Source organism: Lissotriton helveticus, chromosome 3_1 (genome assembly GCF_964261635.1).
Source record: "Lissotriton helveticus chromosome 3_1, aLisHel1.1, whole genome shotgun sequence".
Classification (NCBI taxonomy): Eukaryota; Metazoa; Chordata; class Amphibia; order Caudata; family Salamandridae; genus Lissotriton; species Lissotriton helveticus.
The window spans coordinates 1,899,702,124-1,899,774,212 of NC_136061.1; positions in this window are offsets into that span (position 1 = coordinate 1,899,702,124).

Here is a 72,089-nt window from a genome sequence, read left to right on the forward strand (position 1 = left end):
ACTGTGGTATCTGGTTTCCTGGAAGGGGTATGGCCTGGAAGAAAACTCGTGGGAACCTGCTGCAGGGATCCACTCGCCGGCACGGGTGACGGCCTTTCATCGGAGGCATCCTGAGAAACCTGGGCCTTGATGTTGCCTTCCCTGTGGGGGGATGTACTGTCATGAAAACGCTTGGGGCTGGAACTATATTTCCCAGCAAGACGCGAGTCGGAACTACAACTCCCATGATCCTTCGCGAATCTCGCGAGACTACGATCCAGGAAGTATAAAGAGGAAGCCTTTCCCGAGCTCGGCGTCGGGAATTCCTCCTGTCCACTGCTCTGGTGTCGGTTGCTGTTCTTCTGTGGGTGCGGTAAGGGTGCTTGCACCAGGATTTAGGCTGCTTTTGGTTCTCTCTTGGTTTTGGGGTCGTGTTGGCAAGATTGCCTACATGTGTTCTTTTTGATCTACTTTGGGTCACTGCTCTTCCAGTCAGGATCTTGACCCGGTCGGTATTGTCGGCCGACGGAGAGGTGGATGATTGGTTAATCCACTGTTACATCAGGTACTTTGGAATGCTCTAACTTTGAGATAATCAGGAATTAGGAGTAAGGTGCTCTTAACTAACTAAAGATTTACTGGAGGAATCAAGCCTCTGATACATTGCCGTGAGTGTGTCAACTACAGGGCTTCTAACATACCGTTACTTTATTATTTCATGATGGAGATTGTGTTCAGGATGTATAGTTTATTAACCCTTACTGTCTCTGGCTCCCTTTATTGACAGGGGTTCTTCACGAGTGGTAGTGGGCTACACTCAATCCCTGTGAAGCGTATAAGGAGTGAGTTAGGGGTATGTTCATGAATCATTGTCCTCTCCTAGATGTCTTGTTTTATATGCTTCTAATAGTGGTTGTTATATGTATATGTTGGTTTTGTATTACTGCAGCAACGCCCTTAATACCATCATCTACACTATCAACCATCACCTACTTCTCCACTGGAGTGTATTTTGCTTTTCAGGTATTTAGAATACATAAGGTGTTAAGTGAGGAGTTACAGTATGAGCATTGCAATTAGAGTGTCAAGGTATTCATGATATACGCTCTCTTTGTGTTTTCCAGATCTCCCTCCCTGCTGTCCCCTTCCTTTCCTTCCCAAAACGATCCCGAGGACATCCAGCATAACATAACTATAACATGTGTGAAAGCTATGGTCTTTTCAGTGAATATCTAAGGTTTTTTAAATGCTAATTCCTAACTACAACGTGTGTGAAACCTATGGTTTTTTCAGTGAATTGCTAAGGTTTTTTAAATGCTAATTCCTAACTATAAAGTATGTGAAACCTATGGGTTTTTCAGTCAATATATATATATATATATATATATATATATATATATATATATATATATATATATATATATATATTACCTACTGGCGGTCGCCAGTAGGTATATATAGTTAGGATTTTTTCTCTATGGGTTTTTTGAAAATTCTATGTCTAATAACTTTGGCGTTTGTGGACGGAATTGGCTGAAATTTTCAGGAAAATGGCACATTTTGTTTCTGAGCAGCCCTTGAAAATTTGGGGGGGGTTCGTCCGGTGGGGGCCGAGAAAAAAGGGGGGTCCCAAAACGTGTTTTTAACATTGAGTTTTCCATAGGGCGGTTGGCCTCACTTTTAGCCCGAACGGCTGAATGGATTTGCACGAAACTTGGCAAAATTGTAGGGACTGGTAGCCCGATGTGCCTTTTGTAGGTCTCAATATATGTGCTCCAGTGGATTTTGAGAAATTAACGTTTAAAAAAAGATATATATCTGTAACAGCGGACCAGTTAGCGCACTGGTTCGCGGACTTTTCGCGCAACGGAGCTTTGTGAAGCGAAGCTGATTGGTTCTCTGGCGTCTGTCAACATTCCAAAAAGTCCGTAGCGGCCGCCATCTTGTCTCTCGGTAGGATCGAGAGACAAGAGGAGGCCAAAGCGAAGGGGCAAATGACCATAAGGGGGAATAGTAGATCCTCGCTGACCCCCTAGGTTTGATGTGGAGGTTTTAAAAGGGCCCCGCGGGGCAAAAAAAAAAAATTATAATAATAATCTTACGGCTGAATGGATTTGCACGAAACTTGGCAAAATTGTAGGGACTGGTAGCCCGATGTGCCTTTGCTAGGTCTCAATATATGTGCTTCAGTGGATTTTGAGAAATTAACGTTCAAAAAAAGATATATATCTGTAACAGCGGACCGCTTCGCGTACTTTTCGCGTTACGGAGCTTTGCGAAGCGAAGCTGATTGGCTCTCCGGTGTCTGTAAACATTCCAAACAGTCCGTAGCGGCCGCCATCTTGTCTCTCGGTAGGATCGAGAGACAAGAGGAGGCCAAAGCGAAGGGGCAAATGACCATAAGGGGGTATAGTAGATCCTCGCTGATCCCCTAGGTTTGATGTGGAGGTTTTAAAAGGGCCCCGCGGGGCAAAAAAAATAAATAATAATAATAATCGAACGGCTGAATGGATTTGCACGAAACTTGGTAAAATATTAGGGACTGGTAGCCCGATGTGCCTTTGCTAGGTCTCAATATATGTGCTTCAGTGCATTTTGAGAAATTAACGTTCAAAAACAAGATATATATCTGTAACAGCGCTCCGCTTCGCGGAGATAAAATTATATCTGTATTACCTAGCTGTTGCTAACACCAGTTAGCGACGGCTAGTAGGAGATAGCGACCATCTTGGGCCCCACTTTGCATGTGAGTGATATTTATCACTAATGACATGCAAAGTGGGCATGCCAAGATGTTAGCGACTGGAAACAGTCGCTAACATCGCTATCTCCTATTATCAACTTTTGGAAATATTCGAGATAAGCGCGAATATCTCCAAAAAGTAACAGCTGCCCTGAGCAGTTCTTAGCCATGTTATCCTATGGGAGGTGGATAACATGGCTAAGAGGATTAGCTCGGTAATGCATGAATATCGCTGAGTTTTCAGCGATATTAATGCATTGCGGTCGGTTTTTATCGTATTTGCGATAAACTTTGATAATAGCAACGTTTATCTGCGATAATTTCTGACGGTAAAAAAATCTTTGCAATGCATCGTTAGGGATAAATATCGCTTAACTTTGGTAATATGCCCCAACGTCTGTTAACGTTCGATTCGAAGGAAATCAGGAAGTGTTGAAAAACATTGTCTGCGCCATCTTGTCTTTTTTCAAATGCCACACTTTTGTCGTGCACGGCAGCCATTTTAGATGCCTTGACCAGACCCACTCTGTGCACGCTGTCGATCCTTAGCATGGCTCCCCACCCTCGCAAGCATCTCCCCCAGGCAGTGGTCACCCCCGCTCTCTGTCTTATGCATGGGTAATAAACCTCCCCCCATCTGCGCTGCTCTTTCCTGAGAATCACACCCTGTGCCCGCCCGACACCTCCCTTTCGCCCTATTCACTACTGCACCCTCTGACACTCCTTTTCCTCTGTGTCCGATTGTCCAGGCTGGTCCTAGGGTATCAGCTAGCCCTGCAGATGTAGTTTATGGCCACAGCTGTAAAGATTCACCCCTCTTCAAAGGAGTTATAGTAGATCAAGGCCCACACTCGATGAGATCCGTCACAGCAGAAGCGTTGCTATTATCTGAAAACCATCCTGTATTGTGATTGGGGAGGGGACCGAGCGTGAAGCGGAAGATTCCAGGGATGACTCTTTGTACATCAAAGTTTTTACAATTATGTGTCACATTAAAAATATATAGCACTCCGACAAAGTAGTAAGATTATAAAACTTTAATAATTTATAAATATATACAAGAAAACAAAAATAGTAATAACATATAAACATTTTTAGGGAAAAACAACGAAGTAGCGGTCGGCTGTGCGAATAGTCCCAACGCAGCACAACGTCCAGATTTCCGGCGTGGGGCGGGTCATCAGTAGCAAACTGTTGTGCGAATAGTTCCAAGGCAGCAGAACGCGCTGAAATCTACATGACACGAAAGTGATGTCTAGTAAGTTGCCACCCAGCAAATAACGGCGTGGGGCGTCGCGGGGGGTGGGTCTTCAGTAGCAAACTGTTGTGCGAATAGTTCCAAGGCAGCAGAACGATGGCACCAAGGTGATGTCCAGTAAGTTGCCGCACTGGTTTTGGTATCCTACAATGCTGCTCCGAATAACGGCGTGGAGCGCCCCGGGGGAGGCGGCGTGAACGGGCCTCTCCAGGTGGAGTGTCATCTGTTGTAGTGGGGCGCCCCTTTACCGTTTCAGTTGCCATTCCGTCCGTTTTTGGTCCACTGTGTCAAAAGCCGCAATTCAGCTGAGTTGCGCCCACTCTTGCGGTGCAGCGATAGTCGGCTGCCACAGGACTCTCAAAATGGCGGCAGGCTCTTTCCTTTTTGGGCCTGGTCCACTGAAATGGCCCTGGGACACCTTGGAAATCGGACGCTTGTCTGCTAGGTCTTGGACCCCATTCTCGAAAGCGTCCCCTCCGCTTTGAGAATTCATCAAAAGTTTTGGGGGCCCCGACTCCTGCAGGCTTCTGGTGGGGAGCGGCTGCCATGATTGCTCGCGGAATGACCACGACTGAGCTACGAGATGGTGGTGCTTTCATGCTGACGCCAGCTTCAGTCTGAAACATCCAGAAACAAGGTGGGGCTTTCATCGTTTGGAAAAAAAAAAAAGTTTTCATCCAATGAAAAGTGTTGTTTTTAGGTCATATGATCAAGCCTTCCATCATTAGGAAACCAAAAGTAAAATGAACCAATGAAAAGTTTTATAAACAAGTCACATGACCTGTTATGCGGCATAGGGTATAAAATGCGGAGAAAATACGTTGGCACGTGAGGCGGCGTCAGTAGCGGACCGATGTGCGAATAGGCCGAAGGCAACACAGCGCGCCAAGATCCGGATGGCACCGAGGTGGTGTCCAGCAAGTTGCAGCACTGGTGTGGCCATCCTACAATGTTGAAAGTCGGCGTGGGGCGCCCCGTTGGCCTGTGAGTTTGCGTCAGTAGCGGACCGATGTGCGAATAGGCCGAAGGCAGCACAACGCGCCAAGATCCGGATGGCACCGAGGTGGTGTCTAGTAAGTTGCCGCACTGGTGTGGCCATCCTACAATGCTGAAAGTCGGCGTGGGGCGCCCTGTTGGCCTGTGAGATGGTGTCAGTAGCGGACTGATGTGCGAATGGGGCCAAAGGCAGCGCAACAATATTTTCTGACGAGAAGACACCACAAGGCGCTGAGATGCCAAGATCCGGATGGCACCGAGGTGATGTCTAAGTTGCGGACTGATGTGCGAATGGGGCCAAAGGTAGCGTAACAATATTTTCTGTATGGAAGATACCACTAGGCGTTGAGATGCCAAGATTCGGATGGCACCGAGGTGATGTCTAGCAAGTTGCTGCACTGGTGTGGTCATCCTACAATGCTGAAACTCGGCGTGGGTTGCCCCATTAGCCTGTGAGATGGCGTCAGTAGCGGACCGATGTGCGAATAGGCCGAAGGCAGCACAACGCGCCAAGATCCGGATGTCACAGTGGTGGTTTCATAGTTGAGAGGCACTTCATCTGCAGTGGGGCGCCGAGATCCGGATGGCACCGAGGTGATGTCTAGCAAGTTGCTGTACTGGTGTGGTCATCCTACAATGCTGAAACTCGGCGTGGGTCGCCCCATTAGCCTGTGAGATGGCGTCAGTAGCGGACCGATGTGCGAATAGGCCGAAGGCAGCACAACGCGCCAAGATCCGGATGTCACCGTGGTGGTTTCATAGTTGAGAGGCACTTCATCTGCAGTGGGGCGCCGAGATCCGGATGGCACCGAGGTGATGTCTAGCAAGTTGCTGTACTGGTGTGGTCATCCTACAATGCTGAAACTCGGCGTGGGTCGCCCCATTAGCCTGTGAGATGGCGTCAGTAGCGGACCGATGTGCGAATAGGCCGAAGGCAGCACAACGCGCCAAGATCCGGATGGCACCGAGGTGGTGTCCAGCAACTTGCCGCACTGGTGTGGCCATCCTACAATGCTGCGCCGAAAGTCGGCGTGGGGCGCCCCGTTGGCCTGTGAGTTCGCGTCAGTCAGTGGGGGCTGTTTGAGGATCTGACTGCATTGGAAAGCAATGTGATGCTGTGCGTCGCCCCCAAGATGGAGGTTCCTCGGCTGCAGTGGGGCGCCCCTTGGTGTTTCACTCGCTATGCAGCTGAGTTGCGTGCGCACTTGTGGCGAATAGGCCGAAGGCAGCACAACGCGCCGAGATCTGGATGGCACCGAGGTGGTGTCCAGCAATTTGCCGCACTGGTGTGGCCATCCTACAATGCTGCGCCGAAAGTCGGCGTGGGGTGCCCCGTTGGCCTGTGAGGTGGCGTCAGTAGCGGACCGATGTGTGAATAGGCCGGAACCAGCACAAGGCGCCAAGATCCGGATGGCACCGAGGTGGTGTCATAGTTGAGAGTTCTGAGCAGCGCTTGTAACACTGTCTGAAGCTTATTTGCACCTGCTGCAGCTTCACTATTGCCCTGGTGTGGCCTAAGATCGCCCATGACATAGGCGGCCACCTCCCGGGGTCCGGCGGAACTTTTTTCCTTTTCCTTTCTGCATCTTGTCCCAAATTCGTTTGACCTGAAGACACGACCAGGTCCCTGAATGTGTGCAGGGGGACGCTATTGATTGAATCAAAATGGCGGCTTCACACAAAGCTGACTCAAGCGTTTTCTGGTGGTTTCATAGTTGAGAGGCACTTCATCTGCAGTGGGGCGCCGAGATCCGGATGGCACCGAGGTGATGTCTAGCAAGTTGCTGTACTTGTGTGGTCATCCTACAATGCTGAAACTCGGCGTGGGTCGCCCCATTAGCCTGTGAGATAGCTGTTCTTTGGATTTGGGCCTGGTCCACTAAAATGGCCCTGGGACACCTAAGAACTCGAACGCTCGATTTTTTTTTCCTTTCCTGTACATGCAAAAAAAGGTAAATGCCCGGTATGTTACACGCTTCATCTGCCACGATGAACTCTCCAGAGGAACCGAAAAAATATATAGTTGTGGTAACTATACCATGCATCGTCATATGGAGAGGTGGTACCAATTAATTATAGTGCTGCATAAAAGAGAGATTTGGAGGAGAACCCCTGACCTGCTAGTACATTCATCAAAGAAGTGGCACTGAGAGCTTCAGAGGCAAGGGAAACGGTCCCAAATATTTAGAAGAACTTTGGAAAGATTAAAATGACATGTTTAGATTGTGGTAAATTAATTTCATGTGGGCAGATGAGTGTTACTCTAATAAATACAGCATATGAACATCATCATAGTCGATGGTTGGTAGAGACATTTTGACTATATCCTGGACCTGCCCGTCCTCGCCCAAAATGGCGCCGGAATAAATGGGACTCGTAACTCCTTGTTGTGTACTGGTTGCAGAACCTTGAAATCACGAGATACGTATGCAGTTTTGAAGCACATGGCGGGCGGGGACGAGAATTGATTGAATATTTCGACATCCCTATTGATATTAAGTTCTGATGTGTTATTGATTACTGTACTGTTGAAAGTTCGAATTAACGTCACCCATGGTACTTGCCCGCAAATGTATATCTAGATAATTTTATTGTAACTGGCCCTGTCGTATTTTAATTATAAAATGTACGTCCACCGATTCCGTAACTGTTAGACACCTTAGTTCTTGCAACCTAATGGCCCGCCCGTTACGTTCCTCTACAGTGTAAATGTCTACTCATCACATACGATTACAGTTTGCTCCGTGGCCGGCCCACGTGGTTATAGGCTCGTATTTGTATAATGAAATTTTCACAATAAAGGTTTTTAAAAGAAAACATGGTAGTAGTATATACATTGGTAAAGTTTGTAATAATAGTCACTGTTTTAGAATCATTAAAAGGCAAGTGAAATAAAGCAGACCAATTACATGAAGGGTAAAAGGTATAATACGAAGGAACGCAGTAAAGATAAATGGTCAAGGGCTGTTGTGTTTTCTATTCCTGCAACATAAAGTGATCGATAAGAATCTCATATTCAGGCGTATCGGCGACTAAGACAGCAGGTCGACCCTCTTTTGCTCAACGGCTCCATCATGGGACGAAGAAACGCTCTTTTTCTCGAAAAAAGAATATATTTTACTTGCAGGACAGTTGTAAAATTTCCGGGAAAGTACATTAGCCTGGAACATTATAACATATATTTAAGAAAAAATAATGTTCGGAAGTAATGAAAAGCGTAATTTTTAGGTCATATGAGCAAGCCTTTCATCATTACAATAAGAAAAGTAAAATGAAGCAATGAAAAGTTTTATTAACAAGTCACATGACTTGTTATGCTTACGTTACGCGCTGCGCGCCCCGGATGCGCTAACGCGGCGCGTCATATGACGCATTACGCGACAACGCAGGTCCAGAATATAGTCAAAATGTCTCCACCAACCAGCGGTCGGAACACAACCCCTTTCAGCAGGCTAAATAGTTCTGTTAAATGAGAACAGAAGGGACAGGCAACAAGAACCATCAGTGAAAGAGGGGAGGGCTAGTTCTTCTCTACCGGGTTACATTGGGGCGCTACCGGAACTGATCGAATTGGTAGTCTACAGTGTTTCTGGATGTTTCAGACTGAAGCTGGGGTTAGCATGAGAGCAGCATCATTTCGTAGCTCCGTCGTGGCCATTCCGCAACCAATCATGGCAGCCGCTCTTTATCGTTATTTTGGGCGGGGTGGGTGGCGGAGCCGAGCTGTTTTGCAGCCATCATTGTGTGGAGTTCAGTTCATCTCACTAGTTTTGTATTTGTCATGAGGGGTTGTTCCTAATGTTTCTATTTTAGCGAGGTCAAAAAGAGATCCCATTAGTGGCCTACTGATTTTGCTCGATTCCTTTTCTTTTTTTTTACACGATTTTTCGTTATCTGCAAAGACTAAACAGAGTATTGCGACTCTGTGTTTGTTTGTAAATAGAGAATGAACCAAAGAGAACTAATTCTAAAACAGTAAATACTTGGATAACAATCAATCAAATGGAGAGAGAAGCAGGCACGACGGATTACAACGGGGGCAAAGGCCTGCGTTAACTACCTTTCACTATCTGCAAAGAGAGAGTACTCCTAATAGAAATGAGGGGGGGGGGCACCATTCAAAGCAGATCAGTGTGCATAAACACGAAAATGTTTTCACTTACCACGTACTTGACATTCGACAGCTTATGATATTTGCTATTAAAAAACCATTGAAATTCACTGAAAAAACCATAGGTTATAGACCATATATAGTTAGGAATTAGCATTTACAAAACCTTGAAAATTCACTGAAAAAACCATAGGTTATAGACCATATATAGTTAGGAATTAGCATTTAAAAAACCTTATTTTACTCACACAAAACCATTGAAATTCCATATATAGTTAGTTGCACTAACTATATATCGCGCACCTGCAATCCACTGCTGATCATGTCACATATTACATCATTCATGACATGGTCAGTGACATCACTGATGACATCACTGATGACATCTCAAATGACATCACTGATGACATCACTGATGACAACATCCAGTGACTGTATGTTTCTGTAAAGTTAAAATATATCTTACATATTGAAGAATGAGTGGATGTATAAGTGTCTGGATGAAGGATTTAGTAGGTGCGTGACTGACTGTATGAGTGAGTGATTAAATGTGTCTCACTGAATGCATGGGTTAGTGACTAAACTGTCTTAATTTGTGCATCATTATGTCTGTTGTTCTGTAAACTGCTGCATGTGTTGATCATTAGCTATACGAGAGGCTATATGTGTTATTAATTGCTTGCCCAAGTATTTCTATGGGAGATTGAGTTTGTGTGGGGGTGGCTGGAAGGTGTGTGACTCTATGCATAGATGTGTGAACAGTTTATTCACTAGGTGTATGAGTTCAAGAGTGCATGTGGAAACAGCTACATGGGCAGTTGACTGTGTGCATGAGTGTATTGATGAGTGAATGGATATCTCAATGCTACATGTCATAGTAAGTACATATGTAAAACACAGTACATGTGAGAGTTGGCATATATAAATAACTGTGCATGAGAGCCACCGAATGAGTGAGTGGTTGTATCGATCATTGTGAACTTGTATCAGGGATTGTATAAGAGAGTAAATATGTGTTAGTATATGTTTCAATAAGTAAGGTGTGTTTAACTGTATAGTTGAAGAAATGGAGATGAGATTGTTTCTTTGCATGACTGACTGGGTGTGTGAGTAACTCCATGGATGAGTGGAAGTGTGTGTGTCTGTATACACTGAGTGTATCTAAGGTTATATTAGAGTCTGAAGAGGTTTATCGTATTAGCACAAGAATGATGTCAAATGAGATGTCATCAGTGATGTCATCAGTGATGTCATTTGAGATGTCATCAGTGATGTCATCAGTGATGTCACTGACCATGTCATGAATGATGTAATATGTGACATGATCAGCAGTGGATTGCAGGTGCGCGATATATAGTTAGTGCAACTAACTATATATGGAATTTCAATGGTTTTGTGTGAGTAAAATAAGGTTTTTTAAATGCTAATTCCTAACTATATATGGTCTATAACCTATGGTTTTTTCAGTGAATTTTCAAGGTTTTGTAAATGCTAATTCCTAACTATATATGGTCTATAACCTATGGTTTTTTCAGTGAATATATATATATATATATATATATATGCACAGGAAAACTAAACAGGCACTTCCCTTACAAAGAAGTACAAATTTGCATGTCTGCAGCCTTTCTTATTTTTCACCTTCTTCATCTTCTGCTCAATCAACACATCATCCACACATACTCACACCTACTTGCTCCCTTTCTTGGCTGGGGTTATCAATCATTCTTCTTTAATTCAAATTCAAAGTACAGGCCCTTTATCAACGCTTTTTATTATAACTACTACCCCGGCCGAAGGCACTATGAAATTTGCACACTTGCTCCCTTTCTTGGCTGCACTTATCAATTATTCTTCAATTTCATATTTTGATTCAAACTCAAGGCCCTTTATCGAGCCTTTTTGTTGTAACTACTGTTGCAGTGATTCTGCTCCTACACACAACTGTGCATAAAGACTTACGCTCTAAGTGAATTACGGTGTTCCAAACCCCACCTTAGTACCCAAACCCCCTAACAGACTAGCAATCAGTGACTCATTGGTTCTTCCTCCTATAGTAAAAACACCAATTATTAGTCAACCCACAACATGCGACTTAGGTTACCTCAGGTAAGGTAGATAACAAGAGCACTCTTTCGTTACATTCTTACACAAGTCCAAAACAAGCACTTAATAAACACACCTGCAACTTTGAAATGTTTATTTCTAACACAGTAATCTCATACCCAGTACCTTACATAATACAAGCAAACATATTATCAGAAACAAAGTTGTCAGCATTGTTACTATTCCATAAAATACAAAGGGAGAATGCATCCTATAATGCAAAAGGGAAAGAGATTTAGAATATACCTAAATTTCACCCTCCCTACTTAGCAGGTTAGTTTATAACTACAGAAGATCTCATACGACTACATAGGCAAACCCATACCTCTGTTTCTCAGCAGTAGGGGATCACATTGAGTTCTACACAAACTGTCAATATACGAATGTTCTCAAACTGTGTGTAATCATGCCTGCACACTTCATTACTAAACGCGCAAGTATAAGAGATGCCACAGCTGTATATCTCTTATGGCTCAAACGTGCGAACATTATTCCAAATAACACATACAGTATCCAACATAACCTTGATGTTTCATGCTCTCACTATACACACCAAAGTAGCGAGACAGTCTACAAATGTAGTATATAAAATTATTCTTATATGAAGCAAAATACTCAGCCTTCTCTAAACAATATTGCAAGTGCGTGTTGTATACAAACCAGAGCAGGAAAAAAATGGCGTTTAAGCTTCTAATAAACCCATGCTAACTTCACACGGTGTGAGTGCAAGGCTCAGCCCACGACACATTTCCTTGACCAGAGCACATAATATAAACGTGGGCAATTACGAACGCAGAGTCCAAGCCTAAAAACCAGAGTCAAGGTTAATTTTGCAAAAAAAATATTCGATCTTTGATAAAAAGCAGTAACTAAATAATAAAGAATAGGTAGAAAAATCAAACAGTCTTATTCCACCAGCGTATAAGCACAGTATGTAGCAACAGCCTCCAACAGGAAGTCATTGTTCTCATCTGAAAACATTTCAGCCATCCAATTCAATAGTGGGAATGAACATACATGTTCCTCAACGAACGGAGCCTCTATCACCATCGGAGGAAAACTCGGGGCTTCTTCAATGTAACTGCATGTCAAGAAGTCATGCGCCGCAGCAAAAACATTCCAACGTCCCATTATTCCATGTGTCGCTGCTAAGGCCATAATCCCGCCGCCACAACAGAGCAAGTCATGAACCACTAAGGGCCTCATCAGCTGGTCATAATCCATGTTCGGAGACACCGTACTGCAGAGACACAAATCCAGGGCCCAGTCGAAATCACAGCTCAGGCAATGGAACACAGGTGGAACGCATGTGAAAAAGGAGAATCGAAACGATAATCCATAAGCTGCATTCAACGTTGCAAGAGGCAGCGCTCCATAGTAACTAAGCATTCGGTTGCGGACCAGCAACAACCGAGAAATATTGTCGTCTGCTGCAAGATGTGCATCCATATTTAAGCAAACAAATTAATACAAGCACACCGGGAACTAATGTGAGCATTAAGCACAATTCACCAAGATGCTGGAAAAAATCGAATGAAAAAACACCAAGACACTAAATATAGTTTCTACAGAAGTCACAAGGCCAATCCTTATAACTTAAAAAAAGTAAGCTAACCCCCTACTCGAGGACACATTAAAGATATTCTAAATTAACTCCCTAAAATTCCAGGGCACGTCTGTATTTAATAAAGTGAACACTTCTGTGCGGGTGTTTGCTACATAAAGGACAAATGTTTCTCTAGCAGATGTAAGAGCGACCTCTTTCTGAGACAATAGCGATCTTATACAGCTCATTTGGTTAACTCTTATTTCAAGGTCAGAATCGACGGCCAGATGGAAACATCCAGCTTACCATACAGAGGAGTAAACACAACTTTTTTATAGCAAACCACACGCTCAGTTACCGTAATCATGTAAGCGATGCCTGCTAACATCGCACAATAAGCCACACAGCTGAATCGGATTCCCAATAAGTGACCACTTCTAACTATTCTCATAGCGAGCCCTGTGCTCTGATTTGACAGTGAGAGAGTGATCGCACCATAGTTTCTACTGCTAATCATTCTCAGCATACGCTACGAATACGATAAAACGGCGATAATTTTAACACCGGTACTTGATAATATGCCCCGAATTTTGTAGCGCGCCCTGCATCGCAAAATGCGATGCAGGGCCCGGAACGAAGGAGCATATTATCAACAACATAAGGCGATACATTATCACCGCTTTTATCGGCAGGAAACTCCAGATAAAGCGGTGATAATGGCCTTGATAATAGGCCCTTGTAAATTCCCATAGCAGCCCAGGTTCTGGTGTTAACCTAGGCTGCTATGGGAATTCACAAGGGCATATTATCAAGGCCATTAACGCCGATTTATCTTTCCTGCCGATAAAACCGGCGATAATGTTTCGTCTTATGTTGTTGATAATATGACCCGAAATTCATTTTATTAATTTAATTGTTTACTCACCTCCAATCATCCAGATTCCATTGTTTATCACCCCCCCACCCTGCCCCACCCCCACCCCGCCTGTCCCACCGCAACTCCCTCCACGGGCCGCGTCTGGGCTTGATAATACGCCCTTGTTAATTCCCATAGAAGCCCATGTTAACACCAGAACATGGGCTTCCATGGAAATTAACAAGGGCGTATTATCAAGACCATTTTCGCCGTTTTATCGCATTATCGCCGCTTTTATTGGCAGGAAACTGTCGAAAAAGCGGTGATAATGGGCTTGATAATAGGCTAAAAGGGTAAATTCCCATAGCAGCCCAGGTTCTAGTGTTAACCTGGGCTTCTTTGGCAATTCACAAGGAAATATTATCAAGACCAGTTTCCTGCCGATAAAAGCGGCGATAATGTATCTCCCTTTATTGATAATATGGCCCATAATCCCTTAACCACATCGGTGCTCGATGAGGTCCACTCCTGCGCTGAGTTTTTTAAAAACCCATTATTCATGACGAGCTGGGCTCGTCATGAGCGTGCTGGGAGGCTACTGCATGACGAGCCCAGCTCGTCATGAGCGTCGAAGGGGTTAATGTACAGAGAAGCACAAACTGATATTAAACAAAAAAACATAACAGCATGCATTATAGCAAAACACATTTACTACTATAAAACGTTTAACAACGGACGAATATAGGGGCATATTATCAAGACAGGCGATAACATTATCGCCGCTTTATCGGCAGTTTTCTACCCATAAAGCGGCAATAATATTATCGTCTGTCTTGATATACCCATAATTCCTTAATGTACAAAGATGCACCACACACACTCCCATACAACTTATCAACTCACCTTTCAAATTGATTTGTAGATTCATAAGAATACCACTCACACAGTGGATATTCTTGTACAGAATCTCTGTAGTTCGGTATTTGCAGCAGAACCGTCAAATGGAACATTTTCTCATTCCATTTTATACATACATACATATCAATAACCAATTAAAATCCTGCACACATTAATTCAAATTCAATTCCCACATTAAATTCAAAACGAAACACATTTATATTGCTTGAACTTTTGCACCCTTTCCAACTGACAAAACTTTTAACCCTTCCTCAATTCCAAAATCTGCCAGTTACCATAGAAACACTTCAGGGAATACCTAACTCAGCACACAGGTGAAAAGTTCATCATACATTGTTGCAAATTGAAACAGCAAGTATGCTTCCCTTTAGAATATACCAGCTTATTTTGTCGCAGGGTTTCTGTTCTCACACAGAACTGTGCACAGAGGAGTGGAACCTCGGCGAATTAGGGTGTCCCAAAACTCGCCTTAGTATCCAACTCTCCCCTTACCGAGCTAGCTACAGTGTCTCATTGGACATATCAAACTCCCAATGTTTAGACAAACCAGAACATGAACTTACTGTACCTCAGGGTACGTGGAACTCATGAACACTCTTTCGTTATATTATCATTACAAACCAGAACATGGAGTAAAGAAGACACATGTGCATTTGAAATGTTTATTTGCTAATGCCGTCTTCTCAGGCGCAGTATCTTAGATAATACAAGTATACTTATTATCAGTAGCAAAATTACCAGCATAGTTACTAAGACATAAAAAGCGAATGGTGACAGCATGTTAACATACTGTAATGAATAAGAGTTAACAACACTTATATCTCACCCACCCTAACACATATATTATATTATTAGCTAAGAAGGTCTCTTTGGGTTGGTTTAGGGCGGGCCCATACCTTAGTGTCCTAGCATGAAGGAATCACATCAGCATACACCAGCTCTCTCTGCATGTGCACCGCATCAAGTGTGTGTTATGTGCCTTGTGCAAAGCAATATCAATCCCGCCTGAAGCCAGAGTTGGCAAAGGCTGCACTTGTGTTATGACTATGAAGGCGTGGAGATCAGACCTCATAACAATTCCATATCGTGTTGTTCCTGAAACTTCAGCACTCTTCGTGCAGACATAGTTTATTAAGCAAAGCTGATATCAGTGCAATAACATATTATTCTCACATACACCACGGCAAACTACTAGGTTGAAAGCTAAGTCAACAATTAAGTGTCGTGTGCAGAAGTTGCAAGAAAGAAAAATGGCGTTTAAACCTCAAATGTACCTACGCTAACTTAACACGATATAAGGATATACAGGAGCTATATGACACCCCCCCATGATCCGGGAACGGACTAAATATGATAACAGAAGTGCCATCACATGAGAGCAGAACTCAACAGTAAACGAGCATGAATTGAAACTAAACTTTAAAAAGTAATGCTAAAAAATAGCCCAAAAATATAACGTGGCTCAAGCCAATAGGCAAGTAAAAAAATTTCTTGACAAATAAGTCAATAAAATCAATGAAATGCTATTAATCAGCATGTCAATTCGAGGCAGTGTCTATGATAAAACAGTATATGAAAAGTAAGCAGCAACTGCCTCTAATAGGAAACCACTGTCCTCATCCGAAAATAGTTCAGCCATCCAATTTAAAAGATGAAAGGAACATACGTGTTCTCCCAGCACCGGATCCTCTATAACCATCAGAGGACAGCTCGGTGGGTTTTCAAGAAAACTCAGTTCCAAGAAAGTCTGTGCTGCCGACAATATATCCCAGGGACCCATTAGTCCATGCGCCACTGCTAAGGCCATAATCCTCTCGTCAGAACAAACCAACTCGTGAGCAATGATAGGACTCATCAGCTGATTAAAATCGACGTCAGGAGAAACCGGTCCGCAGAGACACAAATCAATGGCCCAATGGAAATCACAGGTCAGGCAGTGAAATACAGGCTGGACACAGGTGAAGTAGGAGAATCGAAAAGATAATCCATATGCCGTGCTCAATGTCGCCAACGGCAGTGTGCCATAATATTCAAGCATGCGGTTGCGAAACCGCGTCAGTAGCTGTTGCGCGGGGTCTTGCACAGGAAGGACATCCATATTTAAAGAGACAAAAAACCACTAGCGCGCCTGCTGCTAATGCAAGTAAAAATGGGAACCCTCCAAACAAAGATGAAAAAATAGAATGGAAGAAAGCAGGGATGACTCCAAAAATCTTTTCAAATGAAGTCACGAGACCACTGCTAACAACTTTAAAAAAATGTGCAAGGCCTTTTGTGGAGGATGCGTTAAAGATAGTTCGAACCATCGCTCCGAAATGCAAAGGCAAATCAGTATTCAAAAGAGCCTGAACCTCTGTACGGGTGTTTGCAATGTGAAGCACGAAAGTTTCACGGGCCGAGCTCAAGGCCACCTCTTTCTGGGACAAAAGAGCCCTTATTCTTGCCATGCCGCTGAATTCTGCTCCCAAGGTTGGTATCTGTGGCCAGATGGAAGACTCCCTATGTTCACGTGTGGGAGGATAAAGCACATTTCTGCAGCAAATAACCCGCTCACTTACTGTTACTATGAAAGCTATACCTTTAATTAACCCACAACAGTTTTCATTATTGAGCATTAAATACCTACCATTCTCTAATAATTTAAACGTGGGGATGATAGCAGGAACCGGCGTGCCTTGTAAAACGCAAGCCATATTTGGTCGGTCTTTGTTACATGAACCGTGTAACTGTATGTGTCTGCACATTAAAGAATGATCTGGCGTCTCAGTGCAATCCTCCCCTGTCAGATAAACTTCCTGGTCATCCTTAAACCATCTGTATGTGTATGGGAGTGACCAGACTTCATGAAGGAAACCGCTACCTAAAGGTTCATAACGACCTATGGGTACATATTTCATGCAATTTGAAAACTTATATAAAGCAAAAGGCAGCTTTATTAAACCGTGGATAAGCCACGTTGCAGCAGTGGCTTCAGCCACGGAAAAAGGTAAAGATTCCAACCTTTCAATATGTAACATAGAAAAGGAAGCATCACGCATTGAAAGTAAGCGTTGTTTGTCAGTCAAATTAAACGGTGCAAATAAAGAAGAAACGTTCATGTACCCCCAGGGAACTTTACCCATTTTCAGAGTTTGAAGGGTCCATGCAAACTGCATGATTGATCGTAATTGATTTTGACCATGGTATAATACTGACACTTCATCATGTACAATATCGACGACTGACGACACAATATTATCCAATGTGTAAATTCTAGAGGAAAGCACATTAATGCTATTGTCAACAACTGCAAGCACTTTCTCAAGATTTGCTTGATCAATAGCCCTAAGGCGTGTAGCAGCCTCAATCTGTGAAAGCTTCCAAATTTCATTGTAAACCCCATATAACCACCTTTTCGACCTGCCACTAGCCGGGCCTTTAATGAAATCATTCAAGTCCACATCTGCATTTAGTTTAGAAAGGTGATCCTTAACCGCAGGTAAAGTTGTATGTTTCAGCCAATTTTGACACAATTTGCCTACAGAATACGAGGTGACAGTATGACCTAAGCTAAATCGGGGATCAGATCTAACAGTTTTAAAACCGTCAGTTAAATTCAAAAATCTATGTTGGCAAGAATCAGCACTACGGTGCCAAAGTAGCCAACCCTTAGGATTCATACTGGAAATGTTAAAGGAGGAATTAAGAAGTAGAGTCTGTAATTCTCTAATGGACAACTGAGTAAAATTACTCCAACCATCATATTCTTCCAACTCCGGGAAAGAAGGAGTGTTTAATTTTTTAGAAGTAGCCAATCCAAAGCATGTGGTGTGGGAAATCGTTTCATTCAGAAACAACATATGATTCGGGATGAGACATGCACGGTGCAAAGCCTCAGTGCCTTGTACCTGCCAGGCCCTTGAACCCCAAACCGATTTAAGGTCTATTGTATCTTTCCATAACTCATAGCCTCCAGTAACTTATCGATCAAGGAAGGCCTTCGAATACAACAATTTAGTATCGGTAAGTCTAACCTTGGACATTGGCATTTTTTGAAATTTAAAATAAAAGGACTCGGGATTGGACTGGTTAAAGTCAGTAAAGTAAGTATACTTCTTTAGAAACATTTCAGAACTCCCTTGTTGAGGTGCTGGGCAATGTTCCCACTGAGTAAAGTTAACAGTATCCCTTCTGGATGATGTTTTGTGTAAGAAGTGATTGCCATAATGTTGGTAACAGAATAATTCACCATAATTAGCAGATTCTAAATATAAATCCTCAGCATTAAATGCAGCATAGTACCGCAAATCAGAAAATAAACTTTCTACAGCATTGACATCCCAGTCATCAGAACGAATGTTTTGTTTCACCACATCCCCCATATTCACTCTAAGCACATTAGGGACATTAACGACTTCCGTTGGGCCATGAATCTGAAACCGAACTGCATCCCACACGATACCATCAAGGACAGGCCAAGCCGTGATGTTAACCAAAGTCAAGTCTCTTTTAAATCTATGTGTAGAATGGGACGAGGAAAGCGGGGCCAAAGTTCCATTCAGATGAGTAATGCAAGTTCTTTCCTCCACATAGTGCCCATCCATGATTCGAAAAAAATAAAACACAAAACCAATTGACATAAACAGGTAAACTGAAAAAAGGGCCAGCCAAATGTATGTCCAAGGGGGTATCAAAAAATGTTTTTTAAACAGGCTTGCATAAACTGCAAAACGAGAGGGTTGCTTTGAGGCAAGAGAAACAGAGTCAAAAGAAAATCCGGATTCCGTGGCCAAAGTGCTTGCAGGTCAGGTATGGACAAATCAGTGGGGTAGGCATAGTCTGTCTCATCAACGTTAGTTCCGGGTAAATTATTTAATAAAGGACTGGAAAGAGCAGGTAATTCGATGGCCACTTCAGGTTCATTATTAGAAGCAATGGGCATAACTGAATTTCTCACAATGGAAGGACAGGAAACAGCCGGTGTCATGCTAAGAAGAATCGGCCACTCTGTGTATCTTGACATTGTCAATTGAAATAAACCTGTTTTCCTTACGACCAGGAAGTGGTGGTAAAATGACTGTTCTTGTGCCCTTCACTCCAAGGACGGGAACCGGAGCTCGATAGGAAGGACCAAATTCTTTCTTGTTATCGATCTTCTCTCGAACCAGTTCGCCAACTTGGGGTAGCCAGCCAACTACCGGGATCTGCAACGCATCATCCGACGTGGAGGGCAAATGTTCCTTTGCAAGACTGTCTCTGGTCTTTTGTAGATTCTGTAAAACATTGCAATGTTCATCTGCGTCAAAGGAAGTGGCGCGAACCACACAGTCTAGACCGTCAAGGTCAGGGACGTACATCTTGATGCCAAAGAGCATTTCGTATGGGGTCCGCCCACCCAGAGACCTTCTAAGGAGATTATTAAGAGCACGCTGCACGCCATAGAGGTGAGCCAGCCAGTTTCTGCCAGTGCCTATAACTCGGGCTGTCAAAGATTGGTTTAAATCACGGTTAATTCGCTCAACTACACTGTTACCCTCAGGTCTGTAGGGAGACAAAAACTTGACTTGGACCCCCAACGAAGTCATGGCATCCTTATACGCCTTAGAGGCGAAAGCCGGACCCTGATCCGAATGGAAGGTACCACAGGCAAAAATCCCTATAAAGATACGCAAATCTCTAATGACAGTCCGTGAATCAGCGCTGCGATGTGGCCATACCCACACAAAGCGTGTGCATGAGTCAACTGCTACTAAGATGTACTTATACGCAGTATCAGATGAAAAAGGACCGCAGTGATCTAAATAAACACAACCTAGCGGTTTATTAGAAATGTACAACTGAGTCTGTGGCGGACGCGTAGCAGTCGAAGGTTTAATCTGCTGGCATATGTCACAAAGTAGGACATAATCACGCGTCTGTTTGTACAGTCCCCGCCACCAGAAACGTTGTTGTAATTGAGTTACAGTGGCCGAGACGCCCGCATGCGCAGACGCCACACCCTCATGTGCCGCTGTAATCAAGTCTGCTCTGCGATCCGAGTTGGGAATCAGCCGCTCCCCAACATCAGGAATTGTCACAAAAGGAACCTTTTCGGGACTTAAGTGGTATTTGTACTTCGAAGGGAATCCCGCAGGATGCTTACTTCCCTTCTCAGAGGCAGCAACTGCTGCCAAGATGTCGCTATCAATCTTGGTTTTTGACCTAGTAACCGCTGCAACTAAGTATGTAGATACTGCTGATTTCGCTGCTTCATCAGCAAGCGAGTTGCCAACAGCGTGAACTCCTACGCGCTGATGACCGAGAGTATGAATCACATAAACGAGTGGCAGCATAGCTTTAAGCTCTGCCAGTCCAACCCAGATCATTTTATGTTTTATTGTGCTACCCTTGGAATCCTGAAAATCATTTTGAATCCAAAAGAACAAGTTTTCATTGTAAGACTGGACACAGTAGTAAGAATCACTTACAATCAGAGTAGTAACACTTGGATCCGCGTACTCCAACGCTAGTAAGAGAGCACGAAGCTCCGCCAATTGTGCGGTGCAATCGCCCAGGGGCAACGTGTGCACTTCCCTGGAAATGAACTCATCATTCAACATAGCACCGACCACAATGGCGCATGCGGAAACGTAGGCATGTTTGGAGCCATGCGCAACCTGCGCCGACCCATCAGTGTAAATGATGCAATGGAAATCCTCCAACGGTCGCATAGCCAGCGGAGCAGGATGAACGAATTCATACTGCAAGTACTCTTGTGACCGTAAGGAGGCGTCAAAAATAAACGTGACATCCGTGGATGTCAATGACGCAGCCCACTGAATCCACCGAGGGTGCAAAGCTTTTGAATTTGGTACACTGGCTTTTGTGACTGCCTCCAAATGAGGACAGGGTGTTACCACTAACATGCGCTTCCCCTGTGACAAAGCTCGTTCTTTAAGAATCGCCATCTGTACAGCAGTTAAAACTTTCTCCACAGTGGGAAACCGCAATTCAGCCGAAGTGTACAAGTGTGACTTGTAAGCAATAGGTACTGTGTCACCTTCATTAAAAGTCAGGTACGTGAAACCCACCGCCCCTGGAATTATTCTTATCACCAGGTTGGTGTGGTTATCACGAGTCAGTAAGTATTTAGATGCGAGCAGATCGGCCTGCAAAGATTGCACAATGGCCGAATGCTCAGGCAGCCAGCATGATTTCGAAAAAGTTGGTTGTATCAAAGCATATAAAGGCTTGATACGCTGGGCATATTCCGGAACATAAGTTCTGCCGAAATTCAAGAAGCCCAGCAAAGACTGTAATTTTTTCAGTGTTGTAGGAGCGCGCAACTGTGCGCATTTCTCCAGGAAGTGAGGAGCCAATCCTCGACCTTCATTGTTCAGCTCATAGCCGAGGAACAACACTGTGTGTTCTGCAATGTGCGATTTTGCAAAATTAAACTTGTAACCCATATCTGCAAAGTTACAAATTATTGAATTCACTCGACACAGATGCATCCAAATTTCGTCGTCTGTGAGATAAATGTCATCCACATAAGAACATGCATCTGGATCGATACTCTCCAATAGAGTGACTATTCTTGAGGTGAAGACTCCAGGACTATTCTTGTAGCCCATCGGGAGTCGCCGGAAGCGTTTTTGCACTCCAGCGGACGTAAAACTTGTCCATTGGGAGCTAAAGCTATCCAGTCTGTGGGCATAAAAACCGTTGGATATGTCAAGCGTTGTCTTGAAACGCTTACGCACCAGACTATCCACTAGCGCAGAGCCGTGTGTATTCTGTACTGCACAGTTACGGCAATGCGAGTTCAAATGCCGGTAATCCAATACCAAACGATATGATCCGTCAGGCTTGGTCACAGTAAAAAGGGGATTATTCATCGGTGACACACACGTTTCAATAACTCCCTGATATTCCAATTGTTCAAGGATTTCAGCGACGGCAGCTTTAGCTTCACGCCGTATGGGATACTGAGGCTGAGGCTGCGGCTCAGACCGCAAAGGAATTTCGTGACAAGGAGACAATTTATCCCAACCACATTGGTTGCGGTACAGAGCCGGCGCAAGAGCCCTAGCCCACTCTTCTGCAAAATGCTGCGCATGCTCAGTTGAGACAGTGTGCGCGAAACTGGGAAGGATTACCTCCTCCCCTCGCGGCGCCGCGAGCACAAAAGGTGGGGGCCAGTCAGCCTCAGAAAGCAGAATGTCGTACGTAGACGAAAGGTTCTCCCAAAATACCCCTCTGACAGTACGCTGTATGTCACCTTCAATTAACAGGACAATTTCAAAAAGTCTTTCAGGGGGAGCTAGTCTCGTATCGGCTGTTTCTATTACAACGAACACTTCAGTCGCTGTCACCCTCAGTAGTGGACGGAGCGCCTCTCTGACTATGGTTATCTCCACCGCGCTGTCCAGCAAGGTCAGAGCCCACGTCAGATTCCGAAGCCGCGTTCTCACTATCTGTGGCATATCGATGCGCTGTTAAGGCTGCGACTTTCTTTTTCGCAAACTGTGGTCTCTTTGGCGTAGAATCCTCCTGTTTCCATGCGCCTTCTGTCTGGCGGGGCTGGCCACGTCCCTGTTGGCCACCACGTCCCCGTACGCCTCCTCCTCCACCGGTCTTCTGGGCCGATGAGTCCTGAAAGGAACGAGGAGAGCGTTGATCAGAAACCTGAAATCGATCAGGTGATTTAATCATCGCGCGATCGCGCAAATCATAAACTTTCTCAGCTGGCGCAGGGGCTTGTGTAGTAGGATAAGATTCCTGCGTTTGCTGCTGTTGCTTCCCCTGTTTCTGTTTTTGAGGCCAATTTTGTTTTTTGGACTTTGGTTGTACATCTGCCGTAGCAGATTGCACTTGTGGTTGTTTCTTCTCCTTAACCGCGAAGTACTTCAAACCCTTACTTGTGCGACCGATAGTTTTATAAGCGGCCACCACAATCTTCGCCAACTGGCGGGCCTTTTCGGCATCGGGTAACGCTGCCAGTGCATTAAAAACCTGGAAGTTCACAGCATCTCCCTTGATGTTGGAGAGTATGAGATCACTTACAATCTCAAAAGAACCACACAGGCGCATACCCAATTCAACCGCTGCCTCTGGACCGTGATCATCCTGAACACGTTTTATGATCGTAGGCAGTACAGCCATAGATGGGGTGCCGAAACACCTTGCATAAACAGCCGCAAAAGTCTTACCCCAACTTTCACAGTCAACGAGCTCGGGAGTGATATCCTTAGGTAAAGTAATCGTCAAGATTCTATGTTTGTCAGCAGGAGAAGAATTGGGAAACACGGCTTCCAGTTGGTCAAATTTCTCGGCCAGCCAAAAAGGAAAATCATCTTTATTATCAGGGCGTTGACCAAAAACCGAATTTACCATCACTGGGTTGAGCCGTAAACCACCACGTTCCGTTTGAGCGGCCTGACCCCCCGGGGGACCACCCGGGAGATGACGACCTATGTATTGCACTAGTGCTCGAATCACGGAAATAGATACAACATGTAACCTGCAAATTTCCTGAAGGGTACAAGCGCCGTGATTCGGGTGCGGGGTAAAACCACCCAACGCAGGCCAGTTAGTACCTGGAATCGAGAGTGGACCTAACCTCGCAGCGGACAAAGAGTGGGGGAGGGCGCCATCAAACCAAACTCGATGCTGCCAATGGTCAATAGGTATTTCCAGTGCCCTGTACGGTGTATATTCAGCCGGGACAGCCGAGGCGGTGTAGGAGTGGAACAAACCAGAAGTTGCGTCCACAGCCGGAAACGTAACCCAAGAGTAAAACAACTCGAAAGGGAACGCCGGATCTGCACCCACCACGAAAATCACAGCCATCCCATCCACCGGGACTTGGTACGTCTGAAGATGTGTGCGCACCGCCACGCGACTATGCTGCGCAATGGCCACCGCCGCCATGACAACACTGGAAACAAGAAAATACAAAGAATACTTTGTAGCACAACTGGGTAGTAATTCAAAGAAACAGTTTAAGAAAGAATCAAGCTTGAATAAGACCTATTTCAAAAAGTAGGTAGGTTTCACCGACACCCCGCTTTCCGGAAACGGAGGTGAAGGGGTTAAGGTTTGAACGATATACTACTCGAGTGTTATGATATAAGACCACCGAAACCGTTGGGCGCCATGTCGCAGGGTTTCTGTTCTCACACAGAACTGTGCACAGAGGAGTGGAACCTCGGCGAATTAGGGTGTCCCAAAACTCACCTTAGTATCCAACTCACCCCTTACCGAGCTAGCTACAGTGTCTCACTGGACATATCAAACTCCCAATGTTTAGACAAACCAGAACATGAACTTACTGTACCTCAGGGTACGTGGAACTCATGAACACTCTTTCGTTATATTATCATTACAAACCAGAACATGGAGTAAAGAAGACACATGTGCATTTGAAATGTTTATTTGCTAATGCCGTCTTCTCAGGCGCAGTATCTTAGATAATACAAGTATACTTATTATCAGTAGCAAACTTACCAGCATAGTTACTAAGACATAAAAAGCGAATGGTGACAGCATGTTAACATCCTGTAATGAATAAGAGTTAACAACACTTATATCTCACCCACCCTAACACATATATTATATTATTAGCTAAGAAGGTCTCTTTGGGTTGGTTTAGGGCGGGCCCATACCTTAGTGTCCTAGCATGAAGGAATCACATCAGCATACACCAGCTCTCTCTGCATGTGCACCGCATCAAGTGTGTGTTATGTGCCTTGTGCAAAGCAATATCAATCCCGCCTGAAGCCAGAGTTGGCAAAGGCTGCACTTGTGTTATGACTATGAAGGCGTGGAGATCAGACCTCATAACAATTCCATATCGTGTTGTTCCTGAAACTTCAGCACTCTTCGTGCAGACATAGTTTATTAAGCAAAGCTGATATCAGTGCAATAACATATTATTCTCACATACACCACGGCAAACTACTAGGTTGAAAGCTAAGTCAACAATTAAGTGTCGTGTGCAGAAGTTGCAAGAAAGAAAAATGGCGTTTAAACCTCAAATGTACCTACGCTAACTTAACACGATATAAGGATATACAGGAGCTATATGACAATTTTATGTAACGTTCTTTGCTAACACTTATTCTTAACCAATAAAAATCCGCCTTTTAAAACACAGAAACATTCATCGTAGCTTAGTGCAGAATGTTCTCGAACAACTAATCAATCCTTTTCTTTTTTCAAAACTGCATGTTGTCCAGCATTTTAGAAAAAATCTCACTTTTCAAACTGCCACTTCATTTACAGAGACCTTCATAGTGCGTCCAGACCTCTCTTCAAGATGCCTACAGTGTGGATTCCCGAGCAACCCATCCCCTGGGGCGCAAATCTAACGGTGCGGACCGTGGGAACAGCCGCAAGGCCTCCACAATCCCAGCGGCTCCCCACTTCTTGTGGGAGCCAGCATTGCTATTCCTCACAGAGAGCAGCTTACATGCTTACATTCTAATTTCAAACATGATTTCAACACTTTGTTATACATTTTATAAAATAATATAGTACTGCACGCTAAAGCAGAAAAGTCAGCACAATTATGATAGAATACAAAATAGAAAAATATATATATATTCTTCTACACTCAACAAACTCGTAACCAGAGAACACAGTTTAATTTAAAAAACACCCTACCACAACTAGTTTTTCAAACGCATTGTACAATAAAATGCATCACAAAATAGGTCACATACATGGTGACTCATAACATCACATAGAAAAAAGAAGGCCACTTTTACACTACCAGGAAAACACAACAAAAGTACAAGGCCCAAACTTCCATTGTAGTGATTTCTTAGTTGCAGGTCTAGTTGTCAGATCGACGCACACACTCCCTCATGGCTGGCATACACCCACACCACACCTATTCAGCACATCCGTCACTACACACGTGACCCTATCTATAAAAAAGACAGAGCGCACGTGTTGTACGCCATTTTAGAGTTGTTCCCAAAGCACTGAACAAAGGACCCACTACCACATGAGTGGCCTGTTTGGTCACTGAGTTAGTGGTGCCCGAAGCACTGAGCGGGTGAAGAACCTGCGATGATGATGATGATGGGAGCAAGAGTATGTCGTGAACCATAGAGGTATCAAGACTCAGTAACACGTATAAGACTTCTTTGTTGAAGATCGTGACTACAACATGAAGAAACTCGTTTCCACAAAAGGTGAGCAGTGACACTTGATTACGCATCAGGAGTCAAAGGGTTGTAGCTGACTACATACAAAAATGCGACTTAATATTTTAGACGAACGCACTACTATATAATGTATTAATTTACATATTTAATTTTTTTCCCAATAGCAGTAACATTTTTATAATCGCTGAAATGTCCGGAATATATTCATGCAACACAATTTACGATGACTAATCAAAATGTCCTTTTGTTTCCTTCAGCAAATATCCTTCAGAAACAACCACAGCCTATCGAGCAACAGCAATGGAATTGTCTGCAACGTATTGAATATACTTTGATGTATAGAAGCAGAGTTCAAGTCGAGTGGTGAACTCCGGTGGCTGCACTGCTTATACAAGGTAAGCACAGCAGCCTACATATACAATGCCTTCATAGCAATGCATTGGAAATAAATCAGCATATTTACAATGTCGTTATGCCACCTTTGCGTCAGTAACGCAGTATGCACTTCCATATACCACTTGAACGCAGCACTATAACAAAACTGTAGTGTTACCTTTATTTGTGAAAGGAGAAACGGCCATATTATAAAGCCTTGGCGACAAAATTATCGTCACTTTATCGGCAGGAAAGTGCCGCTAAAGTGGCAATAATGGGTTTGATAATATGCTCTATGGAATTCCAATCGAAGCTCACATTAGATGTGAAGGACATCTAACATGAGCTTCGATTGGAATTCCATAGAGCATATTATCAAATCCATTCTCGCCACTTTAGCGGCACTTTCCTGCTGAAAAAGTGGTGATAATTTTGTCGCCCAAGCTTGCTATTATGGCCCAGAGTGCGTAATGTACAGCAGCTTCTCTGTAAAATCTATAATTACCTCCGAGCAGTGACAACAGATAGGTTACAATAGTCTGACAAACAGATCCACAACCTTATTACGCCACTTTTGAGTCACTTTTAACATGGGTAAAGTGACGCAAGGTGCTTGTAAATCTACGTCTGACTTTTCAAGAAAAAATCTCAACTCCAGACTCTGCGACACAGTTTTAATGTTGTTTTCTCTCGCTTTCTCTCTCTCAATCTCTGTGACATCATTTCTCTTTCTCTCTTAAACTTATAGACACTGCTGTCTGCTTGGACGTGTAGAAGAACAGCACAACTCAAGTTGTGAAATCAAGTGGCCAAAGCGTTTGGCCGCACTATTTATACAACGGTAAGCACAGAGGCCTAGATCTACAAAGCCTTCATTGCAAACCATTAGAAATAAGTCGGCATAACGGGCGTCTGTAACGCAGTAGGCACTTCTATATAGACACCACTTGAACGCGGCACTATAACAAGTGAAATGTACCAAGTACCCTGCACTCGTAAAACTGTAGTGTTACCTTTATTTGTGAAAGGAGAGACGGCCATATTATCAAGCCTTGGCGACAAAATTATCGCCACTTTATCGGCAGGAAAGTGCCGCTAAAGTGGCGATAATTGGTTTGATAATATGCTCTATGGAATTCCAATTGAAGCTCATGTTAGATGTGAACGACATCTAACATGAGCTTCGATTGGAATTCCATAGAGCATATTATCAAACCCATTATCGACACTTTAGCTGCACTTTCCTGCCGATAAAGTGGCGATAATTTTGTCGCCCAGGCTTGCTATTATGGCCCAGAGTGCGTAGTGTACAGCAGCTTCTCTGTAAAATCTATAATTACCTCAGAGCAGTGACAACAGGTAGGTTACAACAGTCTGACAAACAGATCCACAACCTTATTACGCCACTTTTGAGTCACTTTTCACATGGGTAAAGTGACGCAAGGAGCTTGTAAATCTACGTTTGACTTTTCAAGAAAAAATCTCAACTTCAGACTCTGCGACACAGTTTTAATGTTGTTTTCTCTCTCTTTCTCTCTCTCACTCTCTGTGACATAATTTCTCTTTCTCTCTTAAACTTATAGACACTGCTGTCTGCTTGCACATGTAGAAGAACAGCCCAACTGAATTTATGAATTCCACTGGCTAAAGTGTTTGGCCGCAAGGTTTATACAATGGTAAGCACTTAGGCCTAGATCTACAAAGCCTTCATAGCAATGCATTAGAAATAAGTCGGCATACCGGGCGTCAGTAATGCAGTAGGCACTTCCATGTAGACACCATTTGAACGCGGCAGTATAACAGAACTGAAATGTACGAGGCACACTGCACACGTAAAACCGTAGAGTTACCAAAACTTGTAATGCTTCAGCTCATTTACTCACATCCACATAATTCTAAACTCTAATTTTCTTTTTTGTTTTGCAGATTACCAATCGAACATCTTTTGGAGTCCATTTAACAATTTATTTATAATATTGTTTGTTGTTAAAGTTATTTTCCTTGTTGCTTCTAATATAGTTATAATTTAGTTTTGTTTACATTCATTGTTTTAATAAAAGTTAATTTAAAAAAACTACATACTTCTTTTATTTTGTGGGGGGGTATAACGTTCCACAATAAAAATAATGTTGAAATACTATAGTAAGATTTTCAAGGCTAGGATTGAAAACTACTGAGTTCTAAGTAACAGATATAATAAAAATAACGGTGAAAAACTACTAAAATGGCGGTGGACGGAGTACGTAATCAACGTTTGGCGCCTCAGCACTACCTTTCAAATAAATATAGAAAAAATATGATTATCAATATATATTACAAAAGTACAGGAGCGGATGACACACACGACCCGGGAAAAGAAAGCGACAAATTTACTACCTGAAATAAAGAAAGGTTTGCTTGTTGAACTTGAAGAAAAAGAAAAAAACCTGGGCTTCGAAATGAGTCTGCGCATGCGTAGAGAGTACAACTGCTACAAAAAAAGGAAACTTTTACATACTATAATAGAAATGAAGGGGCATATTATCAACAAAAGGCGATACATTATCGCCTCTTTTATCGGCAGGAAACTGCCAAAAGAGCGGCGATAATGGGCTTGATAATATGCCCTTCTGAATAACCATAGCAGCCCAGGTTAACATCAGAACCTGGGCTGCTATGGGAATTTTACTGGGGCCTATTATCAAGCCCATTATCGCCCCTTTATCGGCAGTTTCCTGCCGATAAAAGCGGCGATAATGTATCGACTTTTGTTGATAATATCGCCCATTGCTCTTTTTTTTGACCGGTAAACTTAGGTGCATATTATCTAGGACAGATGTTACAATTATCACTGTTTTATTAGCAGGAAACTGCCGATAAAACGGCCATAATTAGCTTGATAATATGGCCTTGTTATTTCCCATAGAAGTTTTTCAATCAAATGTGGAGGGAGATGGAATGAGGATCCATTCAGTTTCCAAAATACATATGTTAATCAAGAGGAGAATGGATCACTTGTCCTGCACAACCTTAGGTATGCAGAAAACTATGGAGAAGGGGGTGTCCCGATATAAAAGACCCTCATGCACGTGATATGGGTGTTGGTATCTAAAGCAGTATATCTTGATTCTCCGCTCTTGGATCGCGTGTGTGCATAATCATTAGGTCGATTTGGTTTATGCAGCCTCCACCCAGAGGTTCTTACCCAAGGTTGATGCAGTAGTGAGCCAGTAATAGGGGTATTAAAAAGACCTGAAAGTGCAGAAAAGGATTTTATTGGTCTGATTTTCGGGTCTGGTAACTGTTACGTTAGTGCAACTATGAACTTGATTATGAGTATAAGATGCACTCAGAGTATAATGATCATAAAAAGTGGGGGGAAGTTTTAAAAGAGGTCGACATGTTTCTGCCTTAGTTGCCTTGATTAGGACTTACAGGCATTCATCAGGACCGTTAAGTGAATAACGTGAGGAAAACAAGATAAACAAATATAGTGCTCATAAAAGTGAGAAGAAATAGGAACGTTGACCTGTTTCTCTGTTAATGAAGGTCTCAATATACCTGCAAAATTTAAACACATTTGTTTTGCAACATACAACGGGAAAGGGGTATTGGGAGACACACACCAAGCAGAAATCTGCTTATTCTATCTTTCATGGATAGAGTTATAAACAACTGAAAAAATGGCAATTCTTTAGTGACCGGTTAACAATCATGGCAGCGTCAACTCTCTCTTTAACACTCCAAGCTCATGCAAAGGACTATAGCATGCTTGCAGTTGGTGATGCATACAGGCACTAATAGTGTAATCGATGGTGCCAGGTAATTCACTCTATCATTCTATCTCTCTGGGTAGGTGATAGTGGAACTATTGTTATGTATGATCGTGAGGAGTTTGCAAGAAGGTCTTTCATTTAATAACTTGTGAAACAGTGCAAATTCGGGGCGGGCGGGTCAGTTGTGTCATTTCGTGAGTGATTTTGAGTGTGACCCTGACGAATTATGTTCATAAGTGCCTCCATAAAATTGTTACCTAGCGCATTTGCTTTTCGCGCTCCAATCGGACGGTAGAGCTTCAGGGGGACTGGAGCGAAAGAAGACTCTTTTAACATGGTTTTTCTAAAATACTTGCGGTTGTGTTGAAGTTCGTGCCTCCTTCCTTTCTACCTGTTGCGTCCGCGCCTGGCGTCTGCTGTGTGCGCTGCTCAAGCCGATCCGGAAACAGTCAGTTATGTTTCCGGGTCAAGGTTAAAGGCGGGGACAGATTTCGTAACGATACTATTGGTCTGTGCTCACGTCGTTATGGTGATAGCATTCTGCTAGTACTAATAGCAATAGAAGGGCATACATTATCGTGAGGTTTTACAGCGTAAATACACGAAAGTTTGACAATGCAAGTGTTATCTCGTGCGTGGACCTGTGATTATTAACCTATGTCCAACTACACGGTTAATTAGGTATATACTGTTTTGACACATTGCCAGTATAAAGTATTGAGGAGAGGTCTCTGTTGCACATTTGGAAAAAAGTAATCAGATGTTCGCATTGATTGTAATAGTGATATTATATTAGTTGTAAGCAACAAAGGTAAGTTACGGTTGTCTTGTCTTAAGGGGGGCACTCTGAGGATTATTTAGCTAGCATGTGTCAACATCAGACAGTGATCTGTGAGTCAGAAAGGAGGTTCTCTCATAAAACCGGGAGTTGTTTTATCTTTTAGTGAGGCTGAGCCATGGTATGTTATCGTTCAGTCCTTCGCTATCAGTTTTAAATCTATGCACCCACCTTTGCTCTTTTTCAAAAAGGGTTTTTTCTGCGTTGTGATCTTTGTTGTGTAAGGTCTCAAGAATGACCCATTGTAGATCATGTACAGTATGACCCTGTTCCAAATAATGTGTGGCCATTTTTGTTGTGCTCTTCTTGCATTTAACATTACTACGGTGTTCACATAGTCTTTGTTTGGCTTTTCTGCAGGTCATGCCAATGTATCTTTGGTTACATGGACAGGTGATCATGTAAACCACATGGGTGGTATTACAATTCGTATGGCTATTCAAGGTCCATTTGAAATCTGTCAGCAGCTGTAATTCTTTAGTGGGTTTTGTGAGACTGCATACGGAGCAGGAGCCACAAGGGTAGTGTCCTGTCACTTGTGGGTTGCCCCAGAAGCTGGTCTGTTCTCTGGGTGTTCTTGGGGCAGGTCTCGTGTGGACCAACATGTCCTTTAGATTCCTGGTTCTCCTGTTTGCAAACCTCGGTTTTGGCCACGAAAGGTTGCCTGATGTCAGTATTCGCCAATTTTTGTTTACAAGTTTCTTTATGCTGGTCGTCATTGGGCTGTACGTGGTAACGCATGTAAGGACTTCTTCAGAGGGTTCTTTTGTTACATTCTCAAGTAGTGCCTCCCGGTTCTGGTTCCTGGCACGTTTTTTACACTTATTGATAACTTTCTGTGGATAGTCTCGAGCTTCTAGTTTTTTACATAGATCCTCAGCTTGGGATTTGTACTCAGATGTATCACTGCAATTTCGACGCAACCTGAGGAACTGGATGAATGGTAAGTTCTCTCTCAACGGTCGAGGATGAAAGCTCTTGAAGGAGAGAAGACTGTTCTTAGCAGTGGTCTTGAAGAAGGTTCCGGTCTGGAGAGTGTTGGCCTCTGCATAGATGGTTACATCTAGGAAATCAATGCTCTTGTTGTTCGCACTATACGTGAATTTTAGGCACTCGTCTCTCTGATTAAGCCAAGTATGGAAATCCAGTAAGTGATTCTGGTCTCCTTGCCAGATGACAAAAATTTCATCATTGTACCTTTTCCAAAACAGTATCTGGTGATGAAAGGGATTGGTGCTTTCATTAAGAATGTATTGGTCCTCGAAGGCGCTGACGTAGAGTCCTGCCACGCTGAGGGCAAATGTACTGCCCATCGAGGTACCATGACATTGCAGGTACAGCGTGTCTTTGTATTGGAAAAATTTTTCCATGAGTGCCAGCCGGCAGCATTCCAGTACGAAGTGTCTGTGAGTCTTGTATGTCCAAGTGGAATTGAAGAGTAGATGTTCGAGGGTCTCCATTGTTTTGCCTTGTGGAAGGCTAGTATAAAGGCTTTCTACATCAAATCCAACCAGAAGCATTGTTGTTGCAGAGTATTCGATGTTGCGTAGTTGGTTCAGGAGGTCTCTGGTGTCCTTAAGATATGTCGGAGTCTTCTGGACCAGTGGTCTAAGGTATTGGTCTGCAAACTGGGAAAGAGGTTCCAGAATGGAGCCGATTCCTGACACAATTGGTCGTCCGGGTGGTGGTGTGTCTTCGGGAGGGAGTAGAAATAGGGGATTCGTGGTGCCTTGGTCTCTAGGTACTCTCTTCTTTTTTGGAGATCCAATTATATAGTTTTCTGCATACCTAAGGTTGTGCAGGACAAGTGATCCATTCTCCTCTTGATTAACATTTCCCATAGAAGCCCATGTTAACCCCAGAATATAGGCTTCTATGGGAATTAACAAGGAGGTATTATCAAGCCCACCCTCCCAACATTAATAAAAAACCCCAGACAATGCAAGTACCCGGACCTGGAAGGTCATTTTACATATTACTCCCCTAGAAAGGTGGCGTTCCCCGCGACGTGTACGGGGAGAGAGAGAGAGAGCTCAAAACATATATTTTTTAAAAAAGACCCGAGGGGTGCCGCTCCCCGAGACTGCGGGGAGTAGGACCGTAACCCCCCCACATACTTCAAAATAAAACCAGAGGAGTGCCGTTCCCCAGTGCTCGGGGCACCTTACAAGTCCCCATTATGCAAAAAAATTGCCCCCGTAATTTGCCCCCCTCGGGACCAAATGAATAAAACAGACTTCTAGTTTTTTTTTCACCTTTTCCATCGCGTACAAGTACTGCACGAGTACCCCGCCATTTTATATTTAAAAAAAAATTGAGCCTAAAGATCCATGTACCACCGTCTGACCAAGACTATAGGGTAAGAATGTTTCTACCCTGCCCCCTTTCCTTATTTCTCAACTTTATTTTACTGTTTTCATGTGACTCGGTTCTACCGAGGCACAAGATGGCCGCCAACACTTCCTGGTTTCGAGTGTTGACAGACAGTTCACAGCCAATCAGCATGTAGCTCACGCTCGTAATTAAACGGATTTCCGTACGCGTGCTGCACTCTGTCTCTAGATATCGCTATGATTTTACTTGTAATTTTCTAAGAAACTACTGAACGGATTTTACACCATTTACCAGAAAGCACAATCTGCGAACCGAACTCTACCTCTCTGCCAAATTTCATGTAATTCCGTTCAGCGGTTCGGGCTTTAGCCCTGGCTAAAGAGATCCCTATGGAAAATTGCATGGAGAAAACAGGTTTTGGGACCCCCCCACTTGACGAATCACCCCCAACTTTCAGGGAAGGAGCGGAACCGAGCAGGCCATTTTCTTGGAGAAATTCACGGAGATTCGTCCACCGGCACCAAAGTTATTTCAAATAGAATGTTGTGAATTTCCTATGAAAACTAGGTCCTAACTGTAACTACCTACTGGCAACCGCCAGTAGGTAATATATATATATAATATATATATTAGCTTTAGGCCTGAACTTTTGCCCTAAACAATCCTTCAATTATGCGGCAACACGCATTGACGTCTTGTGTTTCATACGGAAACTGAAATTACAAAAATTCTTCTCTGTTCAAAAGTTGAAAAATCATAGTGAATCGGATATCCATCTGTCAAAACAAAGGGATGAGGAGACAGCTGAGCTAGTTTCTGGGGATGTGTCGAGTTTACTGGCTCTCCATGATCTCAATGATGCTACCGATTCGCAGCCTTCAGGTCCTGATGCCAATCTCAGCACACAAACCAGGTTAATGAAAATCAACAAGCTGCAAAAGGGTGCAGGCATCACTCCCTTCAAGATAAAATCTAGTTTTGTTCCCCTCATGACTAAGGATGCAGTGGACACATTTCATGATTGTGTAACTAATGAAATCAAACAACTTTACAGATCTACCAATTGTAGGAACAAAAAGAGAAAATACCACCACCAGGAAGTTGAATAATACCACCCTCATGAAAAAGTTGGATGAGAACACTGAAATTGTGATAAAAACATCGGATAAGGGTGGTAATGTCGTCTTATGCCCCAAAGAGGATTACATCAAAGAAGCCTATAGACAATTAAATGATGCAAATGGATATGCCAAAACTAACCACAAAGAATTTGTCAAAGCTAAGGAGACAATCTCCAAGTTGTTACACAAATGGCGCAGAGAAGGCTTAATTTCTATGGAAGAATTAAATTTTATGAACAATGAGTTCCCTGTCCTTCCTGTGTTTTACCTAATCCCCAAGGTGCATAAGTGCACTATTCCAACACCGGGAAGACCGATTATCTCGGTGATGAATAATCTAAGTGAGCATGTGGGACAGTACATTGACTTTTTTTTGCAGGACATGGTTAAAAGTCTGCCCAGTTTTGTACGGGATACAAGTGACTTCTTGCAAAAAATTGGGGATTTGGAATGGAATAATGACATGTTGTTAATAACTTTGGACGTGGAGTCCCTTTATACGAGCATTGCACATTCATGTGGTTTGCAAGCAGTTAAACACTTCCTGGGTAAACGAGCTGTGGAGTTCTATGAACACAACAAAGTAATCATCAGTCTCATTGAATGGTGTTTATGTAACAACCTTTTTCTTTTTGGAAAGAATGTTTGGAGGCAATTAAAGGTGTGGCGATGGGGTCCTGTTTCTCCTAGGAATGACTTACCAAGAGCATTGGGCACTCTATGGGACATGCCGGCGGCCACCGGGCATCATCCTTGTGGGAACTGCGCAGTGTGTCCCAATACCACCAGATCACATACAATAGATATTGGCACTGATCGTCCGTGGGAACAGCGCAGATTCACCAATTGTAATAGCTCCAATCTAGTCTATCTTATCACATGCCCGTGTCAAAAAAGATATGTGGGCATGACAACCCGAAAGGTTAAGACACGCATCACTGAACATAAAAGTTCCATTCGGTGTTCGAGACAGTCAAGGAGACTTACAAACCATTTCTTACTAGCAAAGCATACACCTACTGATCTGCACTGGACAGTGCTAGAGCAACCTCTGATACCCACACACATCATTGATACGAAGAGGTTCTTATTTAGGCGGGAACAAAAATGGGTACATAAGCTTCAGACGGACAAACAAGGACTGAATGAAGACATTCCTTGGATGTCATTATAAAGTTGTTTGGAAGTTCATATTTCTTCCCCAATAAGATACTACCTTCGATATGTGCTAGACGCAGACATTTGCATAGACCACGTGTTTAGGTGATTGAGATCAAAGAATGACTAACACGTTATGGTCATGTAAATTTAATTGTATGGAATTGAGACTGTGTATAGATCTTGTAAATGCAAGAACTACAATTCCCATAAGCTATTGCATAACGCGCTGCCACCTGAGCGCTGGATTCTGTGTTCTCTATTGAAAGAATTACACAAAGAATTACTTTTCTCTTAATAACTTGTTGCTCTTGCACTTTGAGAGTAGCGCACAGCAAGACCTAGATCAGATGTTAATAACTCACGCTGTCTTATGGTGTTCTGCTGCACTATACAACATGTAAACTACATTTCCCATGAGCTTGGGGCGCCGCGCAATGACGTCAGGGTGCCGCGCCTAACGCTCTGGAAACAAACAGAAGTTCGTAAATACCAGCAAACCTGCCCGCTCGGTACCTCCCACAGACAGCCCAGAAGGACTTCTGGAGTACCGACGGGCAGGTGAGTGATCCGCGCAAATCAGTCAGTACTTTGGTTCAGGGTCAGCGCGGTCGGATTGAAGAGACACACGCTAAACTACAAGTGAACCTCCGGGTCGCTTGTTTTACCGCAGGACTCGATTTGAAAGGGCATCACAAACCGTTTTTCGCTCTAAAGAAATCGAGCCTGAAGTATAATGATGGTCCTTCAACGCGCTTAGGATATAAGTGCGTCATAAATACAATCTTGAGTCTAAGATCGTGTCATAACAGCAGAATCGATAAACTCCCCTGAGACTGCTTGAGAATAATCTTAAAAGGAAACAGTGGTTGTCCCTGCCTTATAGTGCCTCCTCTGACCCTTTCTTTCTGCCTTTGTTTATTTGTTCACACAGAGCGGGGCTCCGTCATACCTGCGCTAATGCCGGATGAGGTGGGGCCATACTCTCCTTAACACTGGGTGAGTGTATCTTACTAGAGGTTATTCTGCTCTCATATGATTCGCTATGCGAGAATGTGATATGTGAATGTTTTAATTACTTTAATTACTTTTAGCAATAGCTACTATGTAGAGCTTTGTACCACTTTGGCTAGATGTGACGAATCAGCTAAATGTGCTTTTTCTTTTCCTTTATTGCATATTGGTGTGTGTGTCACCTTATGAAATCCGGGAATTCGACATCCAGGAGAATCTAAGGTGATATTTTTTACACGTTCCCCTATGTTATTTTCACATAAACAAGCAGTAGAATAAGAAGGTCCTGATGAAGCAGTAGGTGACCTCTGGGCCCAAGGTAAAGCTGCAGAAACATGTCGACCATGACCATAATAACTGTCAAGGTAGTTATTTGTTAACACTACCTCTTTTCACTGTTTTTAATATTGGGAAAGGAAGGTCCTTATTAAACTTTTTTCCTCCCTTTACCCCATTTTATTGGCACCACCACATTTTGATATAATTTGTTTATTTCAACATTTAGCACTGCTTGTTAGAAACCTCCTGATACCTATTCAGTGACAAAACATACATTTGGATATAGAGAACAACTTGAGCACTGTTGTGCCTTATCGCACACTGGGCCATTTCCAGTGTGTCTGATGATGTCTTTCCCAAATGATGTAGGGCGGTACAGGTTGGTTTTCTGATGGGAACACTACAAACATTCTGAAAGTGCCCAGGGAACGATTTTTCAAATAGTGCACACATACCTATGTACTCCTCTCCTGAGGTTGAGACCAAGTGCTACCTTAATGTTGGTTTCTGTAAGTTAAGAGGGCTGTAGCATTGTGGTTGTTAATATTCCCTCAGACCCCCCTTCGAGTTAGTATTGTCCTGTTTCTCCCCCAGCTATGCGTGTTTACACGTAGGCTGGTGGGAGGAACAGGTCCTGAACATCGAACATCGAGTTTGGGTTACTGAAAATGTTGTCAAATATCTACGATATATTGATGACGTATTTATCCTTTGGCAAGGGGATGAGGAAGAAGCATTGGCTTTTCTAACTGAAATTATTAACAACTCACTCAACCTCAATTTCACTTCACATATAAATAAGTATGAAATTGATTTTCTAGATGTGAAAGTGTTTGTCAATGATGAAAGGTTAGAAACTACACTTTTCAGGAAACCCATAGCCGGGAATACAATATTTCATGCCTCAAGTCTGCTCCCAAGACATACCATAAGCAGTATTCCTTTTGGTGAGATCCTACGTCTTAAGCGTGTCTGTAGTTCCAAGAAGAATTTATAGTTAGGAATCAGCATTTAAAAAACCTTTGAAATTCACTGAAAAAACCATAGGTTTCAGGCCTTATATAGATAGAAATTAGCATTTAAAAAAACCTTTGAAATTCACTGAAAAAACCATAGGTTTCAGGAGTTATATAGTTAGGAATTAGTTTTTAAAAAACCTTTGAAATTCACTCAAAAAACTATAAGTTTTAGTGGTGTTATAGTTAGCTGGACATTTTACTCATACAAAACCAATGAAATTGCTCCTATATAGTTAGTTGTACTAACTATATTTCGCGCACCCGCAATCCACTGCTGATGATGTCACATATTAGATCATTCATGACATGGTCAGTGACATCACTGATGACATCTCAAATGACATCACTAAAAAAAATTGATTGGTTAACTGGCTTATTAAGTGTATCTTAGTGAATAAATATATTAGCGAGTAATGTTTAAATATTTAAATATATGCATGAGTAATGTAATATGTGACGTCATCAGCAGGGCATTGCAGACGTGCAAGTTATAGTGAGTCCAACTAACTATAACGTGGGAATTTCAATGGTTTTATGCGAGTAAAATTTCCAGCTATCTATAACTGGTGTGAAACCTATGGTTTTTTCAGTGAATTTCAAAGGTTTTTTAAATGCTAATTCCTAACTATAACTGGTGTGTAACCTATGGTTTTTACAGTGAATATATATATATATATATATATAAAATTTCTATGGAAAAATGAAACCCCTCATTTTGTTCCTTTTCAAATTATATGTATTAAGTGTTACCACTTTATTCCAATCAAGATGACATCAGGTGTGCCATACTTTTGTCATAAGTAAGACTGTTAGTGTTCTAGTTGTTCTTTAGAACACTCTGGGACATTCTGTCATTGGGCTATAGTTGGGCTACATCTGGCTGATATTTGGGCTACATTTGGGCTCTTTTGTCTCTGGTGGCCATCTTGGGAGACTGCATATCAGAATTGTTTTAATGAAATATAAGAGGATTTTAAAAAAAACAATAATCCATCTATAGTAAAATACTAGATAATACAAATCACACTTATATAAAATGATTACTGCTAAGAAAATTTTATAACTTGAATTTATAAACATATAAATGATGTCAGTTAAGATTATACACTGAGACAATGTGCAACAAAAAGTCCATAATTCAAAGAAATACCTTTCCTTAAGGCCAAATTGTATTTTTGCAGTCATTTTTATGTAAATTGTCCAATGGTAATCCTATTAAATCATAATAATAAATTCCTCAGAGGCTGAATTATCTTCCTAAAACTTTAAAAATATTAGGTTGGAATTTGGTAATTCAGAAGGCAAACGTTGTTTGAAAACCAACTCAGCATCATTACAAAGGCTCCAGGCTTTCTCACTTTTTAAACAGGCAGTGTAATGTCCAGATGTCGTTGAAGGACCATCATGGAAAATAATTGCTACTGCCACAAAAGTCCTTCCTGATATTGATAGTTGTGTAGCTACAAAATGTTTTATTAAAGTGTCCAATTTTCTTCCGTCAGCTGTACAACGTTGCATCATTAAAATTATATATTGTCCATATCTGTGTTAAAATAATGTTGATAAAATTTCTGATTTGCATTGGCTAAACTCCATGTTTTGATTTGCAGCTTTAATTAATTTATTGAAAGACACTGATTTACAGTCCGGTAATGTCAAATATAAAAATCTTTCAGTGTCTACATTAGTGCTATATGTATACATACACTTCTCACAATAATTACCCCATTTATAACAAAGGGCAAAAACACTCTCTAAGTCTATACCTTCATTTTCCAAAACATAAACATATACATTAGAAATTCCTGAGCATCTTGTTGGATATTTTGTGTAAATTGTGTAGAACGAGAAAATACATCCAAAAGATTACGAACGTCAGAAACGCTTTGTATTTTACTTTTTTCAGTTCTCAATTTTCCATAAACAGAATGCAACAAGGAACTAAATCTTTTTTCCCGATTCTCCATCATTTGCTGTTTCAAACCTTCATGAAAAAAACATTGACCACTACATTAGCATAGCAGTTGACACCAGAACTATTTTCAAATTGATAACCAACAATCTCTTCAATAGTGTCCTTTTCTTTTGCTTGCAATTACAACAGTATCTTTATTTACCCTTTCCACACCTTCAGTACAGATATTCTCATACCTTCTTTTTCGACCAACCACACACTTTTCAAATACAGGATATTGACCTAATTTAGGAGCATATGTTCTTCTTAACCTATTACAATCTTTGACACAGTTGGCATCTGCAGTAACCTTTGTATATCCAAAATCAATCAAAAACAAACCAGATAATGTTCTAACTCGCGACAAAGCTACATATGCCATACCCTCTTTAAACACAGTACTTCCAATGTTCACCAAAGCATTGTCAACACTTAAACCTTGAGATTTATGAATAGTCACTGCATATGCCAGAGAAACTGGAAACTGTTTTCTACAGACATATACATCTTTAACAAGCAAAAAACGAACTGAACAATTACCAATTTGTTTAACTTCTTCAATCTGATCAAATTTTATTTTTAAGAATTCAATACCATCTTTGTTTTGATAATTAACAAAATCCACAACTTTGCCCATTGCTCCATTAACTAAACCTTTTTCTACATCCAAATTACGCCTTACAATTATCCTACAGTTTCTACATGCATATAGATTCTTTTCTAAACCAGCAGTTTTAGATATTGATTTTTCTAAAGAATCCAATTTTGTCTTCAATTTTTCGGTCAAAAGAATAGTGATTCCTTCATGCTCAAATTTATCAATGGTTTCCATTTTTATTATTTCTTAATTTTCCAGTTTTAAAAGTTGTTCATTGAATATAGAACACTCACGCAGTGTTGGCATTAAGCAGATTACAGATTTCTTTTCTGAAATTTCCATGTATATTTTCTCAGGAACTATATCTTCATTTGGAAACAAATTTGAAAGTAATCGACTCTGCAGAGCTTGTTTGCCATGATCAGTCAGTAGTCCAATTATTATATCTTCGCATATTTGTAATGAGTTCTTTGTATTCAAAATATGACCAAATGTTTACGTTTTCAACACTACCCAGAGACTTTCTGGTGTCTTCATGCGCAGGTGTTTTAAATACTGGTTGTCCTTTTACAGGAGTCAGTTGCAGTAGATCTCCAAAAACTATGATGTGTTTTCCTCCAAATAACACGTCATACTCTGTTTTAAGAATTTTCTGCATTCTTAAATGCACAAAGGCAAGAATTAAGCTCGATACCATGCTTACCTCATCAATAATGAGAAATTTCAATTTCTTCAAGACTCTTGAAACTTCACAGCAAGCTTCTCCAGATAGCTTGTGGTATTCCAATTTGTTTTCATGCTCTACAGGTAGCATTAGAAAACAATGTAATGTGATTCCTTTAATGTTGTGTGCTGCCAACCCAGTTGGAGCAGTGACAACACAAGACAAATGCAACTCAGTTGTTTTCTGTTGATAAATTGTAATTACTTTAATTAAAAAACTTTTTCCTGTTCCAGCTTGTCCACTTACGTACATTCGGATAGGTTGAAATGACGTGCATGAGCACGCTTTCTTTTCATGAAGTAATCCATGGTCAACCTGTTGTCTCACTTGCTCAGATATTTGTTTTTGCTCAACATTCAGTTGTTCTTCCAACTTTAATAAGTTTGTTACATCTTCTTGAGCTTGATACATTGCTGTTTCCACATCATTCATAGCGATTGCTGCTTCATTTTGGTTGTCCTAGTGGATCTTGACTCAGCGCAGGAGAACTTTGACTGTCTTGAGAACTGTCTCTAGCAATCTCAGCTGCAATTGTAGCTTCTTGATCAATTTCATTGTTCAACATTTTCACATAATTTGCAAAAGCACTGCATTGTATGCTATCTTTACAAGCATAAAAGGAATCTTCATAGCCCTGGAAATCTCCAAGTAATTCCAGTTCTAAATGTCATGATTTGATTAGTTGTAAAAGGGTAAATAGTAAAATTCCTTTTTATCAGCAGTGTCGCAACTCAGCTTCCTGTGATTAATCAAATTTCCTTTCATTTGTTACACCAAACATCCTACGGAACCAATGACTCCATATTTTCCATCATTGATGTTCTCTGTAGCATTCCGTTTAAAAGTGTAGATTTGCAGCACTTCACAGAGACACATGTTCTCAAGATGATGACTTCTGTTTGGGTAATATGTGTCCAACATATTCGTTTTCAAAATATCTGTACTTTCTGGATCTATTGCTGCTAAATATTCAATTTCTTGTACAGATTTCAGTACTCGATTTCGCATTGCTGCAAGACCTAGACTCACATAAAGGATTCTTCTAGATTTGGAGTATAGACTTGCAGATGATAACCGATCTGAGCATTCATATGCTCCGATTTCTCGATGCTATAACATCTTCAAAGTGAAACTGTATCATTTCTTGTGAGAAATCTCTTCCAACATTTCTTTCAATTCCGTCTTTTCTGATTTTGTAATATAAGATGTTACATATCGAGCCACAGCAATGGAATTGTCCGCAACATATTGAATATCCATGTTAGCATTCCACATGAACAAAATAACTGGGTTGTAGTCATTTATGTATTTTGACTATTCATTTCTTCTTAAGTTGTAGGTATTTTTTGGAGACTTTTTTGTGATAGTATGTCGCAAAGATGACATAAAACTGTTTACTCTTCCTTTCGATATTACAGGACGTGGAAATCCAAAATGACATTTGGTGTAGAACTTGTCCTTAGATTTGTACTTTCGTCGTCAGTACATTCCACATCGGTTGCTTTGGAATCGTAACACTTGTGCTCTTAAGTTGTTTTCTTCTGTGCTTTGGGTACAGCACATGTTGCATATTGTTCAATAAAACTCAAAACAGTATCATCCGCATCTGTTCCAAATTTGGCGGGTCCTTAATCCATAACAGCATATGTATATGAGGAGTAACTCTTGTTTGATACTCCTGTCTTCAAAAGAAATCCACAACTTCTCCAAGAGGAGGAGTTTTTTTTATTGCAGATAAAAGACATCGTAGCCTCAAATCTATGATTGAAATACCTGCATACATTAACAGGATACAAAGAGCACAATTCCCCAGGTGTCTTGTATTCAATATTTTTTATATTAGAATTTGCCTCTCGAAGAAATTCTAGTAAATCATCCCAAACGTACTCAGCACAGTTTAGGGTAAGGAACCATGTTGGAGTTCCTATGTTCCATAGCATACATTTCAGTTCTCCATGACGACAGTACCAATATTCATTAGTGCCACGCTGACATGCATTCAAATTAATGAGCTGAGATTCTAGATGATCATCTCTCTGGTGCACTTTATCCATAAAATCTTTTGCAGATATATTTTGCAGATGTAATCCAGTTTTTAGAATATGATTGACTGCATATGAACAAAAGATGAAATATATAAGGGATACATTGACAATCTTGGATCTTCCGCATATAAATTTGTTGTCCGATATTCAGATGCAGGAATCTGCACAGGACGTTCATCATATTGTCCTCCTTTTCTAGTTGGGAACAACTGTGGAAAACAACGAGCTTCCAAGCTCTCTTCCCATACACTCATGGGAGTTCCTTTTGCTTTTTTCATTTGGAACAAATCAATACTGTTCCCCATCACTTCTTTTGAATGAAGTGGATGCACACTTTAATGTTCATAGATTTCTTCACATCTTAACATATGCACTTTTCCAATCTGTCCACTTGAAGTTTCAGTATCTTCTGCTAAAACTATTTCTTCTTCTCCTATATAAACATTCTTATAGTATATATTGTTTTTTATCAAATACAATGTTACCTTTTGCACTTTCCTAACATCCACTAACTCATGCCAGATTTTTTTATTCTTAGTCGGCACACCATTAACAAGAATAACTAGTGGTTCACTTTCTACACTCTCTACTCCAATAGTTTAAATATTTTTCTTTAAATCTAACGATAAATAAGCAACTCATCCTTTTAATCCTTTTTGTAAATCTGAAGGAGGCAATTTACCTGTTTTAGGTTCCATACGAACAATATCCTGAAACGGGTGCATACATTGAATAAGAATAGACTCATAGGTGTTTAAATCTATCAGTTCTGGAGGAATAGCAACCAACTCTAGATTATTATGCACAGCTCTAGCGGGCATTTTATTCTCATCTAATATGTTATAACAATATTTACAAATACGCTGATCAGAACCCAAATCAAAACAATTCTCTACCAACAAATAAGTTGCAATTTCTTTCCATTCATCATTATTTTCTTTTTCACTTTTTAAATACAGATCAACACTCCAAGTCTGATTTTGGTAGTGAGTTCGGTGACAACAAATACAAGAAAAATTTGGCCTTTCACCTGAAATCACCTTAAACTTTGTAATTTCATTTTCAAAATTTTTTGTACAACTATGTTAAACATTCTCTACAACATTTTCTTCTATTAATGTCTGAGTTTCTTCAGTCTCTTCTTCTGGACCAAAGTAACAAAACTCAATATCATCACAAACCTTTTGCACAGCTGATACTGACCCACGTGAAAGAGCACTGTTCAACTCATTTAACTTTAGTGCTGGACTTCCGCATTTGGGAAGGATGTACTGCCAACATCCTTAAATGATGAAAAACACTTTGACACACTTTCCTAGAAAGACAACCCAGAGAATGACCATGCAAACCAGTGTGTTTTCTCACTCTGCAATGGTCTAGTCCTTGCAACACCTTCATCTTTTGTTTAACATTTTTTTACAATATGCTTGTAAGAAATTGCGTAATTTATCAATAGATTCTTGTCGTACACTACAAATACTACTACAATCCCAAGTGTACACTGGGGCTTTAGGACGCCTGCCTAGAACTTCATCAGCTATCACTTCTTCTGCATTTCTAGGAACCATTTGCTCTTTCTCAATTGGACAACCATTTTTAACTCATAAGCTCGACCACTGGTGTCAACTGCATGCAACAAATTATTGCTCTGTAAATAACTCTCTTCATTAAAAAAGGCTCAGAACTTGAATAGTGTTTCCATTCCCCTAAAAAAAATCACAAAAATTACTTTTGTTAGTTACTCTTTTTCTCTTACTTTTAGCCATCATTAAATGGATTGGTTTATCTAGTGATCGAGTTCTGTTTATTACTAAAATAAAGAGTTTTCTCTTTACTTCAAAAGCCTTTTCAACAATGGATTCAATATGCTACTTCTTATTATAAAATACTGTTCTCTTTCTATATTTATTTGTATCTTTCATCAAATTATGTAACGACAATCCGTGTTCTGGTATCCGGAACACGGGATCCCGTACGACATTCAGGCAGTCCGCTTACAGCCGGAAGAACACAATCCGGATACCCATCGAAGGGAGCACACCCGCTCCTTCGTCATTTCTAGCGGTTACCTGCGGATTTTCCCTGGCGGATTCACCTTTCTCTAGCTTTATTGAGCTCCATTCTCCCCGCCGCCAATATCTATCGATCTATCGATAATACTTCTCACCACTGAAATTGGATTGAACCAGCAAGTACTCATACTCGAGTTTTTGATCGGAACCTGGAGTCGCCAACCGTGACTCATACGTTTCACATGGTCTAGAGCCCGGCCGGGTTGGAAGTATCACCGGCTAAGCAACCTTTTTCTTTTCACCTGAACCTCACAGCCCTGAGGAGTCGCATTGCTATGCGACAAAACACGTGTCGGCTGGCTGCGAAAGATATTAAAGAAGACTTTCCTTAAGATATTGTGTTTTCTCTGACAGCTGTATATGTATAATGTTTTGAAACATTTGTCCACTAAGACACGTATTAGTGAAATAGAGAAGTAATCACTCTCTTGTTGTGTGCAATAGGCTTCCTGTTTTTCATCAAATTATGGACTACTCTGTTGTAAAATATTTTGTTGCGCAATTCTTTATATTGATTTTCTCTTCTTTTACTATTAGCTGTATCCTTTGTTTTTACATTGCCTTTTTTTCCTTTCCTATTCTTTGGACTTTTTTTATGCTTGGAACATTTTCACTGCTTTGCACATTTGCATTTTTTTTTCTAAATATAGTATTATTTTTTATGAAGTCCTTTGTGGTCTTATCAGAATTTTTTCTCTTTTTAGCCACATTATGTTGGTCTTCCAATACTTGTGGTTGAGTTTTTTTCAAGTAAGTATCCTTTTTCTGACCTTTTTTTCTTCTTTGTTTCTCCGGCATGATAACTTTATTTTAAGGATCATAAACAGTTTTAGTATCTGTAAAAAATAAACATAAATAAGTATTTATTAACAACTTCAAAAAAATATACATTTGTATTACTATACAAACACATTTCATATAAATTCTGACAAAAAACGGTAGGCCTGAAGCACAACTGTGAAGCTAATAAGAGCACTAAATACATAATGCATAGCAGTTTGAAGCACTCCATAATAGTAGAACCTGAAGCACTGTATGCATATTTACTAAATGATCACAATACTATAAGGAAAGACACTGAGTGAATTCATAATTGGTTCACATTTATTTTAGTAAATAGATTACTACATGGTACATAAAGAGTCACTATGGTTTTGCAACAGTACAGTCGTGCTGGGGTACTGTTCTAGGGTAGTGCAGTGGTATTTCAGTAGTGTAGGAGGTCGTGTTGGCATAGATTTAAGGTTTAGGGTAGTGTAATAGTGTTTCAAAAGTGTAGGGGGTCGTGCTACCGTAGTGTTTTAGAGTTTAGGGTACTACACTGGTGATTGTATAGTGTAGATGGTTGTACTGGGGGTATATTTAGGGTTTAGGGTAGTGCAGTGGTGTTTGTGTAGTGTAGGGGATCCTGCTGGGACAGTGTTCTAAGGTAGTGCAGTGGTGTTTATATAGTGTATAGGAGTAGTGTGGCTCACTGGTTAGAGGCGGCAGGCCTGAGAGCAGAAGTCAGCCCGGGACCAGGGTTCAATTCCCGACGCGGCAGGGTCGTTGACCTTGGTCAGCAGACTCGATAATTCTCGCTTCGGTGCTTACTCTAATCAGGGGTTCCACTCGGCAACTCTGGGCATTAGCTTGCCTAATCTCCACAACGGCCCCACCAATTCCGGGGATGCCTGGCTCCACCTTGGGGACTCCCAGCAAGGGACCATCCCACAGGGAAAGCCAGGACGGGTTCCCCAGAGTTATACAGCGCCGGGACGCCCCGTTGCTGGGGCAGCTGTGCGCTTTACAAGTATACTACATTTACATTTACATTTACATTTACATGTATGGAGTCATGCTAGGGATAGTGTTTTAGGGGTTATGATAGTGCAGTGGTGTTTGTGTACTGTAGGGGGTCATGCTGGGGTAGTGCAATGGTGTTTGAGTAGTGAAGGAGGTCGTGCTGGGGTAGTGTTCTAGGGTAGTGCAGTGGTGTTTATGTAGTGTATGGGGTCATAATAGGGATAGTGTTTTAGAGTTTAAGGCAGTGCAGTGGTGTTTGTGTAGTGTATGGAGTCATGCTGGGGTAGTGTTCTAGGATAGTGCAGTCATGTTTGGGTAGTGTATGAGGTTGTGCTGGGGTAGATTTAAGGTTTAGGGTAGTGCAATGGTGTTTGAGTAGTGTACAGGTTTGTGCTGGGTAGTGTTTTAGTGTTTAGGGTAGTACAGTGGTATTTATGTAGTGTAGGGAGTCGTACTAGATTTAGAGTTTAGAGTAGTGCAATGGTGTTTGTGTAGTATAGAGGGTTGTGCTGTGGTAGTGTTTTAGGGTAGTGCAGTAGTGTTTGGGTAGTGTAGGGGGGTCATGCTGGTGTAGATTTAAGGTTTAGGGTAGTGCAATGGTGTTTGGGTACTGTAGTGGGTCATGCTGTTATAGTGTTTTAGAGTTTAGGGTAGTGTATCGTTAAATGGGCAGTGTAGATGGTCGTGCTGTGGTAGTGTTCTAGGGTAGTGCGGTGGTGTTTATGTAGTGTACAGGGTCATGGTAGGCATAGTGTTTTAGGTTTTAATGTAGCACAGTGGTGTTTATGTAGTGTAGGGGGTTGTGCTGGGGTAGTGTTCTAGGAAAGTACAGTGGTGTTTAGGTAGTGCATGAGATCACATTAGGGTAGATTTAAGGTTTAGGGTAATAAAGTGGTGAATAGGTAGTGTAGGTGGTCGTGCTGGAGTTAGATTAAGGCCTTAGGGTAGTGCACTGGTCTTTGTTTAGTAAAGGAAATCTTGCTAGGGATAGTGTCACTGCAAGAGTACATGTACTTATATGTCTGCAAACACATAAAGTAACCAAATTATTCTCTCTCAATTTTCCCAAATGGACACTGACTCACAGTGTGATTCTAGACAAACAATATTTCTTATAAATGGAGTAGTAGGGTAGTACAGTGGTATTTGGGTAGTGTAAAGGGTCGGGCTGGAGTAGGTTTAAGGTTTATGGTAGTGCAATGCTGTTTGGGTAGTGTAGGAGGACATGCTGGGATAGTGTTCTAAGCTAATACAGTGGTGTTTGGGTACTTTAAGTCAGGGGTCTCTAAACCGGTCCTGGAGGGCCAGATCCATGCCTGATTTTTAAAATAACTACATGTATTTAAATGGGGATATGCACAAAATCTGGCATGGATCCGGCCCTCCAGGACCGGTTTGGAGACCCCTGCTTTAAGTGGTCGTCCTATAGTAGATATAAGGGTTAGGATAGTGCAATGGTGTTTGGGTAGTGTAAGAGGTCGTGCTGGCATAGGTTTAAGGTTTAGGGTACTGCAATAGTGTTTGGCTAGTGTAGGAGGTCGTGCTGAGGTAGTGTTCTAGGGTAGTGCAATAGTGTTTATGTAGTATACGGGGTCATGCTAGGGATAGTGTTTAGGGTTTCAGGTAGTGCAGTGGTGTTTGTCTAGTGTAGGGGGTCGTGCTAGAGCAATGGTCTAGGAAAAAACTGTGGTGTTTGGGTAGTGTAGAAGGTTGTCCTGGGGTACATGTAAGGTTTAGGGTAGTGCAATGGTGTTTGGGTAGTGTAGGGGGTCATGCTGGGATAGTGTTCTAAGGTAGTACACTGGTGTTTGGGTAGTGGAAGAGGTCATGCTGTGGTAGATTTAAAATGTAGGGTAGTCCAATGGTGTTTGGTTAGTGTAGGACGTTGTACTAGGTTAGTGTTATAGGGTAGTGCAGTGGTGTTTATGTAATGTATGGGGTCATGATAGGGATAGTGTTTAGGGTTTAAGGTAGTGCAGTGGTGTTTGTGTAGTACAGGGGGTCATGGTGGGGTAGTGTTCTAGGAAAGTACAGTGGTGTTTGGGTAGTGTAAGGGATCGTGCTGGGATAGGTTTACGGTAGTGCACTGGTGTTTCGGTAGTATAGGAGGTCATACTGGGATGGTGTTCTAAGGTAGTACAGTGGTGTTTGGGTAGTGTAAGACGTTGTGCTGTGGTAATTTTAAGGTTTAGGGTAGTGCAATGGTGTCTGGGTAGCGTAGGGGGTTATGCTAGTATAGTGTTTTACCATTTAGTTTAGTGCAGTGGTGAATGGGTAGTGTAGGGGGCCGTACTGGGGGTAGATTTAGGGTTTAGAGTTGTGCAGTTGTGTTTATGTAGTGTATGAGATTGTGCTGAATTACTCTTTTAAGGTACTACAGTGGTGTTTGTCTAGTGTAGGGGTCGTGCTGGAGCAATGTTCTAGGAAAGTACAGTGGTGTTTGGGTAGTGTAGAAGGTTGTTGTAGGATAGATTTAAGGTTTAGGGTAGTGCAATGGTGTTTGGGAAGTGTAGGAGGTCATGCTGGGATAGTGTTCTTACGTAGTACACTGGTGTTTGGGTAGTGTAGGAGGTTGTGCAGGGGTAAATGTAAGGTTTAGGGTAGTAAAATGGAGAATAGGTAGTGTATGTGGTCATGCTGGAGGTAGCGTCACTGCAAGACTACATGTACTTATTTGTCTGCAAAAACATCAAACATGCATTCCATATATTTCAGAACTGCATTTTACTATTAATACTAAACTCATTTTGGAAACACATAACAATGACTATTTTCTAATTCTACCAAAATGTGAGAACACAATAAATATTTAACCAATTACAAGTTGGAAAACACATCAACTACCAAAATACTTCTCTCAGAGTGATTCCTAAATGCACAGGCTCACGGTGTGATTCTAGACAAATAACAATATTTCTTAAAAATACAGTAGTAGGATAGTATAGTGGTATTTAGGTAGTGTAAGGGGTCCGCCGTGATAGATTTAAGCTTTAGAGTAGTGAAATGGTGTTTAGGTAGTATAGGGAGTCATACTGGGGTACTGTTCTAGCATAGTGTTTTAGGGTTTAAGGTAGTGCAGTGATGTTTGTGTAGTGTAGGGGGTTGTGGTCGGGTAGTGTTCTAGGAAATAAAGTGGTGTTTGGGTAGTGTAGGAGGTTGTGCTGGGGTAGAGATAAGGTTTAGGGTAGTAAAGTGGTGAATAGGTAGTGTAGGTGGTCATGATAGAGGTAGATTAAGGGTTTACAATACTGCAGTGGTGTTTGGGTAGTATAGGAAATCATACTAGGGGTAGTGTCACTGCAAGACTACATGTACTTATTTGTCTGCAAAAACATCAAGCATGCATTCCATATATTTCAGAACTGCATTTTACTATAAATACTAAACTCATTTTGGAAACACATAACCAATGACTATTTTCTAATTCTACCAAGATGTTATAACACAATACGTTTCTAACCAATTATATGTCGGGAAGCACATGAACTACCAAAATGCTTCTCTCAGAGTGATTCCTAAATGCACAGACTCACTGTGTGATTCTAAACAAATAACAATACTTCTTATAAATACAGTAGTAGGATAGTATAGTGGTGTTTAGGTAGTGTAAGGGGTCCTGCTGTGATAGATTCAAGCTTTAGATAGTATAGTGGTGTTTGGGTAGTGTATGGGGTCCTGCTATGAGAGATTTAAGCTTTAGAGTAGTGAAATGGTGTTTAGGTAGTATAGGGAATCATACTGGGGTAGTGTTCTAGCATAGTGCACTGGTGTTTATGTACCATAGAGGATCATGCTAGGGATAGTGTTCTAGGGTTTGTGGTAGTGCAGTTGTGTTTTTGGGTAGTGTAGGAGGTTGTGCTGGGGTAGATATAAGGTTTAGTGAAGTAAAGTAGTGAATAGGTAGTGTAGATGGTCATGCTGGAGGTAGATTAAGTGTTTACAGTAATGCAGTGGTGTTTGGGTAGTGTAGGAAATCATACTGGGGTTGTGTCACTGCAAGACTACATGTATTTATTTGTCTGCAAAAACATCAAACATGCATTCCATATATTTCAGAACTGCATTTTACTATTAATACTAAACTCATTTTGGAATCACATAACCAATATCAATTTTCTAAATCTACCAAAATGTGAGAACTCAATACATTTTTAACCAATTACATGTCAGAAAACACATGAAATACCAAAATACTTCTCTCAGAGTGATTCCTAAATGCACAGACTCAATGTGTGAATCTAGACAAATAACAATATTTATAAAAAAATACAGTAGTAGGATAGTATAGTGGTGTTTGGGTAGTGTAAGGGGTCCTGCTGTGATAGATTTAAGCTTTAGAGTAGTGAAATGGTGTTTAGGTAGTATAGAGAGTCATACTGGGGTAGTGTTCTAGCATAGTGCTGTGGTGTTTATGTACCGTAGGGGATCATGCTAGGCATATCGTTTTAGGGTTTAAGGTAGTGCAGTGATGTTTGTGTAGTGTAGGGGGTTGTGGTCGGGTAGTGTTCTAGGAAATAAAGTGGTGTTTCGGTAGTGTAGGAGGTTGTGCTGGGGTAGAGATAAGGTTTAGGGTAGTAAAGTGGTGAATAGGTAGTGTAGGTGGTCATGATAGAGGTAGATTAAGGGTTTACAATACTGCAGTGGTGTTTGGGTAGTGTAGGAAATCATACTAGGGGTAGTGTCACAGCAAGACTACTTGTACTTATTTGTCTGCAAAAACATCAAGCATGCATTCCATATATTTCAGAACTGCATTTTACTATTAATACTAAACTCATTTTGGAAACACATAACCAAGACTATTTTTTAATTCAACCAAAATGTGAGAACACAATAAGTTTTTAACCAATTACATGTCGAAAAACACATCAACTACCAAAATGCTTCACTCAGAGTGATTCCTAAATGCACAGACTCACTGTGTGATTCTAGACAAATAACAATATTTGTTATAAATACAGTACTAGGATAGTATAGTGGTGTTTGGGTAGTGTAAGGGGTCCTGCTGTGATAGATTTGAGCCTTAGAGTACTAAAATGGTGTTTAGGTAGTATAGTGAGTCATACTGCGGTAGTGTTCTAGCATAGTGCTGTGGTGTTTATGTACCGTAGGGGATCATGCTAGGGATAACGTTTTAGGGTTTAAGGTAGTGCAGTCGTGTTTGTGTAGTGTAGGGGGTCGTGGTAGGGTAGTGTTGGAGGAAATAAAGTGGTGTTTGAGTAGTGTAGGAGGTTGTGCTGGGGTAGAGTTAAGGTTTAGGGTAGTAAAGTGGTGAATAGGTAGTGTAGGTGGTCATGCTAGAGTTAGATTATGGGTTTACAATACTGCAGTGGTGTTTGGGTAGTGTAGGAAATCATACTAGGGGTAGTGTCAATGCAAGACTACATGTACTTATTTGTCTGTAAAGACATCAAGCATGCATTCCATATATTTCAGAACTGCATTTTACTATTAATACTAAACTCATTTTGGAAACACATAACCAATGTCGATTTTCTAAATCTACCAAAATGTGAGAACTCAATACATTTTTAACCAATTACATGTCAGAAAACACATGAAATACCAAAATGCTTCTCTCAGAGTGATTCCTAAATGCACAGACTCACTGTGTGAATCTAGATAAATACCAACATTTCTTTAAAATACAGTAGTAGGATAGTATAGTGGTGTTTGGGTAGTGTAAGGGGTCCTGCTGTGATGAATTTAAGCTTTAGAGTAGTGAAATGGTGTTTAGGTAGAATAGGGAGTCATACTGGGGTAGTGTTCTAGCATAGTGCTGTGGTGTTTATGTACCGTAGAGGATCATGCTAGGGATAGTGTTTAGGGTTTAAGGTAGTGCAGTGGTGTTTGTGTAGTGTAGGGGGCCATGGTATGGTAGTGTTCTAGGAAATATAGTGGTGTTTGGGTAGTGTAGGAGGTTGTGCTGGGGTAGAGTTAAGGTTAAGGGTAGTAAAGTGGTGAATAGGTGGTGTAGGTGGTCATGCTAGAGGTAGATTAAGGGTTTACAGTAGTGCAGTGTCATTTGGGTACTGTAGGAAATCATACTGGTGGTAGTGTCACTGCAAGACTACATGCACTTATTTGTCTGCAAAAACATCAAGCATGCATTCCATATATTTCAGAACTGCATTTTACTATAAATACTAAACTCATTTTGGAAACTCATAACCAATGACTATTTTCTAATTCTACCAAAATGTGAGAACACAATACGTTTTAAACCAATTATGTGTCGGGAAACACATGGACTACCAAAATGCTTCTCTCAGAGTGATTCCTAAATGCACAGACTCACTGTGTGATTCTAAACAAATAACAATATTTCTTATAAATACAGTAGTAGGATAGTATAGTGGTGTTTAGGTAGTGTAAGGGGTCCTGCTGTGATAGATTCAAGCTTTAGATAGTATAGTGGTGTTTGGGTAGTGTATGGGGTCCTGCTATGAGAGATTTAAGCTTTAGAGTAGTGAAATGGTGTTTCGGTAGTATAGGGAATCATACTGGGGTAGTGTTCTAGCATAGTGCACTGGTGTTTATGTACCGTAGAGGATCATACTAGGGATAGTGTTCTAGGGTTTATGGTAGTGCAGTTGTGTTTTTGGGTAGTGTAGGAGGATGTGCTGGGGTAGATATAAGGTTTAGTGAAGTAAAGTAGTGACTAGGTAGTGTAGGTGGTCATGCTGGAGGTAGATTAAGTGTTTACAGTAATGCAGTGGTGTTTGGGTAGTGTAGGAAATCATACTGGGGTTGTGTCACTGCAAGACTACATGTATTTATTTGTCTGCAAAAACATCAAACATGCATTCCATATATTTCAGAACTGCATTTTACTATTAATACTAAACTCATTTTGGAATCACATAACCAATGTCAATTTTCTAAATCTACCAAAATGTGAGAACTCAATATGTTTTTAACCAATTACATGTCAGAAAACACATGAACTACCAAAATACTTCTCTCAGAGTGATTCCTAAATGCACAGACTCAATGTGTGAATCTAGACAAATAACAATATTTATTAAAAATACAGTAGTAGGATAGTATAGTGGTGTTTGGGTAGTGTAAGGGGTCCTGCTGTGATAGATTTAAGCTTTAGAGTAGTAAAATGGTGTTTAGGTAGTATAGAGAGTCATAATGGGGTAGTGTTCTAGCATAGTGCTGTGGTGTTTATGTACCGTAGGGGATCATGCTAGGGATATCGTTTTAGGGTTTTAGGTAGTGCAGTGGTGTTTGTGTAGTGTAGGGGGTTGTGGTCGGGTAGTGTTCTAGGAAATAAAGTGGTGTTTGGGTAGTGTAGGAGGTTGTGCTGGGGTAGATATAAGGTTTAGTGAAGTAAAGTAGTGAATAGGTAGTGTAGGTGGTCATGCTGGAGGTACCCTCGCTTACCATCTCCCCTCACTCGCACTTAAATTGTGACATCACCGCCGCTTGGCGGGTCCGGTGCCTGGGGTGGGCGGCCATCTTGGTTTGGGGTAGAGGCATTAGATCTGACAGCGCTTCATTGCGCATGCGCCAGCGGGGGAACGCCTATTTAAGGTGAGTCCCCGGTCTTCCTCCCCCTGACAAGGAGCGCACAGCTGACAGGAGCGTTACAGCGCTCGCTGAGAAGCATTTTAACTATTTTTCTTTCTTTTAGGTCTTAGACCCTCGCTTACCATCTCCCCTCACTCGCACTTAAATTGTGACATCACCGCCGCTTGGCGGGTCCGGGGCCTGGGGTGGGCGGCCATCTTGGTTTGTGGTAGAGGCATTAGATCTGACAGCGCTTCATTGCGCATGCGCCAGCGGGGGAACGCCTATTTAATGCTCCTCCCCTAGCGTAGCGGGCTCGCGTAGCTGGCGCGCCTCCGCGTGGCCGGAGTCGTGCCAGAGTCCTGCCCGTCTGCGCCCGTCCGCGCTTATGTCGCGCGGGACGCTGCGGGCTGCTCGGCTATGGCAGATACTCCATTACCCCATGTCGCAATGTTGACATATTCTAGAGAGCGTTTATACTCCCTCGGTCAGGTGAGTCGTAGATGTAATCTCCCGCCTGTTCACCCACTCTGTGGGCCGTACCGTTGCCTCTGCAGCGGGTGGGTGCTTGACCCTCCGGGGTCCATCCTCCGGAAAAACCCTTCAGATGTCCACCGCATCAGGGGTTTTTTCCCCTCTTTGCGGATTTTAAACCTGAATGTTAGATCGGCACTGAAACATCATCAGAACATCTACGATCTTATTGAGGATGAAGCCCCTGATATTTTTGCCATTACTGAAACCTGGCTCCAGGAAGCGGACGCTGCTATTTTCAATCTAGCATGCCCCCTGGCTATTCTATGTTCACCTTGAATAGATCTTCTAGAGGTGGGGGTATAGCTCTCATAGTCAGGTCCAGTTTTTCCTGTGTGTGGAGTGGCCTCAACATTGCCGGGTGCGAAAGTGCTTCCTTCAAGGTCTCGGTTAGCCCTGAGTTTACATTCTCTGGGATGGTTGTGTATCGTCCGCCGGGTAGCGAAGTGGGGTTCAGAAATGCTTTCCCCGATATTGTTGGCACTTTAGTCACTGACTGTGCCAACTTTTCCATCATGGGTGATCTGAACCTTCACTTCGACACCCCTTCCAATCTGACGGTACGCAGCATTTCCTCAGACCTAGAGGCCTTTCAACTCTCCCAGCTGGTTTCCCAGTCTACTCATACTGGGGGACATATTCTAGACCCCTTTTTTACCAATCTGCCGGAGATTACAATCACATCTATTTCTCCGGTAGAGTGGACTGACCATTTCTTGGTGTCCATTCTTTGTCCCATATCGGTCATTCCCCCTATCTCTTCAGCTAGACAGGTACCTCGGAGGTTTTGGAACAAGCTCAGGCTAGAAGACTTCCATCGTCTTCTGTCAGAGGAGCCGCTGGGCCCACTGAATGGCGTAGAAGAGGGGTATGACCTCTTCTGTTCTTGGCTTACCAGGGCTCTGGACACTCTGATACCCATAGTATCTAGTAAAATCAATATCAGAGAGTCGAGTCCCTGGTATGACGGCGCCCTACGAGCCCTGAAGGGAGCCTGTAGACGGGCGGAGAGGGCATGGCGAAAGACGTATGGGGCTGATTTAAAAGCTGCATACGCCGCGTCCGTCAAGCTCTATCATCGGGCTATTTGCCGAGCCCGAGCGGCATTCTATGCCGCAGAATTTCAAAACAGCACTAACCCGTCGAAGGCCATCTTCAAGGCCGTGAAAGATCTCATGGCGAAGCGGACTACCCCTGCGGCCGTGAGCTCTATTTCCCATTGCGAATCCCTTGCTTCCTACTTTTTGGGAAAAGTCCAAGTAATCTATCGGACATTCCCCAGCACAGGGATCGGCCTGGGAAGTTCCAATGGGACACCTCATCAGATTACCCTGCTCTCATTTCCCCCTCTTACCCCGGATGGGTTTGACAAACTTGCGTTGCAAGTTAAATCTGGTTCTCCATCTGATCCAGTAAGGCCTGCTCTCTTCGGAGATCAGACCTTTTTGGGGCGCTCTGTAGTGTGTTCCCTTGTCAACCTCTCCCTGGAGTCGGGTGTAGTTCCAACTAAATGGAAGCAGGCGGTGGTGTCCCCGATCATTAAAAAACCCTCCCTGGACCCGTCTAAGTCTGAAAGTTATCGTCCGATCTCGTTGTTGCCCTGGCCGGCAAAGATAACAGAGGCTCATGTCAATCTGGCCCTGTCAGAACATCTAGCCCTGACCAACGCCCTCGACCCCACACAGAATGGCTTCCGTGCTGGACACAGCACGGAGACCGCTCTTCTTGTGATGGTGGAACATCTCCGTGCAAGGTTGGATGCTGGTCAAACGGCGGCGCTGATATTGTTAGATCTCAGCGCCGCCTTCGACACGGTATCCCACAGCATCCTCCTGCATCGGCTCGAGGAGATTGGTGTCGGTGGTCTGGTGCTACAATGGTTCCGCTCCTTCCTCGGCAATCGTTCCTTCTGTGTTGCCATCCCCCCCTTCAAGTCCAAATTCCAGCCTCTAACCATGGGGGTTCCGCAGGGGTCCTGGCTGAGCCCCACGCTGTTTAATCTTTATGTGAGACCGCTGGCTGATGTCGCTAGGCAGTGGGGCCTAACGTTGGTCTCATATGCCGATGACACTCAGCTGGCGGTCACTCTCAGCGGGGACGCGGAGCAAGATGCCCCCAGGTTCCAGGATGGACTGAAGGCGGTGGCCAGCTGGTTGACGGGAAACTGTCTCCAGCTCAATGCCACTAAAACTGAGGTAATGATTGTCGGTAGGGGAGTGGAGCTGTGGGGTGACCAATGGTGGCCACAAGAGTTGGGACCTACTCCGACCCCGGTGTCGGAGTTGAAAAATCTGGGAGTCTGGCTGGACGCTGGCCTTACCTTTGTAGGACATACGAAAAAAACAGCAGCCTGTTGTTTTGGTCTGCTGAGAGGCTTAAGACCAGTACTTAAATTTTTCGATGCCCCAACCAGACAGCTGGTAATCCAGGCCACTATCATCTCTCGCCTGGATTACGCTAGCTCTCTTCTGGCTGGGGCCAACCAGGCTGAGCTAACTCGCCTGCAACGGGTCCAAAATGCTGCGGCCAGAGCGATTGTCGGCCTGCCCAGATTTTGCCCAGTGGCAAGTGTCTTTCGCTCCCTACACTGGCTTCCAGTGAGGAAGCGTATTCTCTTTAAGGTCCTTTTGTCTGGCCTTTAAGATCCTGAGAGGTATAGGTCCCGAAATCATGGCCAGCTGTCTTTCTTTCTATGTCCCCACCCGTACCCTTCGGTCTCAAGGACAGGCCCTTGCCGTAGTCCCCAGATTTAGGCTTAGTCGTATGGGGGGTCGTTCCTTCAGCGTAAAAGCGGCATTAACCTGGAATTCTCTTCCGATTGAAATCCGTTTGCTGGAGGACCTTATGACCTTTCGGAGAGCAATAAAAACTTTTCTGTTCTAGCTGCCCCTTTTAAGTCTTGTCTTTTCCTGTTGTGTTATGTTTCTCCTTGTCTATGCGCCGGGACGCTCCTTGGCTGGAGTAGCTGTGCGCACTACAAATAAACTTAACATAACATAACATAACATTTACAGTAATGCAGTGGTTTTGGGTAGTGTAGGAAATCATACTGGGGTTGTGTCACTGCAAGACTACATGTATTTATTTGTCTGCAAAAACATCAAACATGCATTCCATATAGTTCAGAACTGCATTTTACTATTAATACTAAACTCATTTTGGAATCACATAACCAATGTCAATTTTCGAAATCTACCAAAATGTGAGAACTCAATATGTTTTTAACCAATTACATGTCAGAAAACACATGAACTACCAAAATACTTCTCTCAGAGTGATTCCTAAATGCACAGACTCAATGTGTGAATCTAGACAAATAACAATATTTATTAAAAATACAGTAGTAGGATAGTATAGTGGTGTTTGGGTAGTGTAAGGGGTCCTGCTGTGATAGATTTAAGCTTTAGAGTAGTAAAATGGTGTTTAGGTAGTATAGAGAGTCATACTGGGGTAGTGTTCTAGCATAGTGCTGTGGTGTTTATGTACCGTAGGGGATCATGCTAGGGATATCGTTTTAGGGTTTTAGGTAGTGCAGTGGTGTTTGTGTAGTGTAGGGGGTTGTGGTCGGGTAGTGTTCTAGGAAATAAAGTGGTGTTTGGGTAGTGTAGGAGGTTGTGCTGGGGTAGAGATAAGGTTTAGGGTAGTAAAGTGGTGAATAGGTAGTGTAGGTGGTCATGATAGAGGTAGATTAAGGGTTTACAATACTGCAGTGGTGTTTGGGTAGTGTAGGAAATCATACTAGGGGTAGTGTCACAGCAAGACTACTTGTACTTATTTGTCTGCAAAAACATCAAGCATGCATTCCATATATTTCAGAACTGCATTTTACTATTAATACTAAACTCATTTTGGAAACACATAACCAATGACTATTTTTTAATTCAACCAAAATGTGAGAACACAATACGTTTTTAACAAATTACATGTCGAAAAACACATCAACTACCAAAATGCTTCACTCAGAGTGATTCCTAAATGCACAGACTCACTGTGTGATTCTAGACAAATAACAATATTTCTTATAAATACAGTACTAGGATAGTATAGTGGTGTTTGGGTAGTGTAAGGGGTCCTGCTGTGATGGATTTAAGCTTTAGAGTAGTGAAATGGTGTTTAGGTAGAATAGGGAGTCATACTGGGGTAGTGTTCTAGCATAGTGCTGTGGTGTTTATGTACCGTAGAGGATCATGCTAGGGATAGTGTTTAGGGTTTAAGGTAGTGCAGTGGTGTTTGTCTAGTGTAGGGGGTCATGGTATGGTAGTGTTCTAGGAAATAAAGTGGTGTTTGGGTAGTGTAGGAGGTTGTGCTGGGGTAGGGTTAAGGTTAATGGTAGTAAAGTGGTGAATAGGTGGTGTAGGTGGTCATGCTAGAGGTAGATTAAGGGTTTACAGTAGTGCAGTGTCATTTGGGTACTGTAGGAAATCATACTGGTGGTAGTGTCACTGCAAGACTACATGCACTTATTTGTCTGCAAAAACATCAAGCATGCATTCCATATATTTCAGAACTGCATTTTACTATTAACACTAAACTAATTTTGGAAACACATAACCAATGACTCTTTTCTAATTCTACCAAAATGTGAGAACCCAATACGTTTTTAACCAATTACATGTCGGGAAACACATGAACTACCAAAATGCTTCTATCAGAGTGCTTCCTAAATGCACAGACTCACTGTGTGAATCTAGACAAATAACAATATTTCTTATAAATACAGTATTAGGATAGTATAGTGGTGTTTAGGTAGTGTAAGGGGTCCTGCTGTGATAGATTCAAACTTTAGATAGTATAGTGGTGTTTGGGTAGTGTATGGGGTCCTGCTGTGATAGATTTAAGCTTTAGAGTAGTGAAATGGTGTTTAGGTAGTGTAGGGAATCATACTGGGGTAGTGTTCTAGCATAGTGCAGTGGTGTTCATGTACCGTAGGGGATCATGCTAGGGATAGCGTTTTAGGGTTTAAGGTAGTGCAGTTGTGTTTTTGTGTAGTGTAGGGGGTCGTGGTCGGGTAGTGTTCTAGGAAATAAAGTAGTGTTTGGGTAGTCTAGGAGGTTGTGCTGGGATAGATTTTAGGTTTAGGGTAGTAAAGTGGTGAATAGGTAGTGTAGGTGGTCATGCTAGAGTTAGATTATGGGTTTACAATACTGCAGTGGTGTTTGGGTAGTGTAGGAAATCATACTAGGGGTAGTGTCAATGCAAGACTACATGTACTGATTTGTCTGCAAAAACATCAAGCATGCATTCCATATATTTCAGAACTGCATTTTACTATTAATACTAAACTCATTTTGGAAACACATAACCAATGTCGATTTTCTAAATCTACTAAAATGTGAGAACTCAATACGTTTTTAACCAATTACATGTCGGAAAACACATGAACTACCAAAATGCTTCTCTCAGAGTGATTCCTAAATGCACAGACTCACTGTGTGAATCTAGACAAATACCAACATTTCTTAACAATACAGTAGTAGGATAGTATAGTGGTGTTTGGGTAGTGTAAGGGGTCCTGCTGTGATGGATTTAAGCTTTAGAGTAGTGAAATGGTGTTTAGGTAGAATAGGGAGTCATACTGGGGTAGTGTTCTAGCATAGTGCTGTGGTGTTTATGTACCGTAGAGGATCATGCTAGGGATAGTGTTTAGGGTTTAAGGTAGTGCAGTGGTGTTTGTGTAGTGTAGGGGGTCATGGTATGGTAGTGTTCTAGGAAATAAAGTGGTGTTTGGGTAGTGTAGGAGGTTGTGCTGGGGTAGAGTTAAGGTTAAGGGTAGTAAAGTGGTGAATAGGTGGTGTAGGTGGTCATGCTAGAGGTAGATTAAGGGTTTACAGTAGTGCAGTGTCGTTTGGGTACTGTAGGAAATCATAATGGTGGTAGTGTCACTGCAAGACTACATGCACTTATATGTCTGCAAAAACATCAAGCATGCATTCCATATATTTCAGAACTGCATTTTACTATTAACACTAAACTAATTTTGGAAACACATAACCAATGACTCTTTTCTAATTCTACCAAAATGTGAGAACCCAATACGTTTTTAAACAATTACATGTCGGGAAACACATGAACTACCAAAATGCTTCTATCAGAGTGCTTCCTAAATGCACAGACTCACTGTGTGAATCTAGACAAATAACAATATTTCTTATAAATACAGTAGTAGGATAGTAAAGTGGTGTTTAGGTAGTGTAAGGGGTCCTGCTGTGATAGATTCAAGCTTTAGATAGTATAGTGGTGTTTGGGTAGTGTATGGGGTCCTGCTGTGATAGATTTAAGCTTTAGAGTAGTGAAATGGTGTTTAGGTAGTGTAGGGAATCATACTGGGGTAGTGTTCTGGCATAGTGCAGTGGTGTTTATGTACCGTAGGGGATCATGCTAGGGATAGCGTTTTAGGGTTTAAGGTAGTGCAGTTGTGTTTTTGTGTAGTGTAGGGGGTCGTGGTCGGGTAGTGTTCTAGGAAATAAAGTAGTGTTTGGGTAGTCTAGGAGGTTGTGCTGGGATAGATTTTAGGTTTAGTGTAGTAAAGTAGTGAATAGGTAGTGTTGGTGGTCATGCTGGAGATAGATTAAGTGTTTACAGTAATGCAGTGGTGTTTGGGTAGTGTAGGAAGTCATACTGGGGGTAGTGTCACTGCAAGACTACATGTACTTATTTGTCTACAAAAACATCAAACATGCATTCCATGTATTTCAGAACTGCATTTTACTATTTATACTAAACTCATTTTGGAAACACATAACCAATGTCGATTTTCTAAATCTACCAAAATGTGAGAACTCAATACGTTTTTAACCAATTACATGTCGGAAAACACATGAACTACCAAAATGCTTCTCTCAGAGTGATTCCTAAATGCACAGACTCACTGTGTGAATCTAGACAAATACCAATATTTCTTAAAAATACAGTAGTAGGATAGTATAGTGGTGTTTGGGTAGTGTAAGGGGTCCTGCTGTGATAGATTTAAGCTTTAGAGTAGTGCAATGGTGTTTAGGTAGAATAGGGAGTCATACTGGGGTAGTGTTCTAGCATAGTGCTGTGGTGTTTATGTCCTGTAGGGGATCATGCTAGGGATAGTGTTTAGGGTTTAAAGTAGTGCAGTGGTGTTTGTGTAGTGTAGTGGATCGTGGTATGGTAGTGTTCTAGGAAATAAAAGGATGTTTGGGTAGTGTAGGAGGTTGTGCTGGTGTAGAGTTAAGGTTAAGGGTAGTAAAGTGGTGAATAGGTGGTGTAGGTGGTCATGCTAGAGGTAGATTAAAGGTTTACAGTAGTGCAGTGTCGTATGGGTACTGCAGGAAATCATACTGGTGGTAGTGTCACTGCAAGACTACATGCACTTATTTGTCTGCAAAAACATCAAGCTTGCATTCCATATATTTCAGAACTGCATTTTACTATAAATACTAAACTCATTTTGGAAACACATAACCAATGACTATTTTCTAATTCTACCAAAATGTGAGAACACAATACGTTTTTAACCAATTATGTGTCGGGAAACACATGGACTACCAAAATGCTTCTCTCAGAGTGATTCCTAAATGCACAGACTCACTGTGTGATTCTAAACAAATAACAATATTTCTTATAAATACAGTATTAGGATAGTATAGTGGTGTTTAGGTAGTGTAAGGGGTCCTGCTGTGATAGATTCAAGCTTTAGATAGTATAGTGGTGTTTGGGTAGTGTATGGGGTCCTGCTGTGATAGATTTAAGCTTTAGAGTAGTGAAATGGTGTTTAGGTAGTGTAGGGAATCATACTGGGGTAGTGTTCTAGCATAGTGCAGTGGTGTTCATGTACCGTAGGGGATCATGCTAGGGATAGCGTTTTAGGGTTTAAGGTAGTGCAGTTGTGTTTTTGTGTAGTGTAGGGGGTCAAGGTCGGGTAGTGTTCTAGGAAATAATGTAGTGTTTGGGTAGTCTAGGAGGTTGTGCTGGGATAGATTTTAGGTTTAGGGTAGTAAAGTGGTGAATAGGTAGTGTAGGTGGTCATGCTAGAGTTAGATTATGAATTTACAATACTGCAGTGGTGTTTGGGTAGTGTAGGAAATCATACTAGGGGTAGTGTCAATGGAAGACTACATGTACTTATTTGTCTGCAAAAACATCAAGCATGCATTCCATATATTTCAGAACTGCATTTTACTATTAATACTAAACTCATTTTGGAAACACATAACCAATGTCGATTTTCTAAATCTACCAAAATGTGAGAACTCAATACGTTTTTAACCAATTACATGTCGGAAAACACATGAACTACCAAAATGCTTCTCTCAGAGTGATTCCTAAATGCACAGACTCACTGTGTGAATCTAGACAAATACCAATATTTCTTAAAAATACAGTAGTAGGATAGTATAGTGGTGTTTGGGTAGTGTAAGGGGTCCTGCTGTGATGGATTTAAGCTTTAGAGTAGTGCAATGGTGTTTAGGTAGAATAGGGAGTCATACTGGGGTAGTGTTCTAGCATAGTGCTGTGGTGTTTATGTCCTGTAGGGGATCATGCTAGGGATAGTGTTTAGGGTTTAAAGTAGTGCAGTGGTGTTTGTGTAGTGTAGTGGATCGTGGTATGGTAGTGTTCTAGGAAATAAAAGGATGTTTGGGTAGTGTAGGAGGTTGTGCTGGTGTAGAGGTAAGGTTAAGGGTAGTAAAGTGGTGAATAGGTGGTGTAGGTGGTCATGCTAGAGGTAGATTAAAGGTTTACAGTAGTGCAGTGTCGTATGGGTACTGCAGGAAATCATACTGGTGGTAGTGTCACTGCAAGACTACATGCACTTATTTGTCTGCAAAAACATCAAGCATGCATTCCATATATTTCAGAACTGCATTTTACAATTAATACTAAATTCATTTTGGAAACACATAACCAATGACTATTTTCTAAATCTTCCAAAATGTGAGAACACAATACGTTTTTAATCAATTACTTGTCAGGAAACACATGAAGTACCAAAATGTTTCTCTCAGAGTGATTCCTAAATGAAGACAGACTGCATACAGATTCTACACAAGCAACTCTATCCCTTGCATTTTACCAAAACACATTTACTAGTCTACACATTGCACAACATTTTCTACTACATATTACTATATAGTGCTTCTATCAGTATGATTCCTAAATGCACACAAGACTCACTGTGTGATTCCAGACAAACAACACTATCCCTTTTATTTTACCAAAACACATTTCATAGTGTAGAACGAGTCTACCAAAATATGAGAACAGCATAGTTATCTGTGTGCAAACACATAAAATAAATAAATGCTTATCTCAGAATGCTTTCTAAATGCACACACACTCACAATACAATTGTAGAGAAAAAAAGTATTCCCTGCACGTTTGCAGGACAAACACATTAGTCTGATTAAAATGTTGGTATTGGTGGTGTTAATATTGGTTGTGGTATTGTCAGGGCTGGACGGGTGGGGGTCAGCTTTTGGCCCCTGGGGCTGTTTTTGTTACAGGGCCGTTTTTGCAGCATAGCTGCAAAATCGGCCCTGCACCAAAATCGGCCGAAAACCGGCCCCAGCAGAGAGCTCGGCGGCACCTCCAACCCCCCCCCGAATGTGGGGGGGCAGCCGAGCACTTTGCCAGGGCCAGTTGTGATATTGGTATTGGTAGTGGTATTGGTTGTGGTGGCATTGGTGGTGGTATTTGGTGGTGGTATTGGTGGTGGTGGTATTGGTGGTGGTGGTATTGGTGGTGGTATTGGTGGCGGTATTATTGGTGGTGGTATTGGTGGTGGTGGTATTGGTAGTGGTGGTAATGGTAGCGGTGGTATTGGTGGTGGTATTGGCATTGGTGGTGATATTGGTGGATGTGGTATTGGTGGTGTAGCTGGTGTTGGCATAGGTGGTGGTATTGATGGTGGTGGTGCTATTGGTGGTGGTGTAATTGGTGGTGGTGGTGGAATTGGTGGTGGTGGAATTGGTGGTGATATTGGTGGTGGTATTGGTGGTAATGGGGGTGGTGGTATTGGTGGTAGTGGAGGTGGTGATATTAATGGTGGTGGCATTGTTGGTGGTGGTGGTGGTATTGGTAGTGGCATTGGTGGTGGTATTGGTGGTGGTGGTGGTATTGGTAGTGGTAATGGTGGTGGTATTGGTGGTGGTAGAATTGGTGGTGGTAGTGGTGGTGGTATTGGTAGTGGTGGTGTTAGTGGGATTGGTGTTGGTATTGATGGGGTTGATGATGATGTTGGTGGTGGTCTTGGTGGTATTAACAGGGGTGGTGGTATTGGTGGTATTGGTGGTATTGATGGTGGTATTGGTGGTGGCGGTAGTTGTGATGGTATTGCTGGTGGTATTGCTGGTGGTATTGGTTGTGGTGCAATTAGTGGTGGTGGTATTGATGGTGGTGGTGGTATTAGTGGTGGTATTGGTGGTGGTGGTGGTATTGGCGGAGGAATTTCTGGTGTTGGTGGTGGTACTGCTAGTGGTATTGGCGGTGGTGGTATTGGTGGTGATATCGATGGTGGTGGGGTTAGTGGTATTTGTGGTGGCAGTGGTGGTGGTGGTGGAAACGGTGGTGGTGGTGGTGGAAATGGTGGTGGTATTGATAATGGTATCAGTGGTGGTATTGTTGATGGTGGTGGTGGTATTGGTGGTGGTGTTCTTGGTGGTGGTGTCAGTGTTGGTGGTGGTATTGGTACAAAAATGCAACAAACGCAATGATGAATGGGCAAACAAAGTTAAGAGACGTATCCAAAATGTGTCTGATTTACATGCTGTAGATGCATGCTACCACAAACAGTGTTACGTCAATTTTATACTGGAAAATTAATTCCCAGGCAGTTCACTGATAACCCTTCAATATCTTAAGGTCGACCAGAGGACTCAGTTCACCAGGAAACTTTTCTTCAAGTAGTTAAATACAAGCAGGAAAATGATAAAGAACAAACTACTGTTAAAGAACTTGTTAATAAAATGTGAGAATTACTGCCAGAAGATAGTGAACCATATAGTTCAAAGTATAAAACAAAAACTCAAAGAGCATTTTGAAGATGAAATCTTCATAGGAACAGTTGCAGTGATGTCATTACATTTAAATGTACAGCTGCTCATGTATTGCAAGAGTACCACAGTCATAGCCATGAAGATGTTGAAGAAAATTGAAACAATCTCCTTATGGCAGCTGCTGAAATAATAAGAAATGATATTAAAGACATCCCTGTAGAAACAGAAATATATCCACCCATTGAAAACATGAGTAGTGTTGACTATAATGTGAGCTGTATACCTGATTCGTTAAGGCTCTTATTATCAGTTTTTGTTACTGATAAAACCAACAGAGAGAGAAAAGTAGCTTCTATAGGACAAACAATTATGCAAGCTGTGCGCCCATGAGTCTTAGTTGCACTGTTGCAGTTAGGGTTGGCAGTTTAATTACATGACAACACAAGCTCGAGATTTGTAGTTGAAGCAGTAAATCATATGGGATTCTGCAGCTCCTATTCAGAAGTTCTTCGTTTTGAACGTTCAGCTGCAGCAGAAAGAGGAAATACTATGCCTGTTGCAAATGTTACAAGAATCTGGGTGTAAAGCAAAGCAAGGTCATAGTGATGCAGACTTCATGGTCGTTTTGGAGGCTATTGGGTCGACCAAAACTCACCCTACAGCCATTGTTGGCGAGGACACTGATCTTCTCATACTACTCCTTCATCATTTTCAAGAAAACCAATTTGATATGTTCCTTTGCCCAGAACCTAAAAAATCTTCCAAAAACATAACTGTGTATGATATTAGGAAATTAGCAAACGCTTTAGGTAATGACGTCTGCTCACACATCTTATTTGCTCACGCCGTATTAGGATGTGATACCACCTCCAAACCATTTGGATTAGGAAAACGTGACTTCATAAAGTTGCTAAGAAAATCAGGCAGCTTCAAAGAAAGTACTGTCGTATTCCAAACTTCACAAAAATCAACAGAAAAAATTTGAAAATGCTGGTCTTAATGCTATTATATCGTTGTATGGAGGAATAACAGGAGACAGCACACTACATGATATGAGACTTAGAACTTTCACTTCAAAGGCAACAAAATCAACAATACATGTGAAACCGGAAGTCTTGCCTGCTACAGAGGATGCCTGCAAATTTCATTTGCTCAGATTATATCATCGGGTGCAGCAGTGGATGGGTATTCATATGGATCCATTACAGTGGGGATTTGAAGTGAAAGATGGCTGACTGGCTCCCATTAGAATGAGTCAAGCACCAGCACCAGATCATTTATTAAATTTGTGAAATGTGGCTGTATCAAGAGTCAATGTGCGACTCTGCAATGTATTTGCAAAAGACAGGGAATAGTGTGCACAGATACGTGCATGGGTTGTCGAGGAATAAGCTGTTGCAATTCCATGGAAGTGGACATGGACAATGATTGAAATCATACTATTCTTAAACTAAGTAGTGCTGTTTGAATTTATTTCTTTAACAATTTTCATTTGTCAGTGTCATATTGAGAAGTGCTGTATTATCTAGTTGAAATTTGTTTATCCTTTTCAAATGATGTTAAAAAGAATTAAATAAAAAATAATGTCAAAACTATGTTTGGCATATTAACATATCATTATTCCAATTTGATGTAATAGTCATCTGAAACGATTTTTGATGTTATTTTTGACTTTCCCGTCCCTAAAAACATATACAATGATACCACACATGAGCATATAAACAGTTATAGCCTATATCTAAAATAATGGGCAGCCATTTTTAAAAATCCGCCATATTGGATTAACGCGTCATGATAGAGTGGTAGACTTTTCACCATCGTTTTCTACGGAAATTTTTCAATACGAATCCACTCACAGACATTGTATTGCAATTAGTTCTAGGTTAGCCCATTTTTTTAACTAATTTGACTAGACTACTCCGTTACTTTAAGTACACCGAACAAAAAGGGAGAGGATGGGACATAAATGCTAGGAGCTGCTGAATTTTGAGCTAGGGAATCAGGTTCCAGACTCAACGATTCTGGGCTAATCACTCAATCTCCCCACCTACCTAAAAATACATGTGCTTCTGTAATGTAAGTGTTGCTCATGTAAAACACTCCGATACTTACAGGTCGAGTTTGCGCTGCATAGCATTGCAACAGGCGATGAGCAGAAGCACCAAAGACACACGCTGGGCTTATAAAGCAGGTAAGGGCAGCAGTAGAAAACAAGAAGATAGGTTTTGTCAGCGCCAATGTAAGCAAGCATGAATGGCATGAAGCAGGTGCCACAAGAGGCGCGGAGGTAGCAGCCGCCATTTTGCAGGGATACCATCGGCAATTAAACAAACAATGGCACCCCCCCTGGTCATTAAGGTTCCTTCAATGCATTGTTGGACCTATGATTGCAAAGGTAGTTGTTGTCCCGGCCAGCGGCCACAGCAGTGTGTATTTATTTACTAACTTGGAACCGAGCAGTTTTGGCGTCAGTACACGGGCCACCTCACCGCTGGAGAGATATACACTCAATTTGTTCAAACTGATCAGCTGTTCAATTGTTCCAGCCCACAGCCGTAGTTGTGTGTGTTTACTTAACTCAGTTGGATCCAAGCGGGCCCGACGACAGTCTGCGGCACACCTCGCTACAGAGGGGATCTATACTGACTTTGTGCAAACTGATCAGCTGTTTAATCATTCCATCCCACAGCCATAGCGGTGTGTGTTTACTTAACTCATTTGGACCCGAGCGGTCCTGACCACAGTACGCAGTTTACCTCACTGCTAGGGAGCTATATACTTGTGTAAAATGATGTGCAGAACTCAATAATTCAACCTCTCTACAGACAAGCGTATTTATCCCAAGTTATAGTGGAAAAAAGACTAGCAAATTGAGTCTTTTTCACCTGACAGTGTGACAGAAATCTGGAAAGAATGTTACACAGAGTAGAGCATTGCCATAGTGCTATCTTATGTCCTAATTGCGTCAAAGCACTGGCATCAGACAGCAAAAAGAGTCAGGTACAACAGTCCCATTGAATGCTCCTGCCACCCTTCGAATCAGCGACACTATTATCCAAAAGGGTGAATGGTGTTCTGTTACTTTAAGTACATTGAAAAAAAGGGAGGGGATGGGACGTAAATGCCAGGAGCTGCCGAATTTTGAGCTAGGGAATCAGGTTTCAGACTCGGCGATTCTGGCCAAATCACTTGAGGCCAGATGTAGGTAAATGAGAAATACCGATTTCTTAATAGCGAATTTTACTGATTCGCTATTAAGAAATCGGTATTTCCTATGTAGGTAAAGATTCAGAAAAAAATACCGACTCCTTAATATTCCTTATTACCGAATCGGTAATTGAGATTCGGTAGTAAGGAATACCTACCCATTCATTAATATGGGCTTGGAGGCCCATAGGAATGAATGTGTAGACATTCAGTATTAGCGATTCTGTATTACCGAATCGGTAATACCGGGAGGTATTTCAAGGGTGCCAGGGTGTCCAGAGGACACCCTTTTGCACCCCTGAAATGTGCATGTGTGCACATGTGGCGCACATTCGTGCCCTAAGGACATGGATGTGTGCCCCATGGCACTTTTAAAAAAGCAAAAAAGTGCTTTTTTAAGGGACATCGGTAATTACCACCAACTTGAAGTTGGTGGTAATTACCGATTTCTTAAGGCTCAAAAGCACTCTTCAATGTGCTTCCTACATTGCATTTAAAGAATCGGTATAAACGCTTCCTTAAATGCAAGAGCAATAAGGAATTGGTATGGTATTAAGGAATCGGTATTTACCGATTCCTTATTTACAGATTCCTTACCTACATTAAGAATGGCTAAATACCGGTTGGTAAGGCTGAAATGTACAGAATTTTGGCAATAGCGACCGGTATTGACCCACCTACATCTGGCCCTTAATCTCCCCACCTACCGAAAAATAAATGTGCCCCTGTAATGTAAGTGTTGCTCGTGTAAAACACTCGGATACTTACAGGTCGAGTTTGCCCTGCATAGCATTGCAACAGGCGATAAGCAGAAGCACCCAAGACACAAGCTGGGCTTATAAAGCAGGGAAGGGCAGCAGTAGAAAACAAGAAGATAGGTTTTGTCAGCACAAATGTAAACAAACATGAATGGCATGAAGCAGGTGCCACAAGAGTCGCGGAGGTAGCACCCGCCATTTTGCAGGAATATCAGCTGCAATTAAACAAACAATGGCACCCCACTTGGTCATTAAGGTTCCATCAATGCGTTGTTGAAACCTATGATTGCAAAGGTAGTTGTTGTCCCGGCCAGCGGCCACAGCGGTGTGTATTTAGTTACTAACTTGGAACCGAGCGGTTTTGGCGTCAGTACATGGGCCACCTCACCGCTGGAGAGATATACACTCACTTTGTACAAATTGATCAGCTGTTCAATTGTTCCAGCCCGAGACCGTAGTCGTGTGTGTTTACTCATTTGGTCCCGAGAGGGCCCGATGACAGTCCGCGGCGCACCTCGCGACAGAGGCGATCTATACTGACTTTGTGCAAACTGATCAGCTGTTTTATCATTCCAGCCCACAGCCATAGTGGTTTGTGTTTACTTAACTCATTTGGACCCGAGCAGTCCTGACAACAGTACGCAGTGCACCTTGCCGCTAGGGAACTATATACTTGTGTATGCAAACTGGACAGGTGGTTTGACGTCCAAGCCTGTGTCCACAGCGGTCTTTAACCATTAAACAATCAAGACTTCCGGAGAAACTGAGGGTTCTTTTCCGGTGCACCCTAGGGATGTCACTTCCGGTACACTACAGCTTCGTCAGGCGTGCCAGAAATGACAGTGCACTACTTTGAAACAAGCATTTGCAATGCAATACGACTCGCATTTACGCAAGACTTATTGTATTACAAATGGGTTGGAACAGCAGTTTAAGAAGGCACAAATGGGAGTGGGGGGAGGAGGGGCGAGAAGTCAGCGAACTGCGGGAGGGGGTGGGGGGGCACAGGGCAAAAAATAGTGTTGAGTAAAAAGGGCCAATAGCCATGGATGGATACAAATGACTGACATGGCTGTCATGGGAAGGGACTAACAAGCTTAAAACCAATCGGAAGAAAGCATTTATAACCTAAGCTAATGAAGAAGATGGGACGGAAAGTGGGTGGAGCTTCCACAAAGCTTCCACATTATAGCGTATACTGCATGCTTCACAAAGCGATGACAGCGCATTCGCGCTGCAACGCTAGGCGAGACCTAAAAATATTATGAATGGGCAAGTGTATTTACATTCTTTAAGAGTTTTTCAAAAATATGTTATAGATTACGATATTTTGATACAGTGAGCTGGAAAAAAGAGTTTCTTTTTTTAATTAATATACTATATATCTTGCAAT